General features: G+C 34.5%; 4 protein-coding genes, 1 long non-coding RNA gene and 2 pseudogenes across 7 annotated transcripts; 4 read left to right on the top strand and 3 right to left on the bottom strand.

The window, feature by feature from the left end:
- The first annotated feature begins 22,520 nt into the window (after positions 1 to 22,520).
- On the top strand, positions 22,521 to 27,507 carry LOC125593340 (annotated as a pseudogene).
- Positions 27,508 to 27,627: 120 nt separating this feature from the next.
- LOC106416925 lies at positions 27,628 to 28,895 on the bottom strand (annotated as a pseudogene).
- A 9,585-nt stretch (positions 28,896 to 38,480) lies between these two features.
- On the bottom strand, positions 38,481 to 40,378 carry LOC106416363 (WAT1-related protein At5g45370). Of its 3 annotated transcripts, none has more exons than XM_013857228.3 (6): positions 40,142 to 40,378; positions 39,816 to 39,878; positions 39,625 to 39,741; positions 39,109 to 39,550; positions 38,850 to 39,001; positions 38,481 to 38,730 (listed from the first exon to the last, which is right to left on the bottom strand). In XM_013857228.3, the coding sequence occupies exons 1-6, from the start codon at positions 40,348 to 40,350 to the stop codon at positions 38,562 to 38,564; spliced, it is 1,152 nt and encodes a 383-aa protein (XP_013712682.1). In that variant the 5' UTR covers positions 40,351 to 40,378; the 3' UTR covers positions 38,481 to 38,561. The 3 variants fall into 3 exon arrangements, with proteins under 3 accessions (XP_013712682.1, XP_013712683.1, XP_013712684.1); XM_013857229.3 differs by having other exon boundaries at positions 39,625 to 39,758; positions 39,851 to 39,878; XM_013857230.3 differs by having other exon boundaries at positions 40,113 to 40,355.
- On the top strand, positions 40,163 to 45,018 carry LOC111209974. Its single transcript, XR_002661353.2, has 2 exons — positions 40,163 to 40,399; positions 44,499 to 45,018. It is a non-coding gene; the product is annotated as an uncharacterized LOC111209974 (long non-coding RNA).
- LOC106416554 (WAT1-related protein At5g45370) lies at positions 44,151 to 46,319 on the bottom strand. The gene is made up of 6 exons (XM_013857481.3): positions 45,897 to 46,319; positions 45,718 to 45,780; positions 45,511 to 45,627; positions 44,983 to 45,424; positions 44,728 to 44,879; positions 44,151 to 44,644 (listed from the first exon to the last, which is right to left on the bottom strand). Exons 1-6 carry the CDS (start codon positions 46,109 to 46,111, stop codon positions 44,479 to 44,481), a joined length of 1,155 nt encoding a protein of 384 aa, XP_013712935.1. The 5' UTR covers positions 46,112 to 46,319; the 3' UTR covers positions 44,151 to 44,478.
- A 1,924-nt stretch (positions 46,320 to 48,243) lies between these two features.
- LOC106416587 (F-box protein SKIP31) lies at positions 48,244 to 52,530 on the top strand. Its single transcript, XM_013857514.3, has 10 exons — positions 48,244 to 48,456; positions 48,741 to 48,950; positions 49,033 to 49,106; positions 49,203 to 49,278; positions 49,371 to 49,481; positions 49,563 to 49,737; positions 49,826 to 49,993; positions 50,076 to 51,023; positions 51,290 to 51,590; positions 52,120 to 52,530. Exons 1-8 carry the CDS (start codon positions 48,394 to 48,396, stop codon positions 50,144 to 50,146), a joined length of 948 nt encoding a protein of 315 aa, XP_013712968.1. The 5' UTR covers positions 48,244 to 48,393; the 3' UTR covers positions 50,147 to 51,023; positions 51,290 to 51,590; positions 52,120 to 52,530.
- On the top strand, positions 51,317 to 52,370 carry LOC106418693 (glycine-rich protein A3). The gene is made up of 2 exons (XM_048767756.1): positions 51,317 to 51,590; positions 52,120 to 52,370. The coding sequence occupies exons 1-2, from the start codon at positions 51,317 to 51,319 to the stop codon at positions 52,368 to 52,370; spliced, it is 525 nt and encodes a 174-aa protein (XP_048623713.1).
- Positions 52,531 to 72,089: the final 19,559 nt, after the last annotated feature.

The following is a 72,089-nucleotide window of genomic DNA, read 5'->3' as shown; positions in this document are numbered from 1 at the left end:
ATTGAGCTTTAAAGACATTTGAATGAATGGCTTTCATATTGAGACTAAGGGCGAAGGAAACAAAGAGTTCCTTCAGATCATAGAGACCGGCCAAGGCTATAAGAAAGTCCTAGAGTCTATACATGCTCTCTCTACTGGCATTTTACTATGCTAAGGTCGGAATGATAGAGACCAATGCTGGTGAGTTCACGTCCCAAGCGTTTAATGATTATTGTATGTCCATGGGGGTAAGGGTGGAACACTCCGTGGCACATGTACATACACAGAACGGCTTGGCCGAATCATTCATAAAACGAATTCAGCTAATAGCTAGACCATTGCTTATGAGGTCTAAGCTTCCGGCCACAGCTTAGGGACATGCGGTCTTGCACGCGGCCGAACTGATTCGTATCAGACCGTCTAGTGAACATAAATATTCCCCATCACAATTGCTTACGGGTCATGAGCCAGACATATCTAATCTTAAGACATTTGGTTGTGCCGTCTATGTACCAATTGCACCACCACAGAGAACAAAGATGGGACCTCAAAGGAGGATGGGGATATATGTTGGATATGATTCTCCCATGATTATTAAATACCTTGAGCCAAATACGGGTGATTTGTTTAAGGCCAGGTATGCGGATTGTCACTTTGATGAATCCGAACATCCAACATTACGGGGAGAGAATAGTAAGCTGGTAAAAGAAATTACATGGAATCAAACATCCTTATCTTGGCAAGATCCTCGAACTCAGGAATGTGATTTAGAAGTTCAAAATACAATACATTTACAAAATCTAGCTAATCAATTGCCAGATTCCTTTGCTGACCCGAAAAGAGTTACTAAGTCATATATACCAGCTGCTAATGCACCAATCAGTATTGATGTTCAAGAGGGACACAATCAAGTTGCTACAGAGTCTAGACAACGTTTGAAATGTGGTAGACCAATAGGCTCCAAAGATAAGAACCCTCGGAAATCTAAGAAAGGTGCAAAGAATGAAACCGAGGTTGTTAAAACCCTAGACACGACCGCGGCCGTTCCAAAATCACGGGACTTAGCCGCGGCTAATCCCAAAACCCTAATAGCGATCGCGGCCGATCATGAATGCTTAGATGCGGCTGGCCCTGATGTATCTAATCCTGATTCTTGGGACGCCAAGATTCAAGGTACTGAAGGTCCTGCTAATAATGAGATCTCACTAAATTATGTCTTGTCTGGGATACAATGGAACAGAAAGAATGTCGACATTGATGATATATTTGCATACAAGGTAGCACTTGAACTCATGGATTTAAACGAGGATCATGAACCCACGTCTATATTAGAGTGCACTCAACGATCAGATTGGATTAAATGGAAAGAAGCCATTAACGTGGAGTTAAAATATCTAAAGAAAAGAGATGTCTTTGGTCCAATAATCTGGACACCTTATGATGTTATACCAGTCGGATACAAGTGGATCTTTGTGAGAAAGAGAAACGAACATGGTGAAGTAGTGAGATACAAAGCACGGCTTGTTGCACAAGGATTCTCACAGAGACCAGGAATAGATTATGAGGAGACATATTCCCCTGTGGTGGATGCTACTACTTTTAGATTCCTGATAAGTCTGACTATAAGAGAGAAATTAGACTTGCGGTTAATGGATGTTGTAACTGCATACTTATATGGTCCACTGGATAATGAGATTTATATGAAAGTACCAGAGGGTATAGAGTTGAAAAATAAATCGAGTAATCGAGAACAACACTGTATAAAGTTGAATAAGTCATTTTATGGATTGAAACAATCAGGCCGAATGTGGTACAATAGACTAAGTGAGTATTTAGTGAAAGAGGGATATAAGAATGATCCGATCAGCTCTTGTATCTTTATAAAGAAATTCGGTCAGGGCTTTGTGATCATAGCAGTGTATGTTGATGATTTAAATATCCTAGGAACCTCTGGAGAGATCTCCCAAACAGTTGAATATCTTAAGAAAGAATTCGAGATGAAAGATCTTGGAAAAACAAAGTTTTGTTTGGGATTACAGCTTGAGTACATAAGATATGGAATCATTGTGCATCAAATGGCATATATAGAAAAAGTACTCAAGAGATTCAATATGGCCGAGTCTCACTCATTGTCTAGCCCCATGGTTGTGAGGTCTCTAGGCTTGGGCACTGATCCGTTCCGTCCTATGATGGACGATGAAGATTTCCTTGGTCCCGAAGTGTCATATCTTAGTGCCATAGGAGCTTTAATGTATCTGGCCAGCCACACTCGGCCAGACATATGTTTTGCCGTGAACCTACTGTCTAGGTTTAGCTCTTGTCCGACCCAAAGGCACTGGAACGGGATTAAACATATTCTTCGTTACCTACAAGGAACGAAAGACTTGGGTTTATTTTATACTAACCAAAACAAAGAAGGTTTAGTTGGCTTTGCTGATGCAGGTTATCTTTTGGATCCACACAATGCTCGATCACAGACAGGCTATGTTTTCACACATGTTGGAACAGCCATATCATGGCGTTCCATGAAGCAGACGATTGCGACCACATCTTTAAACCATTCGGAGATATTGGCTATACATGAGGCCAGCCGCGAGTGTGTTTGGTTGAGGTCCATGACCCAACATGTACGAGTTGATTGTGGGATGTCCGAAGGCAAGGACGCACCAACCGTGATGTATGAGGACAATGCAACATGCATTGATCAGCTTAAGGACGGCTACATGAAAGGAGACAGGACGAAGCACATCTTGCCTAAGTTCTTCTTCACGTATGAATTACAGAAAGCCGGCGAGGTCCAAGTGGTACAAGTACGTTCAAGTGACAACTCTGCTGATTTATTCACCAAGCCGCTTCCAACTTGAACGTTCAGGAAGCTCACGCATCAGATTGGGATACGTAGACTGAAAGACCTTCAGTGAGGTATAGAACAGGGGGAGTAATACATGTTGTACTTTTTTTCCGTCACCATGGTTTTGTCTCATTGGGTTTTCCTGGTAAGGTTTTAATGAGGCAACATTCAAAGCGTATTACAATCCATATATGGTTATGGCATCCAAGGGGGAGTGTTATAAATAATATTGTGGATGTCCATAGCCCGCCCGGTTCATAACCGGCCCAAGGCTAGAGAGAGAGAGTCGACCGTGAAGAGAGAGAGAGAGAATCGGCATCTTGCCTTTTCCTTATTAGATTATGATTTGTACTTTTTCCATAGTTGTATTTCCTTTCTTTAGTCTTTCCATTATTTTATGACGGTGTAATTCCCTACATATAAAGGACTTCTTATGTTTATGAATAATACAGAACATAGATTATATTCTCTAGTTTCAAAACAACTTTCTCCATTTTTATCATTTTTCTTTTTTGTGTTCTCAAACGCAGTTTTGTTTTTCTATTATTTCACAATTTTTATATTTGACATCACATAATTTTAAACCATTTACTTTAGTTTTTATTTCTAAAATATTATTTAAAAATTCAATTTATATTGTTTCGCACCCATGTTAATTTTAAAATTTTTAATTACAAAAACAGTTTAATTAATCGGAATTAATATGACCAATTGCCACTATTAATTTTTAGTTTTTGAACAGACTGGAATTATTCCATTTTTGTAAATAACAAAAATAAAAGCTATCCAAAAGTTAAGAAAGTCTCAAAATTTATAATTTTTAATTTTAACAAGTTGCCACATAGTAAAAATTAATAATCAAATTATATCAGTATATATTAGATTTTTAGTCCCGTTTTCAAAACACGAGATGATTTTATACAAAATTTTAGATTAAATAAAAATGTATTTTTAATTTTTGATTATATATATATATATATATATATATCAGTTTGCTTTTAATTTTTTAATACTAAGCATGTTTAGTTTTTTTTGAACTAATAGTATTAATTTTTTTTAAATGGATTTATTTTGTTGGAATTTTAATATTTCTTTTTTTGTCATCGGAATTTTAAATTTTCTTATATTTCTCATTTGTTATAACTTAATAAATAATTGTTGTTGTCAATTTTTTTAAATAAAATGATATTTTAATGCATACGATAATCTAATAATTAATTATTTTGACAGTTAAAATGTTTCTTAAAAATTAAATATCATAGATTTTTCTTTTTTCCATTGACAATAAAAATAAGTAATATTAATTTTACTATTAAAAACATTTGAAATTAACTATTTATGTTATTAAAAATAGTAACAATATTTTAAAAAAACTTTGTTATAAATAAAACATATATTTATTTTTAAAATAAAATTTATTAGAATATAGCAGAATATATTATGAATAAATGGGTTAAAAGATGATTTGACATTATCATCGTTAATAAAACTCTAATATATAAAATATTTCAAAAGAATATTTCGTAAATAAAAATTTATTTTAATTTTATTTTTTAAAATTGTTTCTATTTTAATAAGATATATTAATTAATTAAAATTAATTTAATATTATTTAAAAATTATAATTCTTGAAATGATATTTGATCAAATATTTTGAAAAGAAAAAACATTTGTTTGTAAGAAGAATGTAACATGATCATGTCATATCATGTTTCTTTTCTACAAATTATATATTTTTTTGTGTTAACAAACTTAATAAAAATAAAATGTTAAATAATATATTATCAAAAGTAAAAATTATGTGCCTTTTGGTCTGAATAATAAATTGTCAAAATTATGAAATAAAAGTTCTTATTTTTTGGCTATTATTACTCTATAAAAATATTAATCAATGAGTTAGTTTTAAAAGATTACAAGTATGATTAGCTACTATAATATCAAATTAATTAATACTTTAATTTTCTCTTCTAATTTTAGCTCATAGTATCATATCAAAATTATATAATTTTTTCCAAAGTATGTTAAAATGTAAGATGAAAATCAATCTAAATAAAATTGCAAAATCTAATCATATTTTAGCCTAACTACAACCTATAAACAATTGCAAAGTTTAGATATTTATTTACATTCCAATATTATAACTAAAATTGATAAACATATTTCATACATACAAACTATAAAAAAAACTTAAAATCTCTAAACAAATGAAAGCATATTATTAATAATGATTTATTTATTTGTGAATTTTCATGTATATGTATGTATATTATTGACTATGTTTGTTAATGCAACTTCAAAACCAATTCCATTTTCTACCTTTTTCAAAACAACATATATTAAATTATCTGAATTTATAAAAAATATCTGTAAATTTAAGAGGATGATCTAAATTAGATGCAATGATAAAATATTACAATTTAAACCTAATTAGAACCAATAGAGTTGTGGTTCTATATGGTACTAAGTTAACCCTATACACCTAAAATGAATAAATGAACCAATTTAAATTACTATATGAGAATCAAATATCAATGTAAGCTAACAGATCCAAAAAAACTAAGGTTACAACGTAATTATATTTCACGTAGTTTATTTACTTTTCATAAGCATAAATTACAAATAATTTAGCTAAATATAATTTTTATATTATTATTATTTAATTATTTATAAATATCTGCATGGACATGGAAAAGTCATCTAATATGAAAATAAGTATCAAGAAATTTTGTATTTTGTATTGATATCAGTTCTATCGTCAATCAAGTTTGATCAGTTGCTGATAAAAAGGATACAAAGATATTAGTTATGCTACATGCATACTAAAAAAATTTAGTTATATTCATTTTAATTGAATAAACATTTTTGATTGATCATAATCAAATATAATGATAGAATGAACTGTAAGAAATTATTCAAAGACTATAATTTTATCTACCGTAATCTGATACTTGAGTTTGATTCAATAATTTCTTTCTCCAATACATCATAGTATACTTTTTATCAAAATTTTATATTTCTAAACAAAAACATTTGCAATTTTTATAATGTAAATTTTAAATATCTAAAAGTTTATAAGTAATTAATTTTAGATTTAAGACCGGAAGCAATCAAACATACAATCAAGATAACCAAAACTAGAAATGAAGATTAAATTTTGCTAAATTATCCAAATTCAACCTCAAATTGAATAAATTATATCCATAAGTTACTAGACTCAAAGTTACATAGGAAAGGTAAATCCACATTATATGAGAACTGACAAACATGAAAAAAATATACTTATAAATTCTAATGAATAAGAATAAATAATATTGGTATTGAATAATCTATACTATTAAAAAAAATGGGTTTTTTGAATCCTTCTGTTTTGAAACTATTTACAGATCCACGCCCCTACCTTATTTAAAGTATATGTTATTTTATTTAAATCATAACCAAATTTATTTAATAAATCTATTTAATCCAACAATATTTAATTTTAAGCTTTCTTATTTTAAATGAGTGACCCATTTAAAATAAAAGGATAAAAGGGTGGTTCTCCAATGGTATCACTTTATATATTTCCTTAAATGTTTAATATATTAAATTATAGTCTTCAATAGTATAATAATTAAATATAATCATTAAACTTTCATAAATCAATAAAACATACTATTTGTTAGATATTAAAATAAATTATTTTTGAAAAACATAATAATATGTAGTCAAATATAACTATAAATAGTATAAAAATATTAATAATATATTTTTAATTGACATAATTTTAAGAAACTATAACGATAAGTACTAAAATATGATATATAAAAAGTTATCATGCAATTGTGAGACATTATAATTGTAAAGACTAAAGTGAAAAGTGAATAGTGATTAAAGGGTCTCAATAGTGATTTTTTCTATTTGAAGATGTACTGATTAACATTTTAAAAAATAAAGTGATAAAAGACTGTAAGAATACAAAACCCTTTAAAAAATAAAGGGATAAATGACTGTTTGAGATGTTCTTAAATAACCGAACAAAAATAGAATCTCATATTTTTACTAGTCCTTAATTTTAGGATTGATATGTTTGTTATATAATTGTTTTGATCTATTTTGAAAACTTAAAAATATTTCAATATATTTTTAACATCTGAAATAAATTATAATTAAAAACAATGTGAAAAAGATTTTCAATATTTTAAAATATTTATATGTGTTACAATTATCATTTAAATGACCACATAAATGTTAATTTTTAATTTTAAACAAAAAACAACAAAGATCACATTTTATAAATAAACCTGTAAAATTTAAACACACTATTTTAAAAATTGTTACAGCTACTCATAATAGTGACTCATATTTTAAAATCATAGAAATAATTATTTTCTAAATCAATATGGCATAAATTTACTAAATATATGCGTTTAAAAAACTATAATGTTACATAATTTTAATTATTTTTTAAATCTATAATTTAAAATTTTAAAATAAAGTTGACTTTTTAAAATCAATCTATAATTAATGACTAGAAATTTTTACAATTAATATTTACAGGGTATTCTATTAAATATGTAAAATATGTATCAAGTATAAACGAATCTAACAAATATATTTTTTATTTCTATTGTGATCTAGCAAATAGGTTAATAATTTTATCAACAAATAATAATTTTGCGCTTTTAAAACACAGATAAAATCTAGTGTTTGATTAATCACAATACTAAAAGGGCAATAAACTGATCAGAGAGACCCTCCACGTCGGCAATAAAAATCAGCCAATTAATGATCAGTATGATGCCACATCACTCCAGCTTTGTCGCCCTAGCATGTCTCTTCTTCTTGCCTTCTATGTGTTTCTAACTTCTCCAATTCTCATCTGTAACGTCGGGCTCCAGATTTGTCTTCTTTCTATATATCGATCAAAGAAAATAACATCAAGAATCAAAAACGGCTGTTTCCAAAGGAATGAGTGATACAGATAAAAAAACACCATTCAATGGATATAAAGGTCTTCTCTTTGTGGAACTAAAATATCTAAGAAAGATGATGAAAGCGATCAAGAGGCTATTTGATTTCGATTTTCAGGTCATCTTACTATGGATTCATGTATTATTAAAGTTCTGCCATATAACCATCAAGGAAGTTTTCATAGTTTGATATTTGGATCCAGAAAGGTTTTGATTGGATTTTCAAACCTTGGTTTTACATTTTGACTCTTTTTTATTGTCTCATTATTAAGAAATTGGGGATTTGATCTTTGCAGGATTTGGTTATTCTCGAAGGTCTGTATACGGTTTTCGGAATCTCTCATCCGCCACCACTTGCACAATTTTAAACAGAGGTCTTCACACTCTGTCTTTGCCAGAAACGGCCAAGCCGGAGGTCGCTACTATCTGTAAAAGTTTGTGCTTTTTCCTCTAATCAAACATATTTTATTCAGACTTGGCCTAACATATTGTATCATCAATTTCTAAAATAGTTATTGCATAGATGAACTTTGTGCTTCTTCCTCGATCATCAGATATGATGAACTTTGTTTTTCCAGTTCATGGTTTAAGCCTTTAAGGTACCTTTTACGTTGCTTTTCATAGTTTATTTGAATAAGATTTTATTAGGTATTTTTCAAGTTGGGAGGTGAAAGTTCATGTTCTTCATTTTCTAGGTTCAGATCGCTTTCAAAGTCTTATATATTGTATTATGTTTTGGCGATGATAGTAGCAGGGCTACTGAAAGTTTGTTACTGAAACATTCAGAGTTCACTACAGGAACAAGAAAGGTACACGTTTAATTGCTAGAAGTCATGAAGGTTGGGTTTCTTTGACACAATATCAAAATCCATGAGCTTTAGCGTTTGGATCTGGCTATTTTTGGGAAAGAATGATATAGATGTTTCAATATATCAGGATTGTACTCTGGTTGAACCCAAATGGTGTTTGAATGTTTCAGTACGAGTCTGGGTTCTCCAAAGGAATCATACGAGGTCGGCCATGGTTATGGGTTGTTGTTTTAGAATGAAGCATACATGTATTATAGTTGCTCAGAATAATATAGTTCTGGAGTGGTTTATGTATCTCTCAGTATGTAAGTTATCGGAGTTGTCGCATTAAGGTTTGCTCTAGGTTAAGGTCATTTGGCATTTATTATCAAACTATGCAGTTGGTCTTTTTGAGGGCTCATTTATGGTTCTGGATGGGTTTATAAAGCTTTCAGTTTCATTCATTCTATCAAGTTAAAAACACTCTAAGAAGGTGATTAAGCCAAAATCATCACAGGAAAGGAGTTTATTGATGGGAAATGAGTCGGTTGCTCTCTGGTCTGCACTTTTAATTTTTTTGGTAAATGGTGGTTGCAGAGTACTATGATAGCTATCTGATGCTATAGCTCAATCCGATCTAATCTTATTTTTTCATTGTAGTCAAGTAGTTATTTTTCATTGGAGTTAACTAGCTTTTTCAGTAATGAAATTATTCAATTTGAGTCTGCTGTAATATCTGTTGGTTTTGAGATTAAAAAAAAAAACTAATACTACTCCATACATAAATATTACTATTAATTTTTGCACTAACATTAATTTTCACATGTCATATTCGACCAGACCATATATTAGACCATATATTAACGCCAAGAGATTCTATCGTACTAACCAATATTTAACTGTTTATTCAAAACAATCAATTTTAGAAATATTAACTCAATAATGAAAACTTAGTAAGATTTTGCCTTTTATCATATTAGTTAACCATAACAGTTTTAATATTGTGTTTATAAAATCTATGATTAAAATTTAGTGTAAATCAGTTATTTATCAAATACAATGGGAGTATATAAATGGATATTTGCAACAATTTTAATATGATAACATTTTTAATATTTTATATACAAAACTTACGGGAAAATTATCATTAAAATATGTTTACATTAGTTATTAATTAAATACAAGACATGCCATTCTAATTAACCATAACAGTTTTAATATTTTATTTATAAAATCTATAACAGAATAATTTTAAATAGTTATTTATCAAATACAATAGGAATATATAAGTAAATATTTGTAACGATTTTAATATGAGAACGGATTTAGTATTTTATTTATAAAATTGTAATTAAAATAATTTTAAATTAGTTATTTATCCACTACAAAACATACTGTACAAAAACATTTAAGCCTTAGCATATAAATCAATAATCAAAACTGAATTGACACCGAGCAAAAGAAATGAAACCAAACAAAAAAATGAAACCGAAGCCAAGTCAACAAATATTTGAACGATTTTTATATTTTTAGAACACAAAAGGTGAAACCAAATCAGAACCAAACTGAGAATCGAACAATCCAAACTATATTTTATATTCCTAAAATATTATTTTTTAAAAAAAAAAATATTCTAAATATACTATTTATAAATCTAACTATATATACAAAATACGGTTTATCTACTCTTTATCCAAAATATTCTACTATCATAATTTCTTGATAAGACTGAACTACATGAATATGTTTTATCCAAAATTTTGAAATTATCCGAGCTATCTGAGATAATATTATAGGAAATATTTATTTCATCATTCTCTCATACAAATTTGTTAAAATACGCAATTTTAATTCAATGAAATTTGTTGAATCATTTGTAATCATCTCTCAATAATAATTTTCATAAGATAGAGTGTGAAGTAATACTATAGAATATGTTGCAAATATATTCGTATTGTTGCAAATATGTTGCTGAGATACACATTAAGTAATTCTCTGTTATATTGGTATGGTTTTAAACTCTGTTTTTCATGTTGTAATTTTATGTATTTTAAAAAACGTTAAGAAAGAAGAAGCAACGTTTTTAGCTGCTAGAGCTTCAAGAACAGAGAATCGAAATATAACAATGGTAATGGAGACTGGAACCGAGTAAGAAAAGGGAGCTCCAGAGCTGGTACCTACGAACTGATTGTGTTTTTATAAGTCTCTTTGGCTACAAAAAGTTGATCATTTCGTCAAGACTCTTTGGCAACAACTGCTCTACTTGGATAAGAAAGCCATCCGAGGGAATTTAGGCAATCAAGTGATGTTCTTATAATCTCTTGATTCCAAGTAAGTTTTAAGTAGTTCTACAAATTCTCGAAATAAAAAAAACATCTAAGAAAGTTATCCTAATCTTTCAAAATTGTTCACTGCAGACTCCGAGACGTAACATTCAGCAGAATACAGAGAAGTTTTAGAGAGGTGTGTGTTTTCAAGGTTTTGAATAGGGAATCTGTCTAACGACTCAACTATTCCAAGTAATGATTTCGGATATATACTATTTGATATTTTTGGGTGTTGTTCTACTTCTTGACAATGGTAGCTACTGGTCAACAAGCAGAAGAAAGGCAAGGACTTCAACCTCTGCTTTTCTCAGTTTAAATCTATAGATTTGGTATTAGTATTGGGTCCATGATGATCCTTTCTTGCGTGTAGACAGTGGATAGCGTGATTGAAACTGGAGATAGTGAGCATACTTTTCAGAAAGCAATCATGGAGCAAGGAAGAGGGCAGGTTGGTATTTAGGTTTCGGCAATAGCGTGACTACCTGTGCAACAAAACAATTGTTACGTGTATCTCCAGTTAGGTTTTTCCTGCTTCCGTGCATGCAGATAATAAATATTGGATACACTGGCTGAGATTCAGGAATGGCTTTCTGAGGCTTAGAGAAGAAACTTCTCCACATTGTAGGTTATAATAAAAATGCTGAATCTGAAGGTGTCAAACAAGATGCTAAATTAATGAATGCTTCTGAAATCGGTAAGAGGTTCTTCACATCCTACTCTTTTTCTCCTGGGTACAAATTTTTTTGGTAATTAAAGCTTTTTAATGTGTGTTCAGTCCAGGTTCTACGAATTGGGAAGAGGTGGAAGAGTTTCAAAGCCAGACGTAAGGTAACTCTATCTAAATATGTGTTATTAGAAACCATGAACCGTTTGCATGGAGTGATATTTTTCAAGAACATTAGTATGTAAAGAGTTTTTTGGCGCATCTATATATTAACCGTTTCCCCCACGAACTAACATTAACGTTGTGGCCATACAAGTCCATGCTGTTTCCTGAGAAAGTCCCCCAAGAACATTAGTGACGATTTCTGTTTCCTGAGAAAGTCCATGCTACATTTAGGACAAACATCAACGTTGTGGCCATACAAGTTTCCTCAGTTAATTATTATTTTTATCTGGTAGAGCAGCAGTGTAACCACAACATATGGTGTGGCACTGAAAATATGTAGTATGACCCCAGAAGGAATAATGAGACAATCTTTTCGACCTTACAATTTACAAATAAGAAATTGGGACCATTGAGTTCTCTATGCCATTGAGCTCTATATATAGTAAGCTTGGTGTAAACCTATTGTACTTTACTTGCAGTAGATTTGGAGGAATCTCACTTATATTGACGAGAGAAGACAATGGGTAGCCAAGATAGAGGACATACTTTCTTACTAACACCACCAATAAAGGTATCCTTCCAAGTCTGTTGAGACCTAGCTCCAAGCTCCCTTCAACTATGTGGCCGCCACTCTTTATATTCCACCAAATGTCTCTTACAATATTACCAAGGAAAGAAGCTTGCTCTACAGTTTTCTACGGTGGTTCTCACATAGTTGTAACTTTCTAATTAACACTAATAAAGGCTGCAGAAATCTGAATATTATCAATAGTTGTAACACTAATAGCGTAACTTTCTAACTCTAACTTCTTCTAGCTAGGTCAAGAAATCTGAATATTATCAATAGACCAAAGAGAATAAGTGGAAAACAAAGAGTAGAGAAGTCCTAAGATGCAGATGGTGGAGAAAAGAATGATGAAAAGGCAATACTCAAGCGGACTACTCATAAGAAGAAACACAAAATATGTATCTTTTTAGTGTTCTTCGTCTGACTCTAGAGGCCAAAGTTCCAATGGAAGTAGAGGAAACAGAGAAGGATAATGCGAGATGTGAGTTGAGGAGAGGTTTATCTCTTCTTCTACATGTCTCTGTGTTTGAGGAAGTTTGTAGATGTTGTTCTCATGTATCTTATGCCATTCTAACATGTAAAACATTTATTTTAATTGATTTTTAACTAAACAATAATCTTCCTCTCCAATCTTTAAAAAATATAATGTTTTGACATTTAAATAAATATGTAATGTTTTTAAATTAACAGTCTCTAAAATTTGAATCACAATTTATTAAATTTCATCATTTGAATTCTTCTGTAAGAAAAAAACATTAATATATATAAGGAAAATATATTTTATTACTTCAATAATTCTTCTATATGATATTATTAGTAGAGTTTGCTGCTACTAATAATTTATTGTTTTCGGTACAAATAGCATTCATATTTCTGAGTTAGTAGTGCAATTGTTTTTCTTGATTAGTAGTGCAATCTTTTTTATTACAGAAAATTCATATCATAAATTCATTTTGACTGTCAAAAAATAATACTATTTTCCAAAAATGGTAAAAAGATGTAATTCATTTTCTAAACAATATAATTACATTTTCAAGTTACTGAAAATTTTTAGTTAGATGATTTATTTTTTCTCATAGGTTACATACTATTATACTATAAAATTATACCCATGACATGTAAATATATTCTGAATTATATATTTCATTCAAAAGTTAATTTAAGATTGTTTGGAAAAAACATAACATAAGTGTAACAATTAAAATACATAATCCTTGCATGTTGATGAAGTGATTAAGTTTCTTTGAGGGCTGATGTAGTATTTATGTTAAATTATTTCTAAATTATCTTTGTTTGTTCCTCAAAGTTTGGAAATTACATATATGTCGCATTAGTCGTGTTTGTTAATGAATATTTTTATAAAATTTGATCAGTTTAGTATGATTAATATACACAAAAATACTTTATATCAGAATTTGAATAACAAAATTGCCCGTAAAAATACTACTATCAAACGTCATTATCACGGGACATTCATCTTTACTTGGAGATACCTAAAACCACTTATTAACCATTCCTTTAAGATTATTACAACAAAATCAATAGTAACATGTTGAAAGGTAATTTTCCGCACTTAGCGCAGACAAATAGATCTAGTACTAGTAAAAAGGATAGTCAAGCTTTTACGAGCTAAGCTAAAAAACCAACAAATAAAATCAAATTATTCAAATAAAGGGTATAATATGTGAAAAAGGCTAGCAGTAAATGTGTTCAAAAAAAGAAAAGGTTATTAGTAAACTACGGAATAGTCAGCTATTGTCCAAGTGTGAATGCTCCCGCGTGAAGAATAAATCTGTCCGTTCTTTATATCTGATATATATATATATACACGCTTTTAAAATATCTTTCTGTTTGCACTTAAATGCCATCACAAGAAGAAAAAGAATTAGCCGTTTGCACTTAAATGCTCCAGCTGTGAAATATCACAAATATGAAAAAGTTGAGTGAAGCTTTGACCTCTTTGGAGACATTTGTTTTATGCAAGACTCATAACAGTATCTCAAACCACATAGGATCTAACGGGACATGTATATTCAAATATTAGGAATCAAGCAACCAAACAAGATGGTCTCGATTCTCAACTTAACATAGTTATACGGCCAAGTGGAATCATCTCAAAAGCTGAACATACAAGAAAGTTATGTAGTTTACAACCAGAGGTTTTCGAGCCCATACGATTACGAGTATCAATCCATGGAAGTGATATGTACCAAAGTCAATTTTGGACTTCAAAATAGATCTCTAGCTATCCAACAAGCCCAAAACTAGCGGAATGTTGGATTAAGCTCGAAGAAAAAGTAAACTTGAGAAATAAGTTAAAGATTTAATCCTCCCGAGTTATGGTTTAAAGGATTAGGAAATATCAAAATATGTTATACCTAATAAGTTTAGGAAATTTGATTTATATATAAAGAGATGCAAGAGTGTTGCATAACTTATGAGTTGAGAGATTGTGTGAGAGCTTAGGGTTTTGAGTTACTTTCCTTAAGATTAATAAGAGAGTTCACAATCGAGATTCTATATCTGGTATCAGAGCTTTAGGTTCTCAAGATCATTGTTCAGATCGGGTACTGTTCACGAATACATTTCATTAAAAAAAAAAAACTAACGTCAAACCGAGTAATGGGAGACGAACTTATAACAACTAAGATAGAGGAAGAGGAGCACTCCAACTTCAAACCTCTCATGGCGCGCGCAAGAACAACAATTGATGTTAACAAACAGGTTGAGAAGATGTGAAATCATCAACCGTTTTTAGGTCAACAGACCCAGAAAGAAGAGAATATGATGTCAAGGTATTCCTCTCATGGGTCATCACGAGATCACCTCCATGAATGCCATCACTACGAGAAAACAGCGACATACTGAGGGGAAAAATCGTCGGTATGTCGTCGGAATAACGTTATTCCGACGACATACCGACGAAACAAGTCATCGAAAATAACTCCTCGGAAATTCATTTTTCCTCGGAAATCCCTCGGAATTTTCCGACGGAATTCCGAGGAAACAAATTTCCGAGGAAATTCCGAGGACCACCAGTTCGTCGGAAAGCTCCTTGGAATATACCGAGGGAGAAATTCGTCGGGATATTTCAATGAACTTTCCGATGGTCCAATCCTCGGAAGTTCAGACGAAATATTCCTCGGAATTTTCATAGGAAAATTCCGAGGAACGGGTCTCTCAGAAAATTCCGAGGAACGTGGTCCCTCGGAATATTTCGAGGAACATGTCCCTCGGTATATTCCGAGGAACATGTCCCTCGGTATATTCCGAGGAACGGGGTCCCTCGGTATATTCCGAGGGTTCATTTCCTCGGAATGTAAAAAATATTAATTTTTTTAAAAAAATAAAATTTTTGAAATTTAAATTCGAAAATATAAAATTAAAATTAAAATTGAAATCATATTAATTAATATTCAAAGTTTCACAAATAAAAATAAAAAATTCCGAGTTTTTGGAAAAAAAAAAAACTACGGGTCTGGCACGTCCGGAAACACCTCGTTCGGGTACATCCTCTGCATCATCTCCATCATTTACTAGTTCAGCCTCCTCTGTGCCTCATAGCCCGCCTGTTGAGCCGCCATCTGGATCTCCAACAAAGATATGCAATCATCCTTGTCCTTCAACTGAGCCGTAAGTACTACTGGATCAACAAAGAGCGGTGGTGCAGAAGAAGGAGGAAACGACCGGGTGCGACGACCCAAACCGACCAAACGTCCCTTCTTCTTTGGAACCGACTGAAATAGAAAATAGCCAAATTTACAAATTTAAATCAAGAAATAAATAAATTGAACTTTAAAAAAAAAAACTTACGGATTCAACGATTTCGTTGATTCGAAACCGGGATAAGTTGGTCGAAGCCGTCGAAGCGTCATCCTCGGTTTGAAGCTGAGACACTTCGTCTTGCACCTGAGTTTGGACCAGGCTGACCACTTCCCTCACAAGACCGTCATCAATCTGGCCGGTCTTCTTGTTGGTATACGCCCTCTTCATTAGGGTGAGATCATCAACCGGCTCGCCATCATTTTCTTCCGCTTTTAAAATAAACATAAATTAAAAAAACATTAGAAATTAGAAGAAATGGACAAAAAATAAAATTTCAAAACATAAATAATTGAAGAAAAAGCGGCTGAACTTACCATGCGATCTCCCAGAGAGGCAATAGATTGAGCACCCAAGTTATGCTTAAAGACGCCATTCCCTTTACGGTCGCTCCTGCGGTTGGTGGAGTTGGTGGAAGAAGTTTCTTTCGTCTCTTCCTTATCCCAATGAGCACACAACTCCGTCCAGACCGTGTTGTTTATCGACTTTGAGACCTTTTAATAATAAAAAAAAATAGTTTAATAAATTAAAAAATACTTTAATAAATTAAAAAATTGTTTAATAAATTAAATCGAACCTTATTGATTTTCCACTTCTTCTTCCACTCGTGGATCTGCTTCCCGTAGTTGTCCATAACTTTATGGACGAAGTGGTGATAGATAAAGAGCGTCTCATCGGAATTCCAGGTGAATTCTTGCTGAAAAAAAACACAATTAGTAGAAAATTTATATTAAAGATTAAAAAAACACAATTAGTAGAAAATTTATATTAAAGATCCCGGATCAGTTGAACCTAATAAAAAGAACAAACGCTTAATAATGAATCAAATTTTAATGAAAAAAAAATGTTTAATTACCATGTTTGACCCCGTCCATGTGGATACGGAGTGAGATAGGGAAGATGGTCACGACCGGGCTGTCGAACCAACTCCGCAACACTCATCACGCCCGGAGGACCCGGAGAAGCAGGAGCGGGTGCACCAACGGGAGCGAGAGGAGCAGGAGCGGGTGCAGCAGAGGGAGATGTATGGTAGGAGCTGTGGGGCGAAGGAGAATCCTGAAAATGGCTGGAATCCCGACACTGGCTCCCCGTACCACCACGACCACGACGCTGTCGAGACCGGGTCTGATCATCATGAGACCTGTAAATTATAAAAAAAATATTTAATAAATATAGAAATATATAAATTAATTTTTTTTTAAAAAAAAAAATCCGAAATAATAGATTTTAATCACAAAAAAAGTTTTATAGACATTAAAAATGTTTAATAAATATATAAAAATAGTTCTAATAAACAAAAAATAGTTTTAATAAATAAAAAATAGTTTAATAATTACAAAAAATAGTTTTAATAATATTAAAAATGTTTAATAAATATAGAAATTTATATAATATAAATATAAAAAATTATTTTTTTTTAATCCCAAATAATATTTTTTAATCACAAAAAAGTTTTATAGACATTAAAAATGTTTAATAAATATATAAAAATAGTTCTAATAAACAAAAAATAGTTTTAATAAATAAAAAATTGTTTAATAATTACAAAAAAAATAGTTTTAATAATATTAAAAATGTTTAATAAATATAGAAATTTATATAATATAAATATAAAAAATTAATTTTTTTTTAAATCCCAAATAATAGTTTTTAATCACAAAAAAAGTTTTAAAGATATTAAAAATGTTTTGTAAAATCCAAAAAATTGAATTTATATACAAAAAACGTTTTGTAAAATCCAAAAAAATGAATTTATATACAAAAATCGTTTTGTAAAATACAAAAATCGAATTTATACACAAAAATCGAATTTATAAATACAAAAAAAATCAAAAATTTATAAAAAAATTCTAAATCTATTCAACAAAACAAATTATTCAACCAAATCACAATTCTAAACCTATTATACAACCAAATCACAATCCTAACCAATCACCCTAGCAAAAATCTATCAAATCTACACAAAAACCTAACAAATAGAACCTAAGAGAGTGGGATAGAGTCCTTACATGATTTGTGTAAGAGGAAGGGGAGATCGCCGGAGATATCATCGGAGAGAAGGGGTAAATCGCCGGAGAAGAGGGAGAGGAGGTGCAGAGGAAGAAAAGAGAAATGGGGAAGAAGAAGCGGCTCGTGGTTATAAAACCTAGGGTCTGACGGATAGTATCCGTCGGAATTCCGAATTCCGTCGGAATTCCAATTTCAATTTTCGCGAAATATTTGCCCGGTTAAATGAAAATATTCCGAGGAAATTCCGACGGATACTTAAATATTCCTCGGAATTCCGTCGGAATATTCCGAGGGAATTCCGAGGAACTAGTGTTTGGGGTTTCAAAACATCAATTTTTTTGCCGTATTTCATTTCTTATACAATTGTAATGCATACCATTGAGGATTCTTTGTATAGATGATCATAAACCATGAAATAACAAATTTCAAAACGAATTGAAAGAATTCCCTTTACCGTTCATTAAAGTGTATAAGTGTTTCTCTTAGGGATTTCGTTCATACAATCGGAAAAGTGTTTATTATAGGGTAAGGAACAAATGTTTGACTTCATAATCAGTCTAAGACACTTAATAAGGGTTATATAAGTGTTATTAAAACCGCAAAACGTTTTTTTCGGTTTAAAAACCCTATTTCCTCGGAATTTCCTCGGAATATTCCGAGGAAACCCTTATCTTCCTCGGAATTCCGTCGGGATATTCCGAGGGAATTCCGAGGAACTAGTGTTTGGGGTTTCAAAACATCAATTTTTTTTGCCGTATTTCATTTCTTATACAATTGTAATGCATACCATTGAGGATTCTTTGTATAGATGATCATAAACCATGAAATAACAAATTTCAAAACGAATTGAAAGAATTCTCTTTACCGTTCATTAAAGTGTATAAGTGTTTCTCTTAGGGATTTCGTTCATACAATCGGAAAAGTGTTTATTATAGGGTAAGAAACAAATGTTTGACTTCATAATCAGTCTAAGACACTTAATTAGGGTTATATAACATTAGAGCAATCTAGCAGTCTTTTGTTGAAAGTAACATTCACGACTAAATACATACGCTCTTAAATTTCTCCCCCAAATATAAATTCCACTTTATTTTATGTAAATTTATGGATGTTTTATAATTTTAACAAAAACCTCTATAAGATACTCTTTAAAGTCTTTAACACAAATTAAAAAGCAAGAGATTCCCCTCTATCGTAGCGAGATGACAGTTTTTGTTTTCGTTAGAGAACTCTGAAATGCAACTATGTAATTTGTGTTTCGTTCTCATGGTTTTACATATGTTTCTACCACATGGAGTTGCTTTACCCATGCCCTAGCTTATTTCTCTCCATTATATATACGTTTAAATCTCAGTAACACGCTTTTGTTTATCTACATTGTATCAAGCGAAGTTTGTATCTTAAAGTTTTGTAATTCTCAACCATTTTATTTGCTCTTGGACAGAAAACTTGGGAGAAGTTGAAGTTAGCTTCTACACACGATCACATTGGCAAGGTGGCTAAGATCTCTATTTTCTGTGGTTCTATACATAAAAAAGTTGTGATTGTTGAAACTCAGTCCATGCTACAGAACTCTAAAAACTTAGAGAAACGTGTTGGCTGGCTCGAGGAAGAAAGAGCAAAGAAAATAAACATATCATCAGCCTGGAAGAAAAATGAAACTTGTGAGGCAAGAGATAAGCCACATGCAATATGCGGTTGGAGAAGCAAAGACAAGCTACCAAGATGAGAATATACAAAACATTGCAGATATGAAGCACTTACGAACAAAGAAATGCATAAATCAAAAAATTCTTACAGAAAGACCAAGTTAGCTGAAGAAAATGTAACCGAGGTTTTGCACAAAGGGGTAACGGAGAAGAAGAAGAAAGAACGGAAACATGGGCAATTTGAAAAAGCTTAATTTGGATTTAATAGAAGTGAGGGAGTTTGATTGATAAGGAGATGGAGGCTCAGAGTCTCAGAAGTGAAATGGAGAAGAAAGTAGATGTAACAAACTCAGAAGCTATGGAAGCTAAGCTAACAAGAGTGAAAAATGGAAGTTTCCCAAGGCTGCGTAGAATGGAAGTTTCATCCTTCCATCCTTGGCTTCAATCAGTTCAAAGAGGCGTGAAATACATTATAGAACTTGAATTTGGTGAAAATTTTAATTAACGAATAAAATTTTACAGGAAAAATTTATAAGATTAAGAAAAAGAAGATTCATTTACTATATTTTTTTCGATTTTTTTCATCAAAACCTACCAATGGAAATAAAAACGAAAGAAATATCATGATATTTTCTTTTTCTTTTGTGGTTACCAAGCTCAGTCTTAAAAATATTGACATGAAAATTGAAAGAAAAAAACAACAGTGATTATTATATAATCAAATCTTATTTTTTTAAAGTACTAAAATCTAGAAAATAAATTTCTATTAATAATTTAGAATTTCTGTTTTTGCTCATGAAAACACATCATCAAGTGAAGAACCACAAATTGACATATCATCAATTTTTTTGAAATATTATAAAATTTACTACATTTGGAAATTTATCTAATAAAATTTATCAGTAAAATATGAATTTTATTTTCTCTACTAAACTCTAATAAACTCCATTTAACCTTTCTTTAGTTCTAGACTTCATCACATTAATTACTATGTTACACGAAACATAGCCCTTTCTCTCTTCGTTTGGTAGGTGATGCTATAAAACTCTTTTATCTTAATTGTACTTTGATAAATGGTAATTCTAAAAGCAATTGGAAAATTCATCTTTATCAACTAAAAAAATTAAAGTTTTATATATAACAATACTATGACGTTTACAAATAGGAAGAAGAAAAATATATCCAAACTACCTTCCTTGTCTTTTTGGCTTCATACTATGAAAGTTATAAACCCTATACTAAAACTAAACTTCGCCACAATCAGAAACTTTTAAAACAAAAAATTCCATTTGTACTACTAATAAATTAAGATCAACCATAGTAAGAAAAAATGAAGTTGAAATTGGTTAAACAAAAAGAACTATTGCAAATTAAAAGAAAAATTTACATATAATGTAGAACGCAAGAATCACAAAGAAATAAAAGTTAAAAAAGTTAAAAATGCATACACCTAGAAAAGGATAAATTTAACAAAATTAGAACACATAATTCATGCGTAGAACATAAAATAAATAAAAGTCTATACAAATATAATAACATCAGTAAACGGTTTGCACAATAATAATTTGCAAAGATGAGAAAGATGTAGGAAAAACCTACATAGACAAAATCGTTTAGAAGAAAAAACTCCAAGTTTCGCTATCAATGTTGTAGTAGTCTCATTAAAAAATATTGCACAGAGTATGAGTTAAGAAACTCAAATGACTTCAATCGCTTTACTATCAATGAGACCATCCGAACAACATTAACAAGAGATGCGAGCACTGCAATTTGTATAAGTAAATAAGAAGTTCATATATTCCATTTGATACGTGCTGAATCACTTTTATTTCCGAAAAATAAAACATTAGATCGTAGCTATTTTTCAATACTTCAGCAATAACAAATTTTGTGAGTTTATGTTGGCAACAAATATACAAAAAAGTTGCATATTCTTCGTTTATGTTTTACCAATCTCATATTTTTCAGACATTTATATTTTATCAAGAAAACGTTTACAGAATACATTAATAAAATCAAGAATTTAACTTAAACCCAAACAAATATCTATCATGGAGCAAAACTACAACTTGAAAAAACAAAACACTTCACATTATTACCATACACTCTGTAAAGCAGAGATAACAAATAGAACCCATACATTTTAAATAAATCAAGCAGTCTTAAAACATACAACCTATGTAAATAGCACAAATGGCATCTTGAGTAGGAAAATTCTATTAAAAAATACAACTATGACCGTAATTGAAAATATGAAAATTCAAGCTATAAAAAATGTGAAACTTTTAGAAAAAAAGTATCAGTTATTCTTACCTTAGATTTCTTCAACTATATCAAAGTGAAAAAAAAAATCAAAAGAATAAATATAAACCACTACACTTTTTTTATTTTTTTTTTAAATTGTGTTCTTTTAAAAAAAAAAAGACGTTAGTGGTTCTTTTAACTCAAACTAACAAAATTTAATAAAATTTACAATATGATCTTTGAAAACAAATTATTTTTATTATTTTCAATTTAGAGTCATTTTCAAATATTGTAAACCGTCATGCGGCTTATGGGCTGTTGGTTAAGAAATCGTAAGTTGGGCCTCGAGTCATGTCTTAGGTCCCTTTGGGCCGTCTTTTGACTCAAAGCGTTTATTACGGCTTCTTTCGATAAAGAACGAACTTTCCGTGGTTTTTACGGTAAAGTTTGATCAATAACTTAGAATTGCAGGGAACGTGAAATGGGTTCTCTACGGTCTTCGGGAGATAGCATCGAAGGGTAGACGAGAATGCATGGACTAATGTCGTATCGACCCTTTTTGATATCTTGTCCGATGTTTCGTGCTTCCTCCGCAAAGCTTTTCGTAAGGAAGAATCTATTTCGAAAAAGTATTTGTCGAAGAAGGTTTTTCGTTTTCTTCTTCGGACGTTTTGATCGTTAACTTCGTCGTATGCATAACCGGTCTGGGCATGTTTCCGATGGCTTATGCTTGATCTAGATAGAATTCGAACGAAGCTTTATCTCGGGAACATACGTTGTGACGTTCTCTTGACCGAGCATGATTTGTTGCGAAAAGACATACTTGTATTTTGCGGGGATTTGGACGTTAACTTCGTCGCAACCGTTTTCGACCCCAACAAGCTGTTCCAATGGAGACTTGATCGTGGAAGGCAAGGCCTGAAGAGAAGGACAAGGACAAGGAGAAGGAGATGGTGCCTGGGGAAAGAACGCCTAAGGTCAGTGGTGTGGACAGCAAGCAATCGGCCCTAGCCGTCAGATGATCTGATCGGGCTTGTGGCCGTTTTGCTATGTGCCTACATCTCCTCTCCCTATCTCTTTTGATTCGCCTCTACTATAAGTTTATTGTGTTGGATTGGTTTGGTCAGACAGGGAATACTGAACCCAGTCCTTGGCCGGTTCAGTAACTAAGCCCTTGGCCTTTGGCCGGGCTGTTCATGATCGGATCTGACATTTCTAGAGTGATTTGTTGGATTCTGATTATGGGAATCTCTTAGTTGGGATTTATCAGGGATTATCATGAATTTTAATTAGTTTTTGAGAATTTATTTGAGTATGTTGATTTTTGGACAGAACCTAGATTCTAAGTATCTGAACCATGCTAATCTAGACTTGATGTTAGGATATCGGCCTTATGAGTATGTAATATGATTTGTGTGGTTTCAGGATCGGACATGGACCGTGGTAAAGGAAAGGCACCGTGAGGATTCAGGCCATGGGAAGATGTGTGGTGAATGGGTCATTGTAGATAGATGTGAAGTATTGATAGCCTATTGTGCAACTTGTGAACTTATTATAGACTAAGTGTGTAACTTATTAGTATGAACCTATGAATGATGTATGGATCTCATTTTATATATATACAATCGATTTTCCCCTTATGTTCTTTTGTTTAGATTGATTGTCTTGAACCTCAACTGAATTGAATGGAACTTAGAAATTATAAGACTTAGAAACGGAATCAATTAGACTTAGACTGAGTATTAAGGCCGCGGATCAGTTTAGGCTTAAGAGCCGGGATCGGGTCTTACAATGCTGGTCCACGATACCCGTAACCGTCACCCTGGTCATCATCAACTATCGAAGACATCCTTCAAGTAGACATCTGATCAGAACCATAATAGAAGTATAGATATATGGGGTGGTTTGAAATCGTTTCACAACTTTTAGAAGAATCAAAATTTTCACAAACTCTTTTCTTTTAATGAAACAAGATTTTTGAACACGTCGGAAATGCATATCCCTTAGGATAGTACTAAGCGATCTTAACCCCCACTCTGATACCAATTGTAGTGATCCGATCACCTGGCGTCAGACCAGGGTTACCGAAAGGGTGTTATGGATACGTGTCTACTCGTTTAGGCAACCCTACGTGTCCGCATAACCTTCTGTGAAATACTGTCACACCCATATCCATTTACTTCTACTTACAGTCCTGCGCAAAGGAAAATGGAAAGGGAGGGAATGAGCAAATGGGTTACTTAGTGAAGTGACTCTAGACCAGGATGCCCGCATGACACTCTACACTACCTTATGCGGGAACCAGGACTGGCTAGCTACTACAATCAATTAGTGCAACTTAACATTTCATAACATCATCATTCTATGCATTTCTACCAACCTAGCGATCAACCAACACAATGATCTCAGTCAACATGAATCAATAGACTCGACCGACTTGACTCCAAGCAACCTAGACGTATGGACCTATAGCCGTTTACGGATATCCCTACGCGTTCCGGCTTGACCTGGAAAGGTGCCCCTCTTAGGAATCTGTCCCCCTCCAGCTTCCTACATGGCTATCCGAGTTGCAGCACGTTGGCCTACACCTGGCACTGTCTGCCACCCCGGTCGTAATAGCCATACTTATGCCACAACTCGATATTGACTCGATCTTAAGGCGCCTAACACATTTTCTATCCCGCCTTTCGAGGTCACTGTCCTTTCACGGTCTTTCTCACCTCTCCCATGAGTACCTCATGTTAGGCTACTGTCCCGTGGGCTCCTGCGGGTACCTCATGTTAGGCTACTGTCCCGTAGGTTCACACATCCTAGTCTAGACGCACACCCGTTCTCGGTGTTCCAAACAGAGCAACAAACAAGTTTATTGACAAGTTCACATTCTCATTCTCATTCTCATTCACTTTCTCATTCTCGTTCTCATTCACTTACACTTAGACTCACACGCATTCACTGGACGCCACCCATTATCGGTGTCTCACACAATACACTTCACATTCTCAATCATAACAACAGATACCAATTCTACATATCTATCACCTTAGGCATTCACTTCTTTCAAGCAACCTAGCTCGCATTCAAGGATCCTCATAGGAATCACAACAACCAATCACCCAAGCGATCATCATAAACAATCATCCACGTAAACATAAGGCAGTTCATTAAGTCCTTTAAACAAGATGAGAGTTCTTATGCAGCATGATCCATTCATCTAGCAACCTAGCAGTCTTCATGAGCTATCAACCTAACTTTCAAACATGGTCTAATCAAACCTAACTCCAACATAAAGGAGTATAGAGTACATGGGAGCACGATGGGTTAGAATCATCTCACCTTAGTCTAGATCTGGACCTGGATCTGGGACAAGAGGCAAGGGAGATAAGATCTGGTCACCACCATACCACATGACTACAACCACCACCACTCGGCCACCGGCTATGAGAGAGAAGGCGCCGGCAAGGAGAGAGCTAAGGGAGAGCCGCCGGGAGAGAGAGAGAAGAATAGAGAAAAAGGAAAAGAGGAGCTTGGCGGCTAGGGTTTCCTAGTCTCTCTAAATCTCTCCAGAGCTCCGCTTCAAGTTTCTGGTGAGGAAAAAAAAAGAAGGGAGACTCTCTATTTATAAGAAAAAGGAAGGAAAATCCTAGGTTTTATCTAATGGGCCGTAGAGAGTCCATCTCCCTTTTAAAAAACTGGGCCATGTATCAGGATGTTACAGTCAAACTAGATCAAGTTGACAAAATTAATCCAATACATCCACTTTAGTTACGTATATTATTAGTTGTGTTTTCTTTGGTTTTTACACCTGTACGAAACAAAACGAAAGGATAATGGCAATTAATTTTTCTTTTTTTTAACTCATACTAGTAGGTTTGTCCGGGCTACGCCCGGATTTTTTCCTATAATATTATTATGTTGAATTAAACTTGCGATGCTACCGTCCTCTTATGTGTCGCCTTTAGTTGATTAGGGTTACCGTCTCCTTCGAGATCCTTCGTTTGAGGGCGCTTCCTCTTCCACTAGAGTTCAATTTTCTTATGAACTCCAATAATATATTGTCTCAAAAAAATAGGAGTCGATCGAGTGTCTTCCCTACAAAGGAGTGTCAACAAGTGATGGATGAGCAAGGTTCTTCTGGAGGTAATCATGAGATATGTTTCCTCTTTGTCGATTTAATGAGTTCATGTTTCTGTTACGTAAAATAAGATTCGTGCTGATATACACATGAGTGCTTGAATTTAGTTACTTGATCTCTGGATTTTGACGGATTCACTCTAGATTTGTCAATTGGGATTTATTTTTCTGAATGATGTTTGTTAATCAAAAGGCTGAGTTGATTTTCACTATTGTTTGATTTTTTTTAAAATGTCTTTGATGTTGACAAGTTTGGTTAATTCTTCATCTTTTTTTCAGGTTAAGATCATCCAATGGCTAAATCATCTACTTAAATATTTCATGGTAAATACTTAAGCGATTATCTAAACAGTTATTTGACTATCTCTTTTATCTTTTTAAATATAAATAGATTCAAGACGAAACCTGATTTACAAGATATGTGACTCTGTTTTGAGTATTCTCAAAGTCTCGTCATGAAATAAAGAAAAATGAAGCGCCTATAGGAAAAAAAAAGTTGAGATATTTGAATGCTGAAACTCCATGGCTGTCGCAAGCTGAAACTGAAGCTGGTAATCGGTAATCTGGTAGAGAACCACATCTCCATGGATTTCTCATGCCTTTTGTTTCCCATTCCTCGAACAGAAGAGACTCTTTTTCGAATCTGTTAATCTGGCTCTTTTATATTTAATTGTTTCTGATTATCATCTTTTTATTGTCTCATGTAGAAGGATGATAATCATAGCTTAGCTGTTTCCTACACCAGCTCTTCAACACAGGTCCCAAAGCTTAGGTCTTTCCTTTCATGGGTCAACAAAAGTCTCATACTTTTGATGTTTCTCCAGGTGAAGAACTGTTCCTATGATAGAGGAGGGACCACGCGAGCAAAGGAATCAGTTGTTTTCTGTTTTAGGGTCTCTCACTGATCCAGAAGAAGAAGAATCAAAGGACTCCTCAGAGGTTAACTCAATGAGAAGTTTGCTCTTTGATGTTGGTGTTTTGTGCCTTTCTCTCGCTGATGATTTTTTGGTTAATTGCATGCAGGGACAGGTAACAGGTTGCTTCTGTAGATATTAAACTACCAAGAAGAAGAAGTTTGCAAGTGGAGTTCAGTTGCAACTCATGCGGAGAGAGAACTAAACGGCTTATCAACCGTTTGGCTTATGAACGTGGCATTGTCTTTGTCCAGGTATACCAGTCTTTGGTTTGCTTAATTGTCCTGAAGAGACATGTTATATGATAGTCTTTAAAAGAGTTTTTGTTTTGTTTTGGCAGTGTGGTGGATGTCTTAAGCATCATAAGCTGGTTGACAATCTTGGTCATTGTTGAGTAGGACTTCCGCAAAGAAACCTCCAAGGATTCAAGTACTGATCAAATTTGATATGACTTCCGATAAAAAAATGTATTATTTTTTAATCAAATGTGTTTGGTATACAATGGGGAAAAATGTAGCTTTTGGATTTGATACATAGGTGATATAGTGAGAAGAAAGCTAGAGACTTTAGGCTGTGATAGCCAGCAGGAGGAGAGTTCCCAGTACAGTGCTGAGCCACATTGCTACTCTTCCTTCTAGCTAGTTCAAGGCATTTCCTCCGTTCTGTAAAACCAGAAATTAAAGATTGTTATATAATTCAGTGTGGTGATAGTGCGTTTCTTTTTAAAGATTGTAGTTTAGTAAGAGAATGTTACCGCATTCTGAAATGGTGATGGTGCTGGAGACGTGTCCTGGGAATCTGTTAGAACTGGACGAGATGGAGGGCTTGGAGGAGTTGGTGCTGGAGGTGGGGCATGGTAATGTCTCTTGTGTTTGTGCTTTTTCTTGTGCTTGGCTGGAGCTGGTGCTGGTGGTAGAGCTATTGGTGTAAGCCCTAGAGGCGGTGAAGCTGGTGGTGCAGAAGGTGATGCCTGTGGGGGAGAGGCCGGTGCAAGCGGTGGTGAGACGGTTGGAGCTGGCACAGGCGGGCTTTGTGGTGGTTGTGGAGGCTAGCTGCTGGGCTGATAACTGGTGCAACCTTTGGAGCTGTGGTGGTGAGACGGTTGGTGTAACTGCTGGTGGAGGTGTAGTCGGAGATGCTGGTGGCGGAGTAGCTGAAACGGGTGGAACAACTGTTGTTGGAGTCGTAGCTTAGCTCTTTCCTTCCATGGGTCAACGAAAGTCTCATATTATAATATAAATTCGGATTTCGGGGTGATCATTACAGCATGTACTGATTGTCAACTTTCTTATTGATAGTAGGTAACATTTTTTCTATAATTCACTTATTGTGCATGATTGTATGCGGCAAAAGATTCAGTCTATGGTCTTGCCTAAGACGTTGTCATATCCTTGCTTCAGAATCCTAGCAATTATGTACTAAATTAAGAAAAACAGAAGCAGAATTTTAAATGAAAAGTATTTTATTTTATTTTTCACATAAACAATGTTTAAAATATTTTTATTTCAGTATTTAGCGGATGTATTAAGTCATGCAGAGAAATGAGAGCAAAAGGAATATAAAACTTAGAAGAAGAATGAATATTGTGAACAAAACACTCAAACACCATCAATGATCACAAGAAGAGAAATGTTTAAAAAGTGGGAGAGCGTTAGAACCTTCAGAAGAAGATACCAAGTTTTTTTTCACTATGAAGACGCTTCATCCCAAACCTCTCAGAGAATCAAGAAATGCATGAAAGTAGAATTCAAGTAGGTGGTGGGGTGACACAAGGAGACTGTCAAATTTTACTATTCACACGTTCACTTTCGTTATATGCAAAACCAATGGTCATGGCAGATGAAGGCGTCTTCGAGCTTGGGATCTTTCGTTATATCACTTTCGTTTTACACAAAACCAACATGTTTGATAGTCTCAATCCATGCATTCTCGTCAAACCTTCGAATGCTATCTCCCGAAGACCGTAGCAAGCTCAGTCCATATTTTCCGCTATTCAAATTCATCGATCAAACTTCGCGGATTAGAAACCGCGGAAAGTTCGTTCTTTATCAAAAGAATTCGTAGTAAACGAGTTGAGTCGGAAGACGGCCCAAAGGGATCTAAAACACGACTCGAGGCCCATCCTACGATTTCTTAACCAAAAGCCCATAAACCGCAGCACGGTTTACGCTTGGTCCACAAGGAAGGATAAATGTCAAGTTTCCGCGGATAAATATGGAAGTTTTGAAGATAATTGGAAGATCGGGAAAAATGGAATATCTCCATTTTTATGCTATGACGGCTTAAGGGCAGAAGAGTAAAAGCATAAACTGACCTTGGAGCTAGTATATAAGGAGTCCTAGGCGAGGAGCATGGCAAAAGACTTTTCAGAGCAAACTTAGCACTTAGAGCAATTTAGGCAATTTTCCGTTTTTGTTATTTCGAGCTGCGACTCAATTAGGTTTAGCCGTCTTAGGGTTGCTAGAACTAGGAATCTCGCCGACAGCTCTCGAGCCCAGGCTTATACCTTGTTGTAAACGCTCATACGCAGATTCGGAATAAGATCTACTTTGCTCTCTTTTTCTATTTCTTATTCTTATCGTTGTTATTCTCGTGTTCTGATTGCTTGACGTGTGGTAATTAGCAGATATCCGGGTCCTCTGGGAAATTAGGGTTTTCCTAGTTTCCTTATTTAAACGGAAATCGACAGTGCAAATTTCGGTTCCCACAGTTTGGCGCTAGAAGGAGGGGGGGGGGGGTACGGATCAATCTAACCCACAAAAGTCACATCACTCTCGATCAGACATGTCAACTAACGACGCGGATAACGTGTAAACTCCTCTTAACGGAGGCAGCAGCACCGATCTCCGCACTCCAGTAGCGGACGTATCAGCGGCCAACGCACAAGCCAACGCCGCGACGCTCGAGGAGTTTAAAAAGATGTTCGCCACCTATGAGAAAAGGTCGGAAGAACAGGATAAGCTCGTGAATACCTTGACCCAACAGGTTGAAACCTTAACGGAAAGGACCCAAGCAATCCGCCCCCGCGGAACCACCAAAATCCGCGGGAAGAGGCTCGACTTCGCTACCCCACTCGACAGATCAGGAGTCGCGCGGGAACGACCTTCCGGTCAAAACCCTAGCGAGAAATCTCCCTTCGAAAAGGGGAACCCTGAAAGTCTTCCGCCCCCTGCAAAGGACTCGGAGGATAACGAAGCCGAACACATTGACCTGGATCCTAGCGTTGTTTCCAACGACACCGACGAGGACGTCGACAGATATCCGAGAAGGACCGGAAGCCGATCTGCTCGGGAAGGCTCTCCGTTCGAAAAACCAATGATGGAAGAGGAAGAAATCGCCTATTGGAACGAACAGGAGGAGCTGGCTGAAAGAAAAAACCGAGCACACTCGCAGTAAACGCCGACAGGCTCGGAAATCTACTGACGAGACATCGGATATCCGCGATCTTCGCGACTACATCACCAAGACTGCGGCAGAAGTGAGGGCCGTAAAGTCTCAAATCCATCACGCTACTAGTGCTGCCCCCGAAATCGATCGACTGTTGGAAGGAGCTCGGAAGACCCCTTTTACCAATCGCATTTCGGACATGAGGGTGTCCGATCCGGGAAAAATCAAAGTACCAAAGTACGATGGTACGGCCGATCCAAAAGCGCACCTTCAGGCTTTCCACATCGCGATGGGAAGAGCTAGACTGAAGGACGGCGAAAAGGATGCCGACTACTGCCACCTGTTCGTTGAAAACCTGGAAGGAGCAGCACTTGAATGGTTCGCACGCCTTCGTCGTAACACCATCGGGAGTTTCCGACAACTCGCATCGGAATTTCTCAAGCAATACTCTGTATTCATAAACAGAGAAACTTCCGATGTTGACCTCTGGAGTCTCTCCCAGAGGGAAGACGAACCCCTCCGCGAGTTTATCAGTCGGTTCAAGCTGATAATGTCAAGGGTCAGTGGGATAAGCGACAACGTGGCCATCGACGCGCTGAGAAAGACGCTCTGGTACAAGTCAAAATTCAGAAAGTGGATAACTCTCGACAAACCACGAACGATCCAGGACGCCCACCACAAAGCAACGGACTACATCATAGTAGAGGAGGAAACTAAAGTCTTATCGCAAAAACATAAGGCGGTAAGGCCATCCTCGAAATATGTGGACCCGAAAGGGAAAAAGAAGAACTCTCGTAACGGCAAGTACGTCCATCACGAGGGGGAAGATCTCCAGGGGCGCATAACTATGCGATCAACTCAGATCAGGGTCGGACCACGGGCAACGCATGGACTCGCAATCAAGGGTATGACGAAAACACCTTCTGCGAGTTCCACCAATCCCAAGGACATTCCACAACCAACTGCAAAGTCTTGGGAGCGAGACTGGCCGCGAAGCTACTCGCTGGAGAGCTCTCGGAAGTAACTAGCGTCAAGGATCTGATCCTCGATTCTGATCGCCCTCCAAAGACGGACAGAAATCCGTCCGCTGAAAAATCCCCTCAACAAAACCAGCCTGGGGATAAACGCGGCAGGAGGCCAGACAACAAAGGGAACGATAACAATCGCCGCAGAGTCAATATGATCATCGGAGGATCACAATACTGCGGCGACACTGTGTCGGCCATCAAGGCTTACCAACGGAAGGCGGAGTCGAGCGCAAATTGGTCTACATGGTCTCCTCCCCGAGATGGCCAAAATTGCTCGATCACCTTCACAAAGGAAGAGGCCGGCGGCATCGATCAACCTCACTGCGACCCGCTCTTCATAGATCTTGTTATACGAGACTTTGAAGTCGGAAGGGTACTCGTCGACACGGGAAGCACGGTCAACGTAATCTTCCGCGACAGTCTCAAACGGATGAGCATTGAACTCGGAGAAGTAATTCCGACGCCAAAACCACTCACGGGTTTTTCAGGCGAAGTATCGATGACTCTTGGATCGATCCAATTGCCAGTCATGGCCAAGGAGATCACGAAAATCGTCGAGTTCGCGGTGGTCGATCATCCCGCTATCTACAATGTGATCATGGGAACCCCATGGCTCAACGCCATGCAGGCAGTTCCGTCAACCTTCCACCTGGGTCTCAAATTCCCAACCCCAAGCGGAGTCGCGGCCATCTGGGGGTGCCAAAAACAGTCGCGGCTATGCTTCCTCGCAGAGCACAAGTTAAGGCAAATCACGACTTCTGCAGCTGTAAACGGCAAGCGCACGAAGATAGACCAATCTTCGGCCAAAAGCACCCCGGGAAAAAACGAATTAAAAACGTCTACCAACGCAAACGCATCGGGCGTCGAAGCTCGACACAAGTCTGAAGCCCACGCTGCAACTCAACCGGAACATCCGGAAAATAGCGTTGACCCAGCAACGATCGACAAGGTCAAGGCGGACATCGCGACACCTACCGCCGAGTAAGAACACTCGCGGCATGAAACAGAACTACGAGATGGCTTGATCCTCGAAAGGGGTACGTAAGCAGCTCGTCAAAAGACGAGTTCAGCTATCCCCCTCTCTAAAAAGGGGGGGAGTGGGTGCGTATACTCGTATACTCCCACTTAAAAAATCGCCATTATTGTAATCGAGTTTTCAAGAAACTTCAAAAACTTTTACTACAATATACGTTGTCCTTTTTATCGGAAAATGTTTACGCTTCAGTTAAACACAAAAAATTTTCAGGACACGCCTGGGAACATTAAGACTCTTGTCTGCAGCCTCATCCGGCCCAAAAATCGTAAAAAAATAATCATCCTTCAAACGCACAAAGATACACGTATAATCCTCGAAACAACTGCGAGACGTCGCAAAGTTAAAATTTGTAGATAATACGAACAAATTGTCCGAACGCGACCACCAAAACCTTACACCCCGTTCGTCGATTGGCCCCGACGAACACGCCAGCCGTCTTAAACAAACGCAATTCGATCACTCTTTTGATCTTTAAAAATGTCCAGCACAAGGACAAAAGCACGCTACAACAAAAATCCAAAATTTTGGTTTAGCACTTCCAGTTAATTCTGAGAAGATGCTCGATTCGTACCATACAAGTCATATAAGCCGAGAACATATCGCGGACTTTAAATCGGTGCGAATCAGGAAGAAATCGCAACAGGAAAAACGATAGCCGGCTAGTCACCGCATAAACCTTAACCGAAAGTAAACCTAGGTCTTGCCCTAAACCCAACGCTCTGGTCTCAAACATCTCAAGGCATGATATCTAAAAGATACGAGATCCTAAACCATGTCTCTCCGTTCGTATCTCAATGTTCTCGAAAATCGTAAAGATAAATAATTTTTACGAAAATCACGAACGAACCAACAGATTGAACGTCTCATCGGAATTAAATATGAGACGACAACTCATATTTACTTCAAACCTACTCAGGAAAACTCGAAAACGAAAACATTCATCATATAAATAACCGCGTAAAGCGGTAAGGGGATTCAAAGCCACCAACGGCCAATCCCGATAAACGATAAAAACGGCCAAAACAGGCCCGTACAAATCTCTTGGCCACAATCGGCCATAAACATGAAACAGAAAGACGAGCATCTCTCTTTCGATAACTATTCCACCACTCATAATCCAAAGTCAAAGTCCCCGGACAACGAAGCACCGACCGCATCCGCGGGACGATCCACTTCCTCGCCATCATCGGGAAACCCAGTCGAAACCTCCTCGGTATCAGGGGAAACCGGGATGGAATCCCAGAACCCTTGAATCCGTTCGTCGATCGGAGGGATAAGCGCCTCAGCGTGGGCACGTTCATTCATCCCACTCTTCATCAAGCTCATTTCCTCCTCAAACGCATAGTCATCGGCTCGCGTCCTCCAAAGACTTCCGACCGAACTGCGGCACTCACGAAAGTCACCCACCAAGGTAAAGACATTCTTGAGGTTCCCATACTCAACCTGGAATTGAGAGGCACGAGTCTTCATCACCTCGGCGATTTCCCTCTTGCCTTTCCTTTCCGCTTTGTGGATGGCCCGCGCATGATCACGAGTAAGTTGCGCCTCTCTCTCCAACATCTCGCCTTGCACGCGAGCAAAATCCCGCTCCGCTTTCTCCGCTTTGAAGCGGTAGACCATGGCTTCTCTATGGCCCGCCTCAATGGCCGTGCCCAGCAAGCTCAGGCCCTGCAAAATCGATTGACATGTTATAAATATATATATACATAGGACAATCACCAATTCTCAAAAAATTAACCCCATTGATGATGCGAGATCCTTCCGCAACGACTCTCGGCCTCGCCGATTCTTTCGTAGGAGGAGGAGCATCAAAACCCGGTGACAGATCAGCAAAGAAATCATCGAAATCCGGAATGGGGACCTCGCTCGAACCACTCCCATCGCCGTAAGCAAGGTTCGGATCCCATCCTGGAAGCATAGAGTCATCCATCGAAAATTCTATGTCGCCAAGATCGACATCTTTTCCCTTCCGAGAGCTCGGCTCCGGCACAGCTGTTGGAGCTCCGCGGGATTCTGGTCGTCAGATTCGGAGTCGCTTCCCGTGTTCGCAGCCAAAGCAGGACCGGGTTGCACGAATCTCAGTGCCTTCTGAACCCTCTTCGGCGTAAAAGAAGTCCAGAAGAAGGGACCATTCCTGGGAAGATCCCTCACCGCAATGATGTCCTCAGGGAACGGAGCAAGAGGGTTGATGAAGGGACGATCATTCGGCAACCTCCGGAACAGTGGAATGCAACTCTCTTCGACGGACGCAGCGTCTATACGAACAAAGAAAAAAAACTTCTTCCACGAGTTGAAGTTCGAAATGAACTTCTTAACCACTGATATAAATTTCCGAGGGACCAACCTATGCTTATCCGTATCTGTGACAAGTTGAAGCCTCAAAAGCGCTTCATAATGATCGACGGAAAGGGAAAGGCCATGCTCGTAGCTTAGGATCAGGATCCCAATAAGATGCTGAATGGCAAGGGGAGTCAACTGGCTTATCGCAACTTCGAAACGGTCCAACACTCGGACGAGAATTTCGGGTATTGGGAACCATAGGCGACAACGCACTACGAACGCCTCGTAGCAAGTGAAGTAACCCTCTGGGGGGCTGTTAGCACATTCCCCACGGCGAGGAACCCAGAACTCCACAGCATCCGGGATATGGTAGAACGATCGCATGATCGCGAGAAACTCGTCAGTACTCCTGCTTGCATCCCCTTTCTCGACTCCATGATGGGTCAGAACCGGGAACGACTTCTCCTTGGGAGGGGTCAACGAGCCATAATGAGCAACCCACCATGCCTCGTTCTCGGCAGGATGTTCCGAGTGAGGCACGAACTCTATCTTCGGAACAATGAGCTCTTCGTAAGCACTCGCGGATGAAGACCCTTTTTTCGTAATCTTTTTCTTGCTCGACATCTTTAAACTTCTCCTAAGAAAATAGAGGAAAAAGGTGGAGAGAAAGATAGAAAATTTTTTCTTAAGAAAGATCTTAGAGAAAGACAAGAAAGCGAAAAAATTATGAAACAAGTTACCTCCCTTCTTATAAGCATGAGGATTTACTGTTCAAGCTCGGAATTTCGGATATTAATTCCATCCATCACGCCTAACTTGCCGAACATGCCTAACCGCACGCTAGAATCCTACGATGCGTGATCCTAACGGGCTGGGGGGCTAACTGTTGGGGTCAAAAACGGTTACGACGGAATTACCACCCGAAAATCCTCGGAGATCGTATTTCCGAAAGAGATAGTAAAAAGGAAGATGTAACTTTCGTAACATATAACCAAACACGAAGTTTTTACGAAGAAGTATCCTTGAAGATTCAAACCAAACTAACCAAGCTCGACCGTTGCGTAATTACCACGCATACACGCTGTCCGGTCGCTGCGTAGCAACCAAGTCCAACCCAAAGCTCGGTCGCTACGAAGCGACCGAGCTCGAGTCAAAGCTCGGTCGCTACGTAGCGACCGAGCGCTCGTCCAGCTCGGTCGTTACGTAGCGACCGAGCTCAAGCCAAAGCTCGGTCGCTACGTAGCGACCGAGCGGGAACGTAGCAACCAGGCTCGAGCCGAAGTTCAGTCGCTGTGTAGCGATTGAACCCTTCCGAACATCGATACAACATCAATCCATGCATTCTCATCAAACCTTCGAATGCTATCTCCCGAAGACCGTAGCAAGCTCAGTCCATGTTTTCCGCTATTCAAATTCATCGATCAAACTTCGCGGAGTAGAAACCACGGAAAGTTCGTTCTTTATCAAAAGAATTCGTAGTAAACGTGTCGAGTCGGAAGACGGCCCAAAGGGATCTAAAACACGACTCGAGGCCCATCCTACGATTTCTTAACCAAAAGCCCGTAAACCGCCGCACGGTTTACGCTTGGTCCACAAGGAATGATAAATGTCAAGTTTCCGCGGATAAATACGGAAGTTTTGAAGATAATTGGAAGATCGGGAAAAATGGAATATCTCCATTTTTATGCTATGACGGCTTAAGGGCAGAAGAGTAAAAGCGTAAACCGACCTTGAGCTAGTATATGAGGAGTCCTAGGCGAGGAGCATGGCAAAAGACTTTTCAGAGCAAACTTAGCACTTAGAGCAATTTAGGCAATTTTCCGTTTTTGTTATTTCGAGCTGCGACTCAATTAGGTTTAGCCGTCTTAGGGTTGCTAGAACTAGGAATCTCGCCGACAGCTCTCGAGCCCAGGCTTATACCTTGTTGTAAACGCTCATACGCAGATTCGGAATAAGATCTACTTTGCTCTCTTTTCCGATTTCTTATTCTTATCGTTGTTATTCTCGTGTTCTGATTGCTTGACGTGTGGTAATTAGCAGATATCCGGGTCCTCTGGGAAATTAGGGTTTTCCTAGTTTCCTTATTTAAACGGAAATCGACAGTGCGAATTTCGGTTCCCACATTACTCCATATCCACTTTTATTCTATTTTAGAGTAAAAAAAATGGAGTTGGGTTAGAGATGTCCTCAGTGCATTCTTCCTCGTGTTTTCAGGTCAATTTGAACATTGTTAATTTCGGGGCAATAGGATTGTAGTTTCAAGTACGAACATCTTCTGATTTGGATATTGCAATCTCACATTCACTTGTTATTCATGTTGGTTCTTCAGATTGTGCATATTTTGTGTTGAAAAGTTCATGATTTTCTGTTAAATGCCAAGGCTAGTGTTTTGTCCACGTATTTGTGTTGGATTAGTGATTGCTGGAGAATCATCTTTAGTGTTCGTAGATGGAATATGGGTTGCTTTTTATTATACGGGGACAATAGAATACTTTGAATAATATACTTGTATTCTTGTGCTATGTACTTTGGATAACATTGACAAAGAACAGAGTGTGTGCATCGGAGGAGCTTGTATCAGTGTAAAATTAGTGAACCATAACTCTTACGGGCAGAAGTTATTTGTATAGATAATAGCATAGGAGTAATAGTCTCATTGCTTAGAGAGTTTACGTTGATGATGGTCACACATTTCTTTTCATTTTTCTCTCTTCCTTGTAAACATTTTTCTGATAATTTTTTTCTCGCCTACTCACTTAAAAGACGATACTGATTTTACGGGTTATGCACCATGAAATGGAACAGGCTGTGGAATATGATAGATCGAGTGCTCCAACGGAATGTCGTGTATCAGGATGGCTGACCCCTCCAAAAATCACTCTTAGTTCCAACACTCTTCTTTTCGTACTCGTTATCCCATTTTGGGACATGAATCACTTGTTCAGTTTTAGGCTTAAATCTAGGCAGCTAAAGCCCTTTTTTATTAATGTTGGATATGGTTCTGTAGTTTCTTTACAACCGCGCTTGCGGGTCAACAGTCTCCTGCAAAGTTCTTCTCTGGATATATCCTATGATGTCTCTCCAATGGATGTAACTTCTTCGCCATTACACCTTCTCTGCGTTGCTGAAAAAAATCTGCTTCGTCAATGATAGATCAACCTCACAACATTGTCAACATCAGCAAGTTTTTTTTGTAAAGGAGAATTCACTTACCACCAAAATTGGTGCATTCTGCCAGCTCTCAAGTCCTCTCATTTGGGTCTATCAACATCGGTATTATTTCTGGCCGTAAGTTGCTTGTTCTGAGTAACGTGTCAAAGTTTCGAGTGAAGTTTTCCATGGGTTTCTTCACACTGTCGACCACACTTTTATCTTTTGTTTTATTGTACTGTTTTTCATTGGTCGTCCTGCTGACGTTGAGTATATCTCCGGCTATAATCTTCTAAAGCCTTTGTGCTCTATCTTAATATAATTGGATGTTCAAGAAAAGTTGGGCGTCTTCAAACTTATGGGGTAAATTTGCAACATCAGGCACTAGTACTGAGTCGTCATTTTCTTAATAAGAACAGCAATGATCTTATCTTTGTTGGCTATTCAAATTAAAACTTATCTGCCAGCTCTGTTGCTAATTTGCTACGGCTTCTGTTTAACTAAAATCAATAAAAGAGATTTAAGAGACCAAACGAAATAACGACACAGCTTAACTGTAAAACAAACTGAATGTGATATAGTTCTTGTCCAACAGTTTAAAAAAAAACGACTCGTCTTTTTACCCAATTTTATCGCCACCAGTCCCATCTCTATGAATCAAAGGTTCATAAATTCTTACATCACTTGAATAAGTAATCACATTTCCTGAAGCTGTTGTGTGCTGTTCTCCATAAGATGCCCAAGTAACCATATAAAGCCCTGAAATGATGAGCAACCCACCTACAACGCTGCACATGAGAAAAAGAAAGACGATAGATTTTAAGAGACTCTATCTAAGTAGGAAACAGATAAAGATGTTGTGTGAGTGTATGTCTGTAAGAAAGGGTTAAAGATGAAAACAAGAAACCTTCCAAGATAGATTGGACTGCCGAGGAAAATCGTGGATAAGAATGCAGACGCTGCAGGCTGAAGAGGGTTGTAAAGAGAAACCAAAGCAGCTCCAAGAATTTTGTTAGACCAAGTCAAGAGTCCATAGTTCAGAGCTGATGCAAACACTCCCTGAGAATCAAAACCAAAAAAGAAAAAAGAAACTCAGATGAATTATTTTGTGTCAAACAAACCCAAATAAACATGTTACATTACATAGGTTATTGCAAACTTTTTACCGCGAATATAACGGCAAGAATCTCGGATTGTGTCAAATGCCACTCTTTAGGCTCTCTAACAAACACAAACGCTGTTGTGATCATTATTGATGCACCAAAGAAGTATGAGTAGGCAGTAACTGAAAGGTACGCAGGATACTTCTTCAAAACAGGTGCTTGGACAGCAATAAAAGCAGCAAAACATATGCAGTTTCCAATCAAACATATAACTCCAATGTGCCATAGATCAAGCCCAAGACCAACAAAGCTAGAGACTAACCAACCATGAAGCTCAGGTTGACTTCTATTAACAATTACAGTTTTTGGTGTGAAGTATGTATGTTTATCTCCAAACAAGGCTGGACCACGAAACAAAACCATCACTAAGGCACCGGAAACACAAACAAGAGTGCCTCCAACTTTCGTTTGGCCCTCTATTTTAAACAAGTTCACTTTCTCTGTACTGCATCCAAATGAAGGAAGAAACTCAAAGATTAAATATATGTATATGGTAATGTTACAGAAAATGAAACTTACCCCATCATCACAGCTAATAGAAAGGTAAAGACTGGGATGGATGGTTGTATAGCAGCGGCATAAGTTGGATTCGTGTATGATAAACCAATAAGAAATAGTAATTGAGTCCCAAATATCCTATCGAGATTGAGAAGCTGCATAAAGATGATGCTAGAAGATTATGGCAAATCAAAAATGATATAGTTCATTACCCTGTTAAACCTAGGAAGAAGAGTGAAAAGAGAACCCTTATACTCATAGGAGGTCTGATCCCTCTACAAAACCATCAAAAGAACAACTATGGTTATTGTTTTTTTTTTTTGTGTTAAAAACAGAACATAACGTTTTATCCAATCATCAAACAGTATAATCAGAATAAAACAAAGATACTGGAGTTATCCAATAACAGAAAAGATGGAGCTATTATTGAGACTTCTTGATATAAACCCACAAATAAATTAAGAAATTCTTTTCTTTTTTTTTTTAAATAAATCAAGAAATTCACTGACCAAATAAAATGAAACTTGATAGATGAAACCTTTCGCGGAAAAAAGCAAGAGGAGCGAGGATGGAGAGAGCAATAAGATCGCGGAAGACACAGAAGACGAGCTGATTGATTCCAACGTTAAGAGCTACTTTCGCACTCACATGGTAAGCTCCGTAAATTAGCTGACACAAGGTCATTGCAGCGTGCGCCCTTCTAGCATCCCTCCTCGTCGCATCGTTCAGGATCATCGGAGCTGACATCTTGCTTCTCTTACTCTGATCGAAGAAGAAAACCTTGCTCTGCTTCCAAGTCAGACTTCTCTCTCTCTTATTTTCGTAGTGGTTGGGTTGTTCAAAATAGTATGAATATTATAAAAATATATAATCTTAAATAATATATTAACTACATTTTCTCATTTTAGACTCTGAAGTCTTATCCATCTATTTTACAATACACCACAAGAGGTCTTCTCTATAACAACTCTCCTTATTAGAATCCTTCAACAGAAGACTCTTTCTAGAATTATCAAACACTATTGTTTAGGTTAACAATCTATTTCTATTTTTCACAACAAAGTATCATATAGAATAGAAGTATATTATTTTGGTCTAGATAATTTTGAACATCAATGATTTAAAAAAGTCTAAATACAATTACCAAAATAAATGTATGTTTTTGGTCTTTTACGCAAGATTGTTGTCTTAATATCAATTTACCGAATGTAAAACTAAAAAATATCAAATCATCTCTTTCTAAGTGGGGGTTTTATATATTTCCTAAACAAAGTAAAATGTTTAGAGCTGAAATTTGAAGCTGGTAAATGTCTTCACGCAAATTCCAAGATCTAGTACTTCAATCTCTTATGATTGTTCCGATCAAAATCTCGTGTGATTATATAATCAGAGCTGTGCCTATGGCATGTTTAAAAATGCATTGGTCTTAGGCCCGAACGTAATTTAAACTTTTAGGAGCCCCTAGTTGTAGTAATTATATAATTAACCACTATAAATCTCACATAATAAGGTTTTAACATAAGTTCAGTCTTCATTTTAGTTATAGTAAGTACTCTTAACTAATCCCCTATATATTATTTGAGAAGCATTATAACTTTTTTTTTGCAGCCACATGTCATCACTAAAATGATTTTTAGAATCATTAGAGAAATATATTGGTCCATCTAATTATATAATAAGCTTTTTATTTAACTAACAATAAATTCATCATTAATGTACCTTACTATTTCTTTAAATAAAATTTACGGAATTGCTTAATGTGGCTAAAGTATATATGGCAATTAATGATTTTGAATACTAAAGATTTGATAAAAATAGTGTATCTTCTATCATATTTGTTTAATTTTAAACTATTAAATAAATTAAACAACCACAATAACCATATAATAAAAATTTAGATTTTTATGTATATCTTATATTTTGAATTTTTACAAACGGCTATAAATTACTAAAACTGTTAAAAGTCTCACATTCAAATTTTATGATCCATGGTTTAAAATTTTTATTATGACAAAATACAAATGATTACAAAAATTATATAAGTAAAAAGTCTAATTTAATTAATTATTAAGATTAATATATATATCGTTTTAAATTAAAATATACACCATATAAAATATAATATTTTAGTTTCAAAATTTACTTTGAACAATTTTTTGATAAAATTTTTGAACAATCATTGACAACTTATTTTTTTTAAAAATTATAAATTACTAAAACTATTAATCCCACAATGAAAATTTTGTTATCAGTAATTTAATTTTTTTTCTATAAAAGATACAAATGGTCAAAAAAACTATATGAGTAGAAATCATCATTTAATAGACATTAATATTAAAAATATACTAAAATATATTATCTATGTTAGTATCATTTAAATTTAATAACATATCCTATCAAATATAAAAAAAATATTTTTTAGATCAACAAAATTGATTTATATGTTCGCACCAATTTAATTATATATTTAATAGTTACTAACTTTTAATTATTTAATATATATTTATTATTTCATAATATGTAAAAATATTTAATACATAAAATAATTTTTATATATAATGTTGATCATGCGCAAGGCGCGGGTCTTAACCTAGTTTATTATGTTATAACTCAAAATTTAATAATTATTTTTAAGATATGCTTTAATCTTTGCTTTTTATACCACAGTTTTCTTTTTATTAAATTAATAAAATAGCAATTATGTAAAATAAGATTATCATTTAAATTTTACTTATGATTAAATATTTTTAAACTAAATTTAAATTATTAATGTTAACTTTTAAGAAAACATTTGTTGTGTTAGGTCTTTAAAATGCTTCGCACGGCATAAATATATTTTCATGGAAATTTCTTGAAGAAATAAGTTGTTTATCCAGATAACAATGATTTGCATTAAGAAATGAAAAATCAAGTTGTTTATCCAGATAACAAGCGGACACTCCAATTTGTCCATTCGAAGCAATAATGTAGTGTAGTGGCTATGGCATCTCCGACTTTTGTACACCCCAATTTGTCCATTTATACCATGTCGTTTTAATTCTATTCATATTGTTCTTGCATATTTTTATATTGTTTTTCTCGTTTAAACCGTACAAATAAATATTTTTATTTTTATTTGCAATTTAAGGAATTTTTGGATTTTTTGACATAAACTTTTTTAAAAATTTGTAGATTTGTTTGGATACAATAACCTTTGATATCCTGTTTATATATAGAGAACAATTTTGTTTTTCATTTATACATTTCTCACATAAGAAATTAAAGATTAATTCATCTTTATCATCTCTCTACTAAACCGTTCCAACTTCACTTTTGATCTACATCTAGTGTCGATCAGAAAAAAAGAGTACAAAAATTGATGAAATCGAACATGCATATATAGGTCTGTAAAATTTCTTTGTCTTGTATCTATCTTTGTTCTACGGCGAACCTTGGTTCGAACTCCGTTGGCCACACGGTTATGAACTATTGCTTTCGGCTCATTTGAATGTCCAGGAGAGGGTCTATCCGTGGACTGTACCTCCACCTGGAGGTTAGGTCTGTGTCTTTAATAGATCCGAGTTTAACTCTTTTTCAGTTCAAAAAAAAAAAGTAAAGTACATTTTGGTATTTTTTTGGAAATATGGATAGCACTATAAATGAGAATGAAACATGGATAACACTATAAAAAAGGTATATTGTCCTTTTGGTAATTTCATTAATATAATTATATTAATTATGTTTTCATATTTACTCGATTTAAAAATTTCATTAATTATATTACTTAAACAATACATCACATCATAAATTATGTTACAATAATAACAATAGTGAAGATTTTTATTTACTAGTTAGTCAACATTAACTTTGTGCCAATTATAAAATCAAAAATGTAAAATAACTGGATTTTGTATATGGGTAAATGTTCTGTTTAATTTGTTTTACCAATTTTTTTTTTTTACTTTCAATTGAAGGAAAAATTACGTAAACAAAAATATAATTCAAAGACATGTCTATGTATTACATTTATTGTCACTTAATTTTTCACTCCATACAATTATTTTACTAAATATAAAAAATTATTTTTATTTTACTTAATTTAGCGAAACACATAAAAATAGTTATTTTTTTAGTTTATAAAATCAGTTAGGCATGTCCCTTCTCATGGACTGTCCGAGGTGATTTTGGCCCACGAGAATTGTCCATCGGTACACATATCAGCACGCTGAACATTTGACTATCTATTTAGGTACAGGTTGTTCTTTTCGGATATCGTTTTTTTTTAAACTAGGTCCCGATTGAGTATTATAAATTTATGTGTGGGTTTTGAGTTGAGTATTTATGAGTTTGGATGAGTTCGATTCTGATGTATAGGAACCTAAATAACAAATGTATCTGAAACGGATTCAGATATTTGTACCATAAATAAATATATTACCCAATTCGGATCAGATCTTTTGAATACAATAATTATATTATGATTTATCTAAAATATATAACACTAATTATAAAAAACAAATATCAATATATAAGAATATAAAAATCAATATCCGGTGCGCAGATCTGTATCTAGTTAACTTTTTAAAATTAATGGAAATGTTTAGACAAAAACAATTGGATACAAATTGTATCCCTTCAAATAATCCACTTTCTTCCTCTGTTTTTTAACAATTATATTCTTGCAATATGCAACATCAGCCACTAATATTGAGTCGTTATTTCTTGATAAGAATAGCCATGATCTTGATTCTGTTTGGCTATCTCAAAGTAGAACTTATCTATCAATTCTATTGATAATTTCTATTGCTTCAGTTGAATGAAAAATCAAGCAAGCTAAGTGTAGAAGAAACTGTCTGTTATATACTTCTTCTCTGACAGTATATCTGAATTGTCTTTTTACGCAATTTTTTCACCAGTCCCATCTCTGTAAATCAAAGGTTCCGAAACGCTTACATCACTGGAAGAAGCAATCACATTTCCTGAAACTGTTGTGTGCTGTTCTCTATAAGATGCCCAAGTAACCATATATAGCCCTGAAATGATGAGTACTCCACCCACAACACTGCACATGAGAAAGAAAGACAATAAATATTAAGAGGCTGGGTGCCTGTGTTTATTGATGGATCAAAGATGCAAGCAAGAAACCTTCCAAGATAGATTGGACTGCCGAGGAAAATTGAAGATAAAAAGGCAGATGTTGCAGGCTGAAGAGGGTTATAAAGAGAAACCAAAGATGCTCCAAGAATTTTGTTAGACCAAGTCAAGAGTCCATAGTTCAGAGCTGATGCAAACACTCCCTAAGAATCAATAACCAAAAAAATACTCAGAAATGAAGAAAGCTTTAGTCTTTTTATGTAAAACATACCCAAAAAAACAAACATGTTGTTGCAAACTTTTTACCGCAAATATAACGGCAAGAATCTCGGATTGTGTCAAGTGCCACTCTTTAGGCTCTCTAACAAACACAAACGCTGTTGTGATCATTATTGATGCACCAAAGAAGTATGAATACGCTGTAACTGAAAGGTAGGCAGGATACTTCTTCAAAACAGGTGCTTGGACAGCGATAAAAGCAGCCATACACATGCAATTTCCAATCAAACATATAACCCCAATGTGCCATAGATCAAGCCCAAGACCAAGAAAGCTAGAGACTAACCAACCATGAAGCTCAGGTTGACTTCTATCAATGATTAGTCTGTTTACTGTAAGGTCTGAATCTTTATCTCCAAACAAGGCTGGACCACGGAACAAAGCCATAACTATGGCACCGGAAACACAAACAAGAGTACCTCCAACTTTCGTTAGGCCCTCTATTTTACACAAGTTCACTTTCTCTGTACTGCATACAGAATAAGGAAAGACACACAAAGATTGAATACACATATATACATTCTATTGTAAATGTTGAGGAAAATTTATACTAACCCCATCATGACTGCTAATATAAAGGTGAAGACTGGGATGGATGGTTGTATAGCAGCTGCATAAGTTGGATTTGTGTATGACAAACCCATAAGAAATAGTAACTGGTTCCCAAATATCCTAAGAGTAAGATAGAATAGCATTAAAATCTACATAAACAAGATGTCAGAAGATCATGAGAACCTGGTTAATCAAATGCTGGTTACTTACCCTGCTAAACCTAGGAAGAATAGTGAAAAGAGAACCCTTCTACTCATGGGAGGTCTTATCCCTCTACAAGACCATCAAAAGAACAACCATTGTTATTAGTTTTGTCTTAAAAACAGAACATTACATGTAACCCAATCATCAAGAAATTGCATTGACCAAATAAAAAGAAAAAATGAAACCTTTCGCGGAAAAAAGCGAGAGGAGCGAGGATGGAGAGAGCAATAAGATCGCGGAAGACACAGAAGACGAGCTGATTGATTCCAACGTTAAGAGCTACTTTCGTAATCACATGGTAAGCGCCATTAATTAGCTGAACCAAGGTCATTGCTGAATGCGCCATTCGAGCTTGCCTCTCCGTCGCTTCGCCGTCGTTTGTGATCACCGGAGCTGCCATCTTTCTTACCTTTCTGTCTCCGACCAGAGAAAGAGAACCAAAATCTAAATTCTAATCCTTTTTGAGATTATTTGTTTGCTCTGTTTTGAAGTCAGAATTATCTTCTTTGTAATTTCGTAGTCGTTGGGTTGTTCTTATTATTAAGAAGAACAATGCTTTTTAAGAAAGAAAAAAAAGACATTGAAAGACGATTACAAAAAAGTGTGTAGCCATTTTTAGCTATATATTATATTATATTATATTATCTTTCTGACACTGCAGATTTTTTTTTCTTTCTTATTAACACATCAAATCATCACATTAATTTATTGTGTTTATATTTCCTTCTTTTTTGAAGTGTGATTCTGATATATTTCCTCAACGTTTTTCAAAATGTTTGCAATATGTTTTTATGTTAATGTATTTCATTTTATTTAACTATGCAATAAATTATATAATTGACAAAAAGTTGTATACAATTTAAGTAGCATTTTGTAAAAAACAAGCTTAACATCAAAGTAAGTTTATGAATAATATTCCTTTAAATTGATGTAATACTATTTGCTATCCTAAGAGCACATGCAAAACAGAGTCCATAAGAGAAATTTTTTAAAAAAATATATAAAAAATTGATTTTTTTGGTTTTCGTGTCGGATCGGAGCCGAAAACTCTCAAGCTAAGGATTGATCTTAGTTGAGTTTCGTTACTGTATCGTGGGTCCCACGACAAAAAAATTCGTTACTGTGTCACAGGCCTACGATTAATTTTTTTTTTCTTTTTTTTTAATTAAACAAAAAAAAAAAAACATTAAAAAAACATTGGAAATCGAGCCTGGTGAGACTCAGCGTTGCATGTGCTCTAATCTTTTTTTAGATGGTGTACCATTAAAAATATTTATTTCATTTTAATGTATTCTTTCAAAATGAGAGACTACTGGAGATGATTTTATTTAAACTAGTTTTATTTTCTGTTTATTTACGTTTTAGTTTTTTTTTTAATATTTGTATACTGTTTTAGATATTACATGTAGATGTATTCTAATGATCTTTACCTCTCTTTTTAACCAAAACGTTGCTAAAAACAATTTCAATCTTTTATGCTTTTTTGGGTCATAATCTGTTATGATCATATATTTAAATCAATAAGAATAGAGTTGCATGAAAAAATCACGAAATTAAGTTGCTTATCCAAACAAAAATGTTCTGCTTCCAGAAAGGAAAAGTACAACAACTAGGCCTGGGACTTTTATCCGAGATCCGGATTAGATCCGAGATCCGATCCGAAAATCCGGATATCCGGAAGGGCCGAATCCGGATCCGGATAGTAAAATGTTGGATCCGTCAAAGCCGGATCCGGATCCGGATATCTTGATTTTTTTAGTCCGGATATCCGGATCCGTAAGTTTTATAAATATCTATTTCAAAAATAGTAATATCTATATATAAAAATTAATTTTATTTCATATATTTTCATTTTTATAATAGTATAAATATATTTCATGTAAATTTTGTAATATTATACATAGAAATAATTAAAAACATTATATATTTTTTTAATTTTTAAATTATTGTTAATATTTTTTTATATATTAATATTTTTATTTATTTTAAGGATCCAAATCCGGATCCGGATATCCGCCGGATATTACAATTTTTAGAAGGATATCCGACACCCGGATATCCGAGAACCCCGGATCCGGATAATGATAGTAAAATTATGGATTCGCCGGATAAGGATCCGGATCCGGATACCTTAAAATTGCCCGGATACCCGATCCGTCTGAGGCCTAACAACAACCATACCCTTCTAATAATATGTGCTAGTTCTAGTATTATTGCATAACATTTATTACTGAAATCTGTATTAATAATGCACGTTTGTGGGTTGACAAAAATAAATAAATAAATAATAATGCATGTTTGTGGTCGACAGAGAAGAATTATAAAGATATGAAATTTGTAGCTCAGATGTCGTTCTTGGCATTACTATATACATCTGGAAGTCATTTTATTAAAGAAAACGTCGGTTGTTAAAACAGTACTAATAAACTAAAAAGGCCATTTTAGTATAATGAAAATCCGATTGTTGATTATAATGACGTTGAGAGTAGGATATCTTTGAGACTATATATGGGCCATTTTTCAAGGTTTCGAAGGCCCATTAATAAAAACTGTTTGGCCCAAATCTCGTCTCCAATCTCACGCCACCGGCACAATCGCCCAACCCTCTCGTTACTCTACCCCTTCCTCGCCCATATAAAATCCACCGTCGCCGCCGGAGCTCCGATCTTTACCACCCAAAAAATGTCGCTCTCCGATGATGAAGACGAGTGCTTCGCTCGGTTCCTCGAATCAGAAGTCTCATCGGTATTTGGCTTTCCTCGTTATCTCGTTTTTTTCTTCTAAAGTTTCAATCTTTTTGAACTGAAACTCATCGATCTGTAGTTAGATTGTAGATTCGATGTTTTTCGTATAATTCATGATCTGGGTTTCTGTGTATATTAATTTATTACATCAAATTTGGGTTTGGTCGATCTTATTTGGTTCATGCTTCTCGGTTTATGTCCATTGTGAGATCTCTTTGTTCATGTGAAAGGTTCAGTTTTTTTTTAATTGATGCATGTGTGTGCGTTTTTTTCGTGGTTGTGAAGGTAGATGATGAAGAAAAAACGAAAGAACCTGAACCAAAACGGCAACGTATTGAGAAAGACAAAACAAAGGTGGTTGTAGACAAGGATGTAGATCAGAAGGAAAATGGTCACAATAAAGATAGAAACGGTGCAAAGAGGATAGAGAGTGGAGATTTCACCAAAGTTCCTACTGAGCTGTTTCGCCACATCTTCAAGTTCTTATCCTCTGAGGTATCTTTCATTTGCATTCTCAAGCTACATATTAGTCACTGTTCTCTTGATTCAGAATCGAAATTGAATGTGGTTATTACAGGATCTTCTGTCATGCTCTTTAGTGTGTAAATTTCTCAACTTTACCGCCTCTGATGAATCCTTATGGCGTCGCCTGTAAGCCTCTTCTTATGTTACCGTGGTCTCGTGGATAATCTAGTTTTCAAAATCAATAAACAAAGCAATACAACTTTTGATTGTTTGTATCTGCAGGTACTGTATCCGGTGGGGTCTAATGCCTTCAACTAGAATGTTACGTGAATGTGCTTGGAAGAAGCTTTATATCGATGTGAGTTGTCACATAGTCTGTAAGCTGCTATAAGAGGTCATACATGTATTAGTTCCTTGTAAGTGAATTCTTTTCTCTTTGTTTAATTTTAGCGTGACGAGAAGGATATGATTGAACTGGTCAGAAGCTGTCCACCGGATTTTAAAGTGTATTACGTTCAAATGCAAGCAGCAAAGCGAAGCCAAGCTCCTCTTCCCTCCGAGGTAAACATCATTTGCATCCCATAGTTGTTTCCTTTTCTCACCACGATCATTGTTTGATGGTATCTCTGTGGCAACGTTTAGATGGTGGATGACAGGGTAGTTCTTGACAAAACAGTACTTGACAAAGTATCTCTGTGGAAGAAAAGCAAGGGACTTACCAATAAAGCTGTGATTGGCCACGTTTGTTTGGGAACAAAATGTGGTTACCATCAGATTGACGATGTGTTCATATGCGAAGAGACTGGAAATGTTCATGGTATGATAATGAAACGCTGTGAAAAAATGTAAATTTGCTGCTTGTGTTGTCTAAACTTACCCTTTTTGTTTTATGGTCTTGTAAACAGTATGTGATGAGAACTGCAAGGAAGTGATATTTTGTCCAGACAGTGGGTGTATGGTGTGTACTATCTCAGGGCTTTGTTCTGACAGTTTGGTCTTAGAAACCGATTCAGACACAGATCAGGAAGAAGCTGAACTAGAAGCTGAAATATTAACAGAAAAGGGCCGTTTTGGTACGTATCTATCTCCCGCTGTGGTATTACCCTCTTATCTGTACATGTAAGTGAGTGGTTCTGTCTCTTCTTTTAACCGCAGATAGAGCTTTTGAATTTGGATATAACTGCGAGAGTGAGCAGGAATTAGAACGCACCTTTGGGTTCTGCTGATCAAAAGTCTCAGCCTTCACGGTAGCACATGTATGGGGAGTGTAATGGATCAAAAGTAGCTCTTGTGTTGAGTAGTCTTTATACTTTGTATTTGTAAGTTATGCAGAGCTTTTCTGTAATTTTACTCGATTGCCGCTTGAAAAGTGTTTACATGTGGTAATTAAGTTCCAAGCAAATCCTATTGGTACTAGTTAGTAGTTTCCAATAGCAACGAAGTTTCATAAGTTCTCTATCTATTGAATATATTTGGGGAATCAGTATCATTATGTGTTAGTTTATTTTGTTACGAAAAGAAATCCGAAAGTAATAATAATTTCGTGTAGATTCTTCGATCCTTTACGCATTTTTCTCATTTAAAAAAGAGTAGTTATATACACCACCCAACTAACGCATGCATGTTGGTAGGGATCACGGGTCCGTCCATTCATTACGCGTTCCCGCAACGCTAAATATTACGTAACAAAACTATTCTTATCTTTATCTCAATTGACCCCCATATTTTATAATACTTCATAAGCGCCCCGCAAGTTAGTATGGGCTCGAATATTCATAATACAATTAACCAAAATTCACTAAAGATTTCAAATAAGTTCTGAATAAACAAACCATTACTACCACCATTACATGTCTGATGTAGTGATGTATCGTTGCTGGAAGACCTGGACTCGATTATTATTAATGAGGAATACGTGTCCAATTAGGAATCATACTCAAAGTATGAGGACCATAAGATCAAAATATATCCTTTTGGAAACCGTGCCGCTTAAGGAAATAAATGTATGGCTTAAGCAAACCCCATCAATACATATCTCCAAATATCTTATGTTTTGTTTTCTGCTCCAATCCTGTTTCGACATTGTTTCGCGATTCGTCTCGGGTAAGAAATCTCTCATCTTTTTTCCGTTTAGATTTGATTATTTTACTCCCACTTTTGTTCCTGTGATCAATCTTTGCTTCGCTTGTTCTGATCCTTCGTTTGTGCAGTTTTATTGGGAATTAATAATTACATTGATCTCTGACTTAACCTATGAAGCTTATGTCTCTGCTTGATCCTCTGATGAAAAAGATTCAAGCTAATGTTCGGTTTTGTACGAATCTTAACCTAAATCGAATTTATTATTTGTCTCTTTTTTTTTTTTGTAGGTTTTGTTTTGTTGATTGAGAGAAAACATGGGAGGTGAGGAAGACAAAGACAAAGGGTTTTTTGGGTACCCACCCGCTGGATACCCGCCGGGTCCTGGGGCTTATCCACCAGCTGGATACCCACCCCAACAAGCTTACCCTCCCCCACCACCTGGTGCCTACCCACCTGCACCTGGTTATCCTCCGGGTGCATACCCACCTCCACCTGGTGCCTACCCTCCTGCTCCTGGTTATGGTGGTTATCCTCCTGCGCCTGGTCATGCTGGTTATCCTCCTGCTGGCTATCCTCCTCATCACTCAGGTACTCTATCTCCTCTTGCTAGTTGCGAAAAAACATTTAGCTATGATTATGAATGTGGTAAATGTCACTTTAGAGAGAAACTATAATGTAGAATTTTGTCTATATATGTGGTAGATATCATGTCACATAAGGAAGTTGAAACAAATAATGTTTATACATTGGTAGTTGTGAAAACGATATTATCATCTCGGTTGTTACATTTCATTTTAGCAACAAGTTGGGCTAATAATATATTGTTTTGAAATGACCGTACTTTATATGGTACCCAACAGGAATCCATAGTCATTTGACTGTTATTGGTATGCAAGAGTTCGTATTCTGATTGCAAAAACGCATCCATGAGATTGAAATCAGTTACATAAGTTCTCCAAAGATCGTACCTTTGAAAGTGTACTCATGTAGCAATCATCTCATTAGAGTTTTGAGCATCATAAAGACAACTTTTCAGATTCAATTATGTGCTAAAACTTTTTTTGCCTCTTTTTGTTTTTTTTCTTCTATTAATGTAATTTCCCTTAACTTGTTTCAGGGCACGCAGCTGGAATCGGGGGTATGATTGCAGGTGCTGCAGCTGCCTACGGAGCTCACCACATAGCTCATAGCTCTCACGGTCCTTACGGACACGCAGCATATGGTCACGGATTTGGACATGGTCATGGCTATGGCTATGGTTATGGTCATGGTAAGTTCAAGCACGGGAAGTTCAAGCATCACGGAGGCAAGTTTAAACATGGGAGGCATGGGATGTTTGGAGGAGGTAAGTTCAAGAAGTGGAAGTGATCTAAAAACCTCTTTTAATCTCATCTCTCGCCGGTTCAAGTTTGACAATTGAGGCTTTAATAATGATTATGATATCACATGTTGTACTATGAAGCTATATATGGTTTTATGATATTACTGATTCTGTTTTTAATATAATTTCATATATTATGCCCTTGTATATATGGGTTTTGGCATTGCTTAACCTGTTTTAGAAGGCATGGATATGATATGATCAAGATGATCTACATGGTAGTTTTTGAATTCCTTACCCACCTTGTGGGTGTATTCAATCAAACATATAAATTATGTGATCTTGACGACTAGATGATTTTGGGTGATTTGAGAGAGAAAAATCATTGTTATATTTGATTGAATACACCCTTAAAAGGATAAATGTGAGTTTAAAATGGGTTTAATCAAGTAAAGTTGGTTCATAGCAACATCTCTAATTAAAATTAGCAAGAAACAAAAAGTTTCACGTAAAGAAATCGCCATTAATACAAAGACACGATGATTAATTTGTTATAGGAAAAAGAAACAGAGGATATATATGCATACGAAGATATATATCTTAGTATCAAACTTTTTGTGTGGTCTTTTAAGCATTAGTTTAAAGGAGAATTGGTGCAAAAAAATTTTAATAGTTGGTAGAAATTAACGTAAATCGTACTGCCAAAATCATGTATAATGAATTTCAAAACTAATATCTTTTTTTTTTACTGATTCAAAACTCATATCTTTTTAATCGCAGTTTTTTTTTGTCAACTAATGGACTAAATGCTATTATATTGTCATACATCTAAACAATACTAATATATAATTAACTATATGAATTATGTGGCTAACATTATGACATATTTCAATTGTGCAGTTATTACTATGATAGTTTTTCTAAAACTATATTATTTTCTAAAGAAATTTTTTTAATTTTAATATTTTTTTAAAAAATAACTTTCTCAATATAAATATAAATACATTTTCGTAAGTTATGCTTCTTTTGGCTTATCAATTTTTTTATTTTATTTTATCTTTCGTTAAATTTAAATTCTAACAAATAAATTTTATTTATTTTAAATTGTATTATGATTTTTATTTGAATATATATATATATATATATAAATTCATAAATTTTATTATTTTATTTTACTTAACACATATTAAAATAAGAAAATAATTTATTAATTAACTCAATAAATCGACTAAAGTCGTTTAACAAACATATTTTATGGTTATCATATATGAATAAATATAATAGTTTAGTAATTTGATTATTTGATTATTTGTTCTCATACTAACCAATGAATTAAAGCATAATTCGAAAATTTAAGTAACAAATATATCCATAATTAATTCTGACAACAATATAAATATAAATATTCAGATATTTTTATTTTTTAGTTTTAGGTTGATTTTAAAATTTATATATATTTATAATTATGTTATTAGTTTAAAATCTTCATTCATGGTAATAAATCTAAGTTATGGTTATATTTTAAAAATCTCACAAAAAATGTAAAACATCATAAATATAAATGAAATTTGACATGTCATAATAAGAACTATGACATGACATTATTTCTACCAAGTCATGTCAACTTCTTTTTAAGAATGAATGTGATAGTGACACATAAACAAAATTATTTCACAAAAATTGTCTAGCGAATTTTAAAAAAAAAATGAATGTAGTAGTAACACATAATTGTTTTTTGAAAAATTACTTCACAGATAATTTGCAGTGGATTGTTGGAACAAAAGATGTAGATCAGACTTCAGAATTGGCAATCCAATATTGAAAACCGACATTCCAAATAGAAAATTGTTTTGATCAAATTTAACTGAATCAAACTATTACGTTTTAGGGGTTCTTTCAAAAATGATTCAAAATTTCAACTCAAACACAAAAATAACCCATGATTTTTTTGAAACTTTGTTTAGTCCTATTCATCTTAGAAATTCTAGTTATTCACGAAAATGTCATTACTTTTTTTTCTTTTTTACGAAAATAAAGCTTTTACCTTACCATCCTCATTTTCACCAAATATTTACAAATTTGCCATTGACATCAATACCTCAACCACCATGAACTACCAAATTGAGAGTGTTAATGCCCCAAAGTTTCAACTTTTTCCCATTTTTTCTCATTTTCTATTCACACAAACCACATTTCTTACACTTTCTTTTAAAATTCATCAAAAAACTGAAGATTCTGATTAAAAATTATGTAAGGTTCATAAGCTCACGATTCTTGGTGATTAACGAGTAGGTAGCTGTTGTGGTGAAGTTCTGGGTGATTGGAGAAACCAAGCAAGTCATCTCACGAGTTCAAGGTATGAAATCGCGAACTAAATTTTATTTTTCAGATATATTCGAAGAAGTCTTCTTCATCAAAAAGACTTCTAGTCAATGCATAGGTTAGTTTTGCAATTGACCTTTTGTGTGTGTTTTAATAGAAGACTTCTCTAGAAGTCTTCTAATTTTCCTTTGTAAACAAAAAATTTCTAAATTCCTAGAGAAGACTTCTTTAGAAGTCTTTAGAAGTCTTCTTGGATAAACATGTTACTTTTAAATTTGATCGAAGTTGGTCAGAAATTTGACTTTTTATCTTCCGAAAGCCTTCCCTAGGTCTTCTCAATGATGGAAGATATCTGCGTGGGTTACTTTTGCAATTGAAAAATAATAGTAAAACATTTAATATCTCAAGTTTAATTATGGGTTTTGGTCAAACCTTTGCCCGCGAGAGAAGACTTCTAGAGAAGTCATCCGACGGAAGACTTCTAACACTACAAGAAAACACAGTTTTAGCAAGAAAATTTAACGAGGAAAACTATTCCTCGTGAAATTACGATGACTTAACGATGAAATTGCGAGGAAATAAAGTTTCCTCGTAATGGCCTTGTAAAATACCGAGTATAGATTTTCCTCGTAGAATCGTCGTAAGTTGACGTGGTTTTTCCGAGAAAAATGTGTTTCGTCGCAAATTCGTCGTAATTTTAGCATGATTTTTACGAGGAAATAACTTACGAGGAAAGAACGAGAAATCCACCAACTTAACACGTTTTTTTTGCCACCTACCTAATTTTTCGTCGTAAATTCCTAGCAAAATCCAACTACCAGATTCGAAAATTTTCTATATATATGGAGGTTTGAACATAATTTTAAGCACACCAACAAGAAAAAAAACGTGAAAAAAATGTCGGGCTTGGGAAATATTTTCGAGTTGCGGAGGTGGATGTATATGCATAGAGATGCTAACGGGAGAGTGACGAAAGAATATCTTGCTGGGTTGGAGCGTTTTATGCATCAAGCAGATTCTACACCGCTCGCCCAAGAAAGCGGTAAAATATTCTGTCCTTGTAGGAAATGTAACAATTCAAAGTTGGCAAATCGTGAAAATGTTTGGAAGCATTTAGTAAATAGAGGTTTCACGCCAAATTATTATATCTGGTTTCAACATGGAGAAGGTTATAGTTATGATCAGAATGAAGCTAGTAGTAGTAATAGCAACTTTCAAGAAGAACCGGTTGATCATCAATTGCATAATGCACATAGTTACCATCAGGAGGATCAGCCGATGGTAGATTATGATAGGGTTCATGATATGGTAACTGATGCATTCGTAGCTCATGATGATGAAGATGAAGAACCTAACATAGATTCAAAAAAGTTTTATGAAATGTTAGATGCGGCAAATCAACCACTTTACAGTGGTTGTAGAGAAGGTCTCTCTAAATTGTCATTGGCTGCTAGAATGATGAATATTAAAACTGATCACAATCTACCTGAAAGTTGCATGAACGAATGGGCAGATTTATTTAAAGAGTATTTGCCGGAAGACAATGAGTCTGCTGATTCTTATTATGAGATTCAGAAACTGGTTTATAGTCTTGGGTTGCCTTCGGAGATGATAGATGTTTGCATCGACAACTGCATGATCTACTGGGGAGATGATGAGAAGTTGGAAGAATGTCGATTCTGCAAGAAACCACGATTCAAGCCGCAAGGAAGGGGACGTAATAGGGTACCGTACCAAAGGATGTGGTACCTACCAATTACAGATAGATTGAAAAGATTGTACCAATCGGAGCAGACTGCTGGAAAGATGAGGTGGCATGCCGAGCATACTCAGACGGATGGTGAGATGACTCATCCATCAGATGCAAGAGCCTGGAAACATTTTAACAAAGTACATCCGAATTTCGCTAGCAATAGCCGGAATGTGTACCTCGGATTATGCACAGATGGATTTAGTCCATTTGGAATGTCAGGGAGACAATATTCATTGTGGCCTGTCTTTCTTACGCCATACAACCTGCCACCGGAGATGTGCATGCAACAGGAGTTTTTATTCTTGACCATATTAATACCCGGTCCGAAGCATCCAAAAAGGTCACTTGATGTTTTCCTACAACCACTGATAAAAGAGTTGAAGGATTTGTGGTCAACAGGGGTGAGGACGTATGACTGCTCAACGAAGAAGAATTTTACGATGCGAGCTATGCTTTTGTGGACCATAAGTGACTTTCCTGCCTATGGGATGTTGTCTGGATGGACTACACATGGGAGATTAGCTTGTCCATATTGTAATGGAACGACAGATGCATTTCAACTGAAGAATGGTAGAAAGACAAGTTGGTTCGATTGTCACCGTCGATTTCTTCCAGTTGGCCATCCGTACCGAAGAAACAAGAATTTGTTTAGGCACAAAAAGGTTGTGAGAGACACTCCTCCTCCATATCTAACTGGAGAACAAATTGAAGCGCAAATCGACTACTACGGAGCTAACGAAACAGTTCGCTGGGGTGGTAATTGGCATGTCCCTCGTAATATGCCTGATTCTTACGGTGTTCATCACAACTGGCACAAGAAGAGTATATTTTGGGAGTTACCATATTGGAAGGATCTTCTTCTGCGCCACAACCTTGATGTGATGCATATAGAGAAGAATTTCTTTGAGAACATCATGAATACAATATTGAATGTCCCAGGGAAGACAAAAGACAACATAAAATCGAGGTTGGACTTGCCGGATATTTGCTCAAGAAGTGAGTTACATATAAAAAGCAATGGCCAAGTTCCCGTTCCAATTTTTAGATTGTCTTCAGAAAAAAAGTCGGTTTTGTTCAATTGGGTGGCATCAGAAGTGAAGTTCCCTGATGGGTATGTTTCAAATCTTTCAAGATGTGTTGAAAAGGGTCAAAAGTTCTCCGGGATGAAGAGTCATGATTGTCATGTCTTTATGCAACGACTTCTGCCATTTGCATTTGCGGAGCTACTTGCAACAAACGTACATGAAGCACTTGCAGGTAGTTTACAATAGGACAATAATATTAAATTGGTTTAGTTTACAATAATAGTATTTGACTAACAATGTGTTTAATTGTTTTTGGAATAGGCATTGGAGCATTTTTCAGGGATTTGAGCACACGCACTCTTAAAGAAGAAGTCGTAGAACAGCTTCAGGAGAACATTCCTATCTTATTGTGCAACTTGGAGAAGATATTTCCTCCAGGCTTTTTTGACGTGATGGAGCATCTAGCTATCCACCTCCCATATGAGGCATTGCTTCGTGGACCGGTACATTACGGATGGATGTATCAGTACGAGCGAGCCATGAAATATTTGAAGGGAAAAGCAAAGAACCTCGCCAAAGTTGAAGGTTCTATAATTGCTGGAAGTTTGACAGAAGAAGTTTCTCACTTCACATCGTACTACTTTGCGTCAAAAGTACGTACCCGAAGAAGAGCTCCAAGAAGATATGATGATGGTGGCGTTGCGCCCACATATGCAGTTGTTGGTGTTCCAGAAATCTTTAGCCAGATTGGACGACTTGGTGGGAAATCAAAACAGGTTTGGTGGTCGAGTGAAGAAGACGCTCATAGTGCACACACCTATATTCTACTCAATTGCGAGGATCCATTGATGCGTTATTTTGAAAGGTAACTTAAATTGAGTATACATTATATAATTGAGAGAGATTAATTCATGTAAAATGTGAATTTACAGCATGTTTGTTTCACAAGTCAAAGAAACATTTCCTGGTATATCCACAAGTGACGTAGACAAAAGAAAAGATCAACACTTTGTTAAGTGGTTGAAGAATCAGGTATTAATCAAATACTTTTAAAATTTTCATACATGAATGATTTGTATTTCAACGTTCTTTTTATTTTTAAATAGGTTGATTATGACGACGATGCAGATTATCCTAAGTGGTTACACGAAGTAATTCAATCTCCACTTGTAAAGGTCACCACATCACAGATGTATTTCACACGAGGCTATACTTTTCACACATATGAGTATGGTAAACAGCGGGCAACCAGTAACTATGGAATTTGTGTGAAAGGAGAAACAGATTTCTACGGAATCTTGACGGAGATTATTGAAGTCGAATTCCCAGGGATATTGAAGCTAAAATGCGTCCTCTTCAAGTGTGAATGGTTCGACCCCGTCGTCAATAGAGGTGTTCGGTTGAACAAATTCGGTGTAGTAGATGTCAACGGTGGCCGGAGGTACAACAAATTCGAGCCCTTCATCTTAGCTTCACAAGCAGACCAAGTTAGCTTCCTTCCATACCCACGGATGAGAGAGTCGGGTATAAATTGGTTAGCCGTGATCAAAGTTACACCTCGAGGACGAATCATCGTAGGAGAAGAACCACCATTGCAAGAAGAACAAATAAATGAAGTTCATGAACCTGAACAAGAAATTGATGACATCCTTCTCATTGATCCGCATAATCACGAGTATGAAGATCTTACCGAAGATCCCACGGAGGAAGCTGTTGAAGACGAGTTTCATGTAAATGATGATGTTTCAAGTGATGACGAGAATGTCGATGAATCCGATTAATGTATTTCATATTTGTATGAGTTTGATTTATTATATATAATTAAAGATAATGGGAGTTTATTTATAAATAAGATATCGACATTAATTATAAGTAAAGGAATTGTGTTTTTATAATTTTCGGTTTGGATTAGAATGAATTGCTTGAGGTTAAAGGATAGAAGTGTTTGATATATGAAGTAGAAGATAAAGAAGATGTGGTTTGGGATTTGGGGTTTCGTTTTAGGGGTTTAGAGACAGTCGTCGTACTTTCCACGTTATCTCACGGGAATTTTACGACGATTAATAATACATTACCTCGCATATTCCACGGTAACAGTAAACGTCGTAAGAGCCTCGTAACTTACGTGGACTAAGCGACGATTTATAATTAAAAAAGCGGACCTCGCTTATTCCACGTAAGACCAAAACGTCGTAAGAGCCTCGTTAACTTACGTGGAATGAGCGAGGTTAGCTTTTTTATTTTACTTTTCGTCGTTAATTCGTCGGTAAATATAAACCCTAAACTAAAATGAAACCCAAATCCCTAAACCCCAAATGTGCAAACCCTAAAACTCCCCATCCTACTTCATATAAACTAAAAAAAAATTAATTTTCAATTTTATATAAACTTAAAAAAAAAAGAGAAGAAAGATATTGGAAACACATATGACGAGATACGTAAGTGTAGCCCACATAAATCTACATCATTTGTATTCAAATATCTTCTTCTCTTTTTTTTTTTGTTTTTAAACCTTTCATATATGATTTGTAGAGTGTGTTTGATTTGTTGTGTGATACGTCAAACTCAAAATTTGTAAAATTGTTTTCCAACGTATTAAACCTTTCAAATTCAAAAAAATATATATATTGAAGTTAAAGGGTTAGAAATATATGAAGTATTAGATAAGAAATATAAGAAAGATAGAGTTTGAGGTTTGGAGATAAGAAAGATAGGGTTTGAGGTTTGGGGTTTAAGATTTTAGGGGTTAGCAAAAAAAGCCTCGCTATTTGCACGTAAAATCGATGATAAAAACAAAAATCGTCGCAAGAACGACGTTAAATAAAACACGGGCCTCTGTATATCCTCGTTAATTTGCTTGGGCCTTGCGACGAAACGAAAGACGGGCCCACGTAAAATCGATGATAAAACAAAAATCATCGCAAGAACGACGTTAAATAAAAGACGGGCCTCTGTATATCCTCGTTAATTTGCTTGGGCCTTGCGACAAAACGAAAGACGGGCCTCTGTCTTTCCTCGTTATTTTGCGACGAATTTTCGACGAACACTAATCCTATATATAGGCGAAACCGCAGCCCTCTTCATTTCCTCTCTAATTCCTCTCTACAGCCTCTCCATTTCCTCTCAACATGGTAACTCTCTTTCCTCTCTAAGTAGTTTAGGGAATTTAGATTAGGTGGTTAGTTTAGGGAATTTAGTTTACGAAATTAGTTTACAAAATTTAGGTTTCCTCATTTTATTAATTACGTAGTTAATACTGTTCATAATTTTTATTTACTCTTGACTTTAATTTAGAAATTTAAATTTTGCAGACTATTCGTAGACACCAGCGTAGTGCTCACTACTCGCAGATGTTCGGTCCACCGGGTAGTCGGTTAGACCCGCCTTCACTTCCCGGTTCTTCTTCAGCTCCCGGTTCTTCGGGTCAGCAGGAGACCGTCCCCGAGACTCAATCTTCTCAGAGAGTCTCGCCTTCTTCTACGGCATCGCCATCAGTTCCTCATGTGCCTCCTCCGGTAGCTCCTCCTCCGATGCCAGCTCCTCATGTGCCTCCTCAGATGCCCGCCCATCAGGTTCATGCTGATTTGATGGTGCCAGCGAGTTGTCCTTACTCTCAGTACACTGTTGAGGACATTCTCGGTTTGCCAGGCAGAGAAGGCTTACCGATCATAGACCCCGACCGACCTGAAGGAACACTTTGGTATGTATGTTACATTTATTTTTTAAAATTCATTTGTGACTTTAATAAATATTTAAAACTTTGAATTTGTTTTTTTTTCCAGGTTTGGGGTTGATAACTGCCTTGCAACAGAAGTAACCGAGACGATTAAAGGTTACTTCTCCATGGCACATCCCAACTGGAAATCCACTCCGATCTACATCAGAAGGACGTGGTTCAAGATTTACGCTGTAAGTTTTTACAATTTATTCCTGATTTATATTTTTTTAAATTTTATTTTTCTAAACTAATTATTAATATTTTTTTTTTTGCAGCAAAAATTTAATTGGTCCATGGGGGTCACTGAGAAGGTGCGGAAAGAGTTTATCGACAAGGCGAAGAAACGTTTGTTGGACACGGTCTCCAACTGGAAGGGTGACTGGATCGTGAAGGGCTATGAGCGGGGCAAACCCACAACCATCACCACGGACGTGTGGGATGGCCTCATCCGTTACTGGAGGGATCCTGATGCCATGAGAGTCGCCCAGTCTTGCTCCGCCTCCCGTAACTCGGTAGATGAGCACGGCCACAGGGCGATGCAACATAGTACGGGCCAAAAGCCACACGCCCGCGTCCGTTTGGAAATGGTACGTAATTTAAATATTTAACTTTTTGATTTTTAATATATATATATATATATATATATTAAAAAATTTCTTAACTATTTTTAGGCCAAGGAGTTGGGACGTTTACCGACTCTTATGGAACTTTTCGATCGGACCCACAAGAACAAGGCGGGCGCATTTGTAGATGAGAAGTCTGAGAAGATCTACAATGATGTGGCAGCTCGTATTGACGAGCGTGAGACCCAGCTGGCGCAGGAGTCCGCCGACGGATCACCCGTCGTCTTATCACAATAGAAGTGGATAGAATTTACGAGGAGGTAAATTTTATATAAATTTTTTATTAATTCCATTTTACTTTAAAATTTAAATTTTAATATATATTTTATTGTTTTTTAAGGTCGCTCCCAAGAAAAAGGGACGTGTGTTGGGGATTGGTTCCGTCAACGATGTTCCGAGAGCGACTTCCTCTTATGGCCAGAGACGGGATGATGAAGTCTCTCAGCTGCGCGACGTGTTGGAGACGACACAACATCAGCTGTCGTCGACACAAAACGAGTTGGCCTCGACAAAATCGTCGTTCACAGCTCGTATGACTGGTCTCGAGAACTTCTTGGACGTCATAGCGGCCACAAATCCGGAATGGGAGGCCATGTTCAGGACCATGAGACAACAAAACCCCATTCCAGGCGAGACATCCGTGCAAGTCAACGAGGAAGATCTCTCGAGAAGGAGCGAGGAATTCTACGACGCGGCAATGCAGCATTAGTTTTTTTTTTGTTATTGTATTTTAAAATTCAAAACTTATTTATATATTATATAATTTCATTTTAATTCGGCCAAAAAAAAATTTCTATTCGATTTAATTTCAATTAAAATTTTATTAATAAATTAAATAAATATAATTTTTATTTATAAATTCAGTAAATAGAAAACAAAGTAATTGCGTCGCTAATTCCCGATGTATTAACGAGGAAAATTAACGACGAAATATCGAGGAACAATTAACGAGGATTTTACGTGGATTTAGTTACGATTCTATTACGACGAATTGTTTTCGTGTTCCTTACGTTGTTATTACGACGAATTTATTTAGAGGTTTTTGCGGGTCTTTTACGACGAATCATTTACGAGTTTCTTACGAGGGAGCACAACGACCGCGTTACGTGGAAACCCCACGTGGTCTTTACGACGAAATCTTAATTCTTCTTTACGAGGAAAATATAACCTCGCTAATTAACGAGGAAATGGCGACGAATCTTCTCTTACGACAATCATATAACGACGAAACGCCTTTCATCGCCATTTCCTCGTAAGCCTTCTTTTCCGAGAAAATAACGACGATTTTGGCCGTCGTTAAATTTGTGTTTTCTTGTAGTGTAAAGAAGTGTTCTCTCGAAAAGTCAAATATAGTCCATTGCAAAAGTAACCCAACAGACTTCTTGCGACATTGAGAAGACTTCCGAAAGACTTAGAGAAGACTTCTTTTGAAGTATTCTCCATGTAGACTTCCCTAGAAACCTTCTACAAAAAGTCAAAATTTTGACTAACTTCGGTCTAATTCAAAAGTAACATGTTTATCAGAGAAGACTTCTAAAGAAGTTTTCTCTGGGAATTTCGAAAAAAATTCAACTTCAAAAGTAAGTCAATATTTACAAAGGAAGACTTCCGAAGATGTCTTCTCTAGAGTTGACTTCTTAAGAAGTCTTCCTTCGTAAATTTGCAATTGCAAAAATGACCTAAATAGAAGATTTCTTTTGAAGTCTACACATAGTAGACTTCTTTTGAAGTCTTCCGTGGATGGCTTCAAAGGAAGTCTTCTACGTAAATCTTTATAAAACTTCAAATTTATCCAAAATTAAAATGAATTTTTAATATCTTCTTGCTAATTCATGTTTATTAGTCAATATTGGGACTACTGAGTCGAATTTATAACTTAATTGGTGATAATTATGAAGTTACAAACATTGATGTTTAATAATGTTTCGAGAGTCTTCTGAGAAGTCTTTCAAAGTCTCCCAGATCTGGAAAAACCTGCAAATTCAAAAACATTCAAATGACTTCAAAACAGAGAAAAACTTCAAAAATAAAAATTTTATGCTTACAAAATAAACAAAACGGTCACATTATGTTGAATCTATAGTTTTTTAGAATCTAACATATAAACACACACATAAATTCATATCCAAAATTTAGAGATCTACCTTTGAAAGAGTGAAAGATGAGAATCATGTAATGAAAAACCTGCAAAAGAAGATAAATTAGTGAGAAGACATAAGAAAAAGTGAGAAATTGATATAAAGTTTGGTGTTTTGATGTTCAAAGAGATTAGAGAGAGGTTGGTGAGTTTTAGAGTGAGAAACATTACATTTTTGTTGCATTCATTTGAGAGGAAGAAAGAGAATGTGTAAATTTTTTTTATATTTGGAGACAAAAATTCCAATTAGGTTAAATATTTTCGACCCAGAAGACTTCTGAAAGACTTATGGAAGACTTATGTAAGACTCGTAGAAGACTTATGGAAGACTTTGATTTAGGCGGGAAACCTAAATTATTCCAAAATTTAGACGGGAACCCTAAATTTTACTTAAATTTAGGCGGGATGTGTCGGAAGACTTCATTTTAAGTTTTATGTGAGTCTTCTAGACCCTAAAATCAAATAACTATGCAAAAAAACTTTTTTAAACTTAGAAAGTGTTTAAATCAAATTATTAGATAGTTACTAAACATATATAGGTCAATTTTAAAAAAGAAAAAATGAAGATAAGATTTCAAATCTAACCCTAAAGGTACCAACAATACTATAACATATGTTACCAAACCCTAAACCAATGACTCATGAACCAATCTACATTCACTCATCTATGTTGAAAATAATTCAATTTCAGATAAACTAAATTTACATCATTGAAAAATGTTTATTATTACATGATTTCAAATTTTAACCCATGAAAATATTTTTTATAAAAAAATTAAATTATTTTTAAGATCTAATCCATGAGAAGACTTTCTCTGGAAGACTTATGAAAAACTCTTGGAAGACTTATGGAAGACTCCTGGAAGACTTTGATTTAGGCGGGAAACCTAAATTATTCCAAAATTTAGGCGGGAACCATAAAGTCTACTAAAATTTAGGCGGGATGTGTCTGAAGACTTCTTTTTAAGCCTTCTGTGAGTCTTCCAGATCCTAAAATCAATTAACTATGCAAAAAACACTTTCTTAAACTTAAAAAAAAACTTAGAAAATGTTTAAATCAAGTTATTAGATAGTTACTAAACATATATGGGTCAATTTGAAAAAGAAAAAAAAATGAAGGTAAAATTTCAGAATCTAACCTTAAATATACATATAATATTATATCATATGTTGTCAAACCCTAAACCAATGACTCATGAGCCAATATACATTCACTCATCTATGTTGAAAATAATTCAATATCAGATGAACTAAATTTACATCATTGAGAAATGTTTATTATTACATGATTTCAATTTTTTACACATCAAAATATTTTTTATAAAATTATAAAATTATTTTTAAGATCTACTGAACGAGAAGACTTACAAAAAAAATCATCATAGAGAAGACTTACAAAGAAGTATTCTCTAACGGAGGGTTATAATGGTAAAATTGAATACAAGTTTTCTGTTTGTTCATAAGGGGGCTGTTGTAATTTCACTAGGTTTTTGAGTTATTTTTGCATTTGATTGAATTTGGGGTACACTTTTATATTCAAAATCAAGTTTTGAGTCATTTTTGGCAAATATATTTTAGGTGGTTCAAATCGGTTAAATTGGTTCTTATCAGATTTTTGTTTAGATTGGTCAGATTTGTGATATTAGGCTCCCAGATTTTGACGTTTGATCTTTTATTTTGATGGTAAAAAATAGTTATAGTGTTAACAACATATACATGTCAATTATATCATTATGATGACTATTTCTATAGCTGGATACAGACTAGTTTTATATATTTAGTTCGCCTTTACGATCATGATCTACTAATATATTTTTTTACATATTGATACGTTTATCAGCAGTTATACAGTTATTGGCTTTAGGAATCAGACATAAAATACATTTTGGTTTTGAAATTGGAGTTTGGAAAGATCTTTGGATTTTGAGGATTTCTACAAGACAAGCTCTGTCCAATGTTTCGGTAGTTTAGTCAAGGATGTCAGTGAGTGATTTTATTTATCATAAAATTAAAGGATGGAATGTGGAAAAGTTAGAGAGTCTAGTTGTACCGGAAGATATACCATCTATTCAGAGTTTAACCGCAAGCCAATCCACTCAAAACAATAAATTTTGTTGGAATTATACACAAAGTGGTCACTATGCTGTAGAATCAGTATATTAGATGGCTAGGAATATTCTAAACCACGAAACCGAGGCCATGTTAACAGAGACTAGCATCACTAAGCTTCAAGATTTTTCTTGGAAAATCGGTGCTTCTCGGAAGATACATCATTTTATATGGCCAATTGTAACAAGATATTTAGCAGTGACCACTTTGTTTTGTTTAAAAAACTTTGTTTTAAGCAGAATTTGTGTTGACCCCACTAAAAAAATAATTTTGATCTAACAAAAATAATCACTAAACATTGAAGATAAAATTTAATTATACAACTAAAATAATTATATTTTTTATCTTGAAAAATTTGGATTTATATTAGTTTTAACCTCTTTTTCTATAATTACCCAAAAAATATAAAATTTCTTAACACGTTTTGTCATTTTAAACTTTAGTAATATGTTAGTTTAAGCCCAAAATGTATTAGGTCCAACTAATTTACAATATAGAAACATTATAAAATAAGTAAATTTAAAAAAGAAAGAAAATATGTTCCTCTTCCTCGGGAACACAAGACGACGGTGGACTCCCGACTCATGCTCTATAATTATGTTTTAATCAATGTTTAGATTGGTTTTCTATATTTTTTAGCCAATAAAGTTGTTATAAAAAAGTTTCGAGCTATGAGTGTGCGTAGAGTGAAAATGCTATAATCGTGTGGTTCAGTTTGAGAAAATTTTAGAGATAGAGATTGAACTCTTGTTTTATTCAATGTTCATATGTTTAACAAAAAACTCTAAAAACACAGAACACTTTAAACAAAGAAGCAGTCATTGTACAAACGTTTTGTTGTTTGAATAAATTCTTAAATTCAACAAAAAAGGAAGTGTGCCTAGAGTACATTTGTAACTTTTTGTGGTTGATAAATTATGTTTTTGATTTTTTTTTACCCGTGTACAACAATTTTCTGGTTCCGCCACTGATCATATGCGATGTGATAATCATTTTCCTGTATGTGGGAATGAAGATACATCTATAAATCATGTTATTTTTCATTGTTCACCAGCTTTTCAAGCTTGGACAATATCATCTGCGCCATCATGTTCATTGTTCTTTCTGATTTCTAGTGTTTATACCAAGTTAGACTATCTGTTATGGTGAAAAAATGATACTGAAGACTCTGAGTTGGATAAAGATCATTATCTATGGATAATTTGGTAACTATGTAAAGGTTGAAACGAAAAATTGTTTAGAAAAATCACAAAAGATCTTTTAGAACTAGTAAGGCACATGAAAGGTGAATGTCGAGTGTGGGTTAAAGAAAATGCAACAAACATAGCGGATGTACAATCACTACATCTTACAATGACCATTCAAGCCGTATGTTGGATGAATCATGAACTCTTGAATCACAATTCAATGGTTCTGGATGAATTTGGAAAGATTATTTAAACCAAGACCAACTTATGGAAATAAGGAATAAAATGAAGTGTGTGTCATCTATGCATATGGAGCTTGAAATGTTTTTGAGCAATGAAAACTATGTTACAAAACTCAACATGTCAATATTTTGGAATGGACAGCAAGTATCTAATTTCACTGATTCATAACCAACAATATGGCCAAGTTTTCAACAGAACTCAATGAGTTAACTATTTTAAGAGAAATATTTCAAGAATTTCTATCACCCTCGAACGTAAATTAAGACTGCACATTTATTAGTTAAGACTGTACTTGTTTTTTTTTTTTTGCAACTTAAGACTGTACTTGTTTCTTAAAGAGATTTTTCTTTATTAGTTATTTTATTCCAGTATTGCTCTTGAGACCACTTCTAGTTCTAGTTTAAGTAATATAATATCTTTTCATGGAGTTTTATTTGTTAAATATTTCATAAATAAAATAAACAACTTACAAGTTAAAATTGACGCATGAAAAGAGAAGTCATAAATATTAAAATTTACCTCCAAAAATGGCTTTTGGGAAAGCAAACCGATACATAATGAATATTGACGTATACCTACTTTTGTTTTGGGTCAAAAATATTGGACTTGGAGTGTTTGTATTGATAAATTACATAATTAATTATTGACTACAAATATGATAAACGCGTCTCCTTTCGTCAATGAGCTTGCTTTGTTATTCTTATACGTCCTTTCGCTGTACGTATTACGTACCTTTTTGCATTATCATATTTAAAACCTAGAAACCAGATGTCTTCCATTGTTTGTTTTTTTAGTATTTGCTTATTTTGTTCTAAAGTCAAAATATGAACCACAATAATCAAGGTATTAAAAATGTGGTGTTCTATATAAACTAACCCATTGACAAAATAAGATAAAACTAGAGTTTGAACCATGTGTACATTTTTCTTACTCTTATATGCTATCAATATATTTCTATATGATTGATTATATATATAGTTTAAAGTTTACTAATTTAAGTTATTAAAAATGGACACTGTCTAAAATATAAATTTTACATGCAATAATTTATTTATTTTTATTTTCAAGTATAATGTTTGTTGATTCCTATTGTATAATATATATATATATATATATATATATTAAATGTACTTTTTTAATAACCGTAAGGATTCCAAAAGCTTTTTAGGTCCAAAGGCTAAGCCTATGAGGTATTGCATCCGGATACGCGAAATCCCATCGTTAAGGACGCGGATAGGTGGCCAATACCACTCGAACCAAGGACGGAAACTCCAACTGAAACTCCTTTGCTACTAGGCCAAAGCCACTTGGTTTATTAAATGTACTTAGTGTTGACATGAAGTGATACACAACGAGAGTTAACTCGGTGAACAATAACTTCGATTATTTTGGTTGCCGTAGAAAGATAAACCTACTAATAATCTTGTAGCCAAAATTGTAAAGATTAAATGAATCGTTTTTCCTCATTCTCTTTTTCCCTTTATTGAAATCTCTTATCTTTTTCTACTGTTCTTGCAAGTTCTTCATTTAAACTCTCATAATTCTATCAAATCTCACACTTAGGATTAGTTACACGTAAATATATGTATCACATATTTATAGATTCAAATTTTTTAATTTATATATTATCAAATTTAAAATATTTACTTGTAAAGTAGATTTAAAATCATTTTAAAAATATTATTGTTCATAATTGTTTCTTCAAAATTTGGTATTAGCCATTTTATATATGATAAAAAAAATTATTAGTGAATTTTGTAGCATTTTTTTGTTCTGTATATTCAATATTTAAGTTTTGAATTTATTATATTAAAACATAAGTTGATACATAATTTAACATTAGGTTTTATATTGGTCTACAAAAGTTTAGTGAAACACAAGTCATCTTTTTAGCTGATTGAGGATAAATTGGTGTAAGAAGATTATAGATCAATTATAAATAGAATTTTTAACGTTAAAACTCATCCACTAAGTTTGTAAAAACCACAAACTAAGTATTTAACGAAAAACCCTCAAACTAATTTTATTTAATGAATTAAAATCTAACAGGTTATAATTACCATTACTACCGGTAAATTTTTACTTTAGGAGTTTCTACATTAAATAAATATAATTGAGCAGTTTTACCATTAAAAATCAAAAAAAATTAAAATTTTATAATATTATCTAAATATTAGTAACTTAAATTTTCAAAATCAGTATTTTTAATTTTTTTTTTTGTAAATATATGAGGTTGATGTGTTTTTAACATCAACATTATATATAATAAATTAAAAATGTAAAAACCTAGAAAATATAATAAAAATATCTAAAGATTTATCTATAATAAAATTACTAAAATATTAAAAAATTTAAAAACAAGAAAATATAATAAAATTATATCTTATCTAATAAAAATGTAATAATAAATCTTAAGATAATTTTTATTATATTTTCTGGGTTTTTACATTTTTAATTTATACATATATAATGTTGATGTTAAAAACACATCAAACTCATATATTTACAACAAAAAATTAAAAAATGCTAATTTTGAAAATTTAAGTCACTAATTTTTAGATAATATTATAAAATTTTGAATTTTTTAGATTTTTTAGATTTTTAATTGTAAAACTTCTCAATTATGTTTAATTAATGTAAAAAACCCTAAACTAAACATTTACCGGTAGTAATGGTAACTATGACCTGGTAATGTTTAATTCATTGAATAAAATTAGTTTAAGGGTTTTTTCGTTAAATACTTAGTTTGAGATTTTTTATCCAAAAGAAATTTAGTTGAGGGGTTTTAACGTTAAAAATCCTTATAAATACGATAAAAGTGGCCTTCAATTTGTTCTTTCAATAGGCCCACTTAAACCATATACCAATAAGTGACACTAAAAGTTGAAAAAAGAAAAGGATGATAAACAGGATTGTAGGTTCCTTCGCATGACCCATTGTATTAGATTATAGATTAGTTTCATGATTTTGGATGGTTATATGATAATGTTAAGAGAATAAAAAGCCATTAATAGCTAGTTTGGCATTTTGTGTAATATTACACAACAAATTATGGTTATTTTTAAAAAAATTCTTCTTTTTTAATAGGATATATTAATCTTTATTTTTTCTAGGATGGTCCAATCGGATTCAGTTTAGATTTATTCGGGGTTCAAATTTTCAAAACTAGAGATTTAAACTCTATTCGGATATTTATAACTTTTGGTTTGTGTATTAAAAGCCAAAAATAAAATAATATAAATACATAAATTTTAATAATGTATAACAAAATTTAAAATAAATGGTATGGATATTTGGTGGAGAACTCGTAGATATTTTGGATTTCTTGAATATTTTTTTTTTTGTTATTTTGGATATTTCCTTTTGGATATACTTAAATAATTTTTGTATGTTTTCAAATCTTTTGGATAGTTTAAAATATTTTTGGGTATTTTAGATATTTTAAATAAGATCTTACAATGCCATTTGCTAAATCATTTTAAAATCATTGTAACCGCGTCAGTACTTACAATCCAAATGTTTTTCTTAAAATACAATTTCTATATGTTTCAACAGGATATCAAAATTGAAGTAACATCAAATTTTTTTTTTTTTTGAAGATTTAATATCAATTATTAAGAATTAAGAGTTTGAATGGTGACCAACCGCACCGCACTGTTATTAATAATAACAAATTTTAGTATAGATATATGTATCTATATATTTGTAATATTAAAATCACATCATAATTATTTCGCAGTTATCCCGTATATTATCATTCGGAAAGTTGGACATTAGACAAATGGAGAAGCGGATCCATTTTATACAACGAGAGTGCACTTACACCCACTCATAATTTAGTGATCCATGTAATTTTATTAAAGCTCAATTTTATTCACCCACATTAAGATATAATTATGTTCCCATTTTTTTTTATTTTCCTTCCTCAAAATCAAAATTAATACTCCCTATATTTTATTATGTATGTAGTTTTAGTTGAATGCACAAAAATTAAAAACAAATTATTATTATTATTAAATAGCATTTGATATATAAATTAGTTATAGTTAAACCAATAATAAACCAATTTATATTATTTGATTAGTCACACTATATCGAATAAAAATAAAATTACCTAGAAATATAAATAATTATTTATATTTTGAAACAAACAATTTTTTTTAAACTATTTAAAATATGAAACAGGGGAGTAATACTTTCAAAAATGAATATTTAATTATAGTTAGAACACTTTTTAGTCAAACCATTCGGTATAATTTATTTCACCAAACACACATCTTTATTTTTTTAACGAACCATACTTTCATTAACTTAAACTCAGACGGAGTTTATGAGAGCATACAAAGCTGATTTAGCAAAAGAATGAGCCTCAATATTACGGATTTCACCAAACACGCATCTATATATGCATAATACTCTTTCGTTTCATTTTATATGTTGTTTGAGGTTTTTCCATATAGAATAATGAAATCATTAAATTTATTATTTTACAATTAATTAATTTATTGTTTTATATGATTATCATAATTAATGAACTAAAATAATATAGATAAATTAGAAAACTATCAAATAAATATATTGAAAACATAAAATGATAATTAATATGAAACATAGAGAGTATATATCAAGCTTACAAACATAGATAAATT

This window comes from Brassica napus, chromosome C9 (assembly GCF_020379485.1).
Source record: "Brassica napus cultivar Da-Ae chromosome C9, Da-Ae, whole genome shotgun sequence".
NCBI classification, from domain to species: Eukaryota; Viridiplantae; Streptophyta; class Magnoliopsida; order Brassicales; family Brassicaceae; genus Brassica; species Brassica napus.
The sequence above is the reverse complement of the archived record's forward strand: the minus strand, read 5'-3'. Positions and strand labels throughout refer to the sequence as shown.

Coding starts and splice junctions, on each gene's coding strand:
- LOC106416363 (XM_013857228.3), bottom strand. CDS start 40,350: ATGTCAGCTCCGATGATCCTGAACGATGCGACGAGGAGGGATGCTAGA. Junction 39,742..39,815: donor TTCTTCCTAGGTTTAACAGG/GTAATGAACTAT, acceptor CAATCTCGATAG/GATATTTGGGACTCAATTAC. Junction 39,002..39,108: donor TTCTTGCCGTTATATTCGCG/GTAAAAAGTTTG, acceptor TTTGATTCTCAG/GGAGTGTTTGCATCAGCTCT.
- LOC106416554 (XM_013857481.3), bottom strand. CDS start 46,111: ATGGCAGCTCCGGTGATCACAAACGACGGCGAAGCGACGGAGAGGCAA. Junction 45,781..45,896: donor CTCGCTTTTTTCCGCGAAAG/GTTTCATTTTTT, acceptor ATGGTCTTGTAG/AGGGATAAGACCTCCCATGA. Junction 44,645..44,727: donor AGTCCAATCTATCTTGGAAG/GTTTCTTGCTTG, acceptor TCTCATGTGCAG/TGTTGTGGGTGGAGTACTCA.
- LOC106416587 (XM_013857514.3), top strand. CDS start 48,394: ATGTCGCTCTCCGATGATGAAGACGAGTGCTTCGCTCGGTTCCTCGAA. Junction 49,107..49,202: donor GAATCCTTATGGCGTCGCCT/GTAAGCCTCTTC, acceptor TTGTATCTGCAG/GTACTGTATCCGGTGGGGTC. Junction 49,738..49,825: donor AGAGACTGGAAATGTTCATG/GTATGATAATGA, acceptor TCTTGTAAACAG/TATGTGATGAGAACTGCAAG.
- LOC106418693 (XM_048767756.1), top strand. CDS start 51,317: ATGGGAGGTGAGGAAGACAAAGACAAAGGGTTTTTTGGGTACCCACCC. Junction 51,591..52,119: donor CTATCCTCCTCATCACTCAG/GTACTCTATCTC, acceptor AACTTGTTTCAG/GGCACGCAGCTGGAATCGGG.